Genomic DNA, 72,089 nt, shown 5'->3' on the forward strand with positions numbered 1-72,089 from the left:
GAAAGTAGAGAGAGAGAGTGGGTGTGTGGTAAATGAGTGTTCAAATGATGTGCACACCTATTGCATATGTCTCGGGTATCGCACTCGATACACGACTACCCGATGTTTAAAGTTAACTGGGTTAAAACTTTTTACCCGGGTGAAGTGGTTGAAAAGGTAAAACAACTCTATTAGGTTAAACGGGGTTAACACATACGAGTTATATTTCTTATGATAGTATTAAGCCATGCATAAATTTAGATATCCGGATATTGACGATTCCAAATATTACATAAAATAACGTATAGTGACACATTCCGTTAGTGAAAATGGGATTTGTAACGGAAATAGATTTGGGGTTGTCACATCACCCCCCCGTTAGGGAAATTTCGTCCTGAAATTTAGAATACAGACAGATACGTTACTACCATACTACTAAGCAAAGAGATGAGGATATTTGAGTTTCATTTGATCCTCGCGATCCCAAGTGAATTTCGGTCCTCGCTTGGCGTTCCACCGAACCTTCACAATTGGGATGCGGCTTTGTTTCGTCCTCTTTACTTCACGATCCAACACCTCCGCAGGTTCTTCCATGAAGTTGAGGCTCTCATTGATCTCGATCTTGTCGAGGGGGATCACGAGAGTCTCGTCAGACAGACATTTCTTCAAGTTTGAGACGTGAAAGGTAGGATGTATGTTACATAGCTCGCGGGGTAAGTTTAGTTTGTAAGCTACAGGGCCGATTCTAGCAAGAATCTCAAAAGGCCCTATGTACCTTGGGTTTAACTTTCCACGCTTCCCGAAGCGTATCGTGCCTTTCCAGGGCGAGACCTTCAGAAGGACTCGGTCTCCCACCTGGAATTCCAAGGGTTTTCTTCGTTTGTCGGCGTAGCTTTTCTGTCAATCCCTAGCGGCTTTTAGTCATTCACGTATTTGTACAATCTTCTCGGTCGTCTCTCGAATGATTTCTGGACCAGTGAGGGCGCTGTCAGGAACTCGTCCTTTAGCTAACTGAGTGTCTCCCACCTCGGCCCAACACAACGGGGATCTGCACTTCCGGCCGTAGAGGGCTTCAAATGGAGCTGCCTTGATGCTTGTATGATAACTATTGTTGTAGGAAAACTCCACAAGAGGTAAGTGTGTATCCCACGATTTCCCGAAGTCAATCACACAAGCTCACAGCATGTCTTCTAAGGTTTGGATCGTCCTCTCACTTTGCCCGTCAGTCTGCGGATGGTAGGCTGTACTCATATCCAGCCTCGTCCCTAGTGCCTTTTGTAATGATTGCCAAAATCTAGAGGTGAATCTACTATCTCTGTCTGATATAATAGATATAGGGACGCCATGCAATCGCACTATTTCTTTTATATACGTCCTAGTGAGCTTTTCCATCTTATCCGTCTCTTTGATGGGTAGGAAGTGGGCAGACTTGGTCAACCTGTCAACGATGACCCAAATGGTATCTAATCCACCTGCTGTCTTGGGCAGCTTGGTGATGAAGTCCATTGTGATTCGCTCCCACTTCCATTCTAGTATTTCTGGTTGTTGGAGGAGTCCTGATGGCTTTTGGCATTCTACTTTGACCTTCGCGCAAGTAAGGCACTTACTTACAAAGGTAGCGATCTCCGCTTTCATGTTCGGCCACCAGTATAGCTTTTTGAGATCCAGATACATCTTATCTGAACCCGGGTGGACGGAGTAACGAGTGTTGTGTGCTTCCCTCATAACCAAATCTCTGAAACCTCCATGGCGTGGAGTCCAGATTCGGTCCATAAAGTAATAGGCTCCGTCACCCTTAACCTCCAGATTTTTATCCATTCCGCGCAGGGATTCTCCCGTCACGTTTCCAGGCTTTAAAGCTTCCAGCTGAGCCTCTTTGATCTGCGTCGTTAGATGTGAATGTATAGTCATTGTCAATGACTTGGTTCTTCGTCCGGAATATTCCTTTATGCTCAGGGCGTCCGCTACTACGTTGGCTTTCCCCGGATGATATCTAATTTCACAGTCGTAATCGTTAAGTAATTCGACCCATCGACGCTGTCTCATGTTGAGTTCTTTTTGGTTCAGTATATGTTGGAGGCTTTTATGATTAGTGTACACCACGCTCTTCGTCCCATACAAGTAGTGTCTCCAGATTTTTAATGCAAAGACGACCGCTCCTAACTCGAGGTCGTGAGTAGTGTAGTTCACTTCATGGTTCTTTAGCTGTCTCGAGGCATAGGCGATAACCTTGCCTCGTTGCATCAAGACACAACCGAGCCCCTGATTGGATGCATCACAGTATACGACGAAATCTTCTGTCCCTTCGGGAAGGGATAATACTGGTGCGGTGCATAGGGCTCGCTTCAAGGTCTGAAAAGCCTTCTCCTGTTTCTCTTCCCAGTCGAATGATACACTCTTCTGTGTTAGCATGGTGAGAGGTTTCGCAATCCGAGAGAAATTTTGGATGAACCGACGGTAGTAGCCAGCGAGGCCTAGAAATTGACAAATTTCCGTAGGTGTCTTTGGTGCTGACCAGTTCTCAATAGCTTTGATTTTGGAGGGATCCACGTGGATTCCATCTTCACTGACCACGTGCCCTAAGAATTCAACTCTCCGGATCCAAAACTCGCACTTAGAGAACTTTTCATACAACTTCTCGGATCGCAGGGTTTCCAGGACTAATCGTAAATGATTTCTGTGCTCTTCCTCGCTTCGAGAGTAGACAAGTATGTCGTCAATAAAGACGATGACGAACTGATCTAGATATGGACGACATACCCTATTCATCAAGTCCATGAATACCGCGGGGGCGTTAGTCAGTCCAAAGGGCATCACTACGAACTCAAAATGCCCGTAACGGGTTCGGAAAGTTGTCTTCGGAACATCTTCCTCTAACACCCGTAACTGATGATACCCCGATCTAAGATCAATCTTGGAGAAGTAACTTGCTCCTTGGAGCTGGTCGAATAGGTCGTCGATACGAGGGAGAGGATAGCGATTTTTGATCGTGAGTTTATTGAGTTCCCTATAATCGATGCACATCCGAAATGACCCATCCTTTTTCTTCACGAATAAGACCGGAGCTCCCCAAGGTGAGAAGCTTGGTCTTATAAAGCCCTTGCTGAGCAGTTCGTTGAGTTAACCGGATAGTTCTTGCATTTCGGCGGGCGCTAGGCGGTAGGGCGACTTAGCTACGGGGGTAGCTCTTGGGATTAGGTCGATTCTGAATTCAACCTGTCGTTTGGGAGGTAGGCCTGGAAGATCCTCCGGAAAGACGTCAGGAAAATCGCATACTACAGGAATGTCTTTTGGATTTTTCGATTTCTGGTTAGTGTCGACGACGTGAGCAAGAAAGGCGCGATATTCCTTGCGCAAGTATTTCTGAGCCTGAACACTAGAGATGATACGAAGGTTTGTACTTGGCTTATCTCCGTATATCACTAGGGTCTCTCGATTCGGAAAGTTCAGGCGAATGGCTTTCTCGGAGCATAGGATGTCGGCGTAGTGAAGGCTTAGCCAATCCATACCAACAATGACATCAAAATTTTTGATTGAGACTGGTATAAGATCGATTAAAAAGGGGTGATCATCTAACGTGAGAGTACAACCTATATAGATTTCATTAGAGCTTTCTGTCTTCCCATTAGCCATTTCTACGACGAATGTTTCTTTTAGTGGTTGAGGGGTTTGTTTGAGTAAGTGTTTAAAGTTTTGATTTATGAAGCTCCTTTCTGCACCACTATCGAATAAGACACAGGCATAAGAGTTGTTGAGAAGAAACGTATCCTTGACCACCGTGGGATCAGCTACTGCTTCATTGTGACCGATAGCTAGTAACCTTCCAGTTCCCCCAGCATTTGCAGCCTTCGGACAGTTCTTCTTAAAATGGCCCGCTTCACCGCAGCCATAACACGTCGGGGTCACTCCCGTACCAGGAACCTGTGTGATAGGTTTGGGAGGGGCCTTGCAAAATCGGACAGTATGGCCCTTTCGTCCGCAGTTGGAACACTGCAATTCACGGCAAGGACCGTTGTGGTGAAAAGGGCACTTGGGACACTTAGGCAAGTTTCCACTGTAAGCCTTCGGTGGGACTGGAGCAGCTGGTGCGGCTGGGATAGTGGCAGCATGAACCGCCACAATTTGCTGATCCTTGGGGGCGGTTTGAGTTTTCTTGCCTTTCTTCTTATCCCATCGTTTCCTCTTTCTATCAGATGTTCCTGATGGCGCAGTGGTTGTTGTGGTTGTTGTTGCTGGAGTGGAGGAGATTTCGTGGTTGATCAGACTCTGGGCCAATTCCTTGGCGCTGTCGAAAGTGGTAGGGCGTGAGGCCAGAACATTTCCCCGATACGGGGGCACTAAACCCCAGATGTAACGTTCAATCTTCTTGCTTTCAGAGGGGATCATGTTGGGACACATAGCCGCCAAGTCGCAAAACCTGGCCGTATAAGCCGTTATGTCGGTCCCCTTCATCTTGAGATTCCAGAGTTCTTCCTCAAGCTTCTGAACTTCGCCCCTAGGGCAGTACTCTCTTCTCATAAGATCTTTTAGGGTGTCCCAGCCCATGGCATTGGCTGTGACCAAGGAGAGTGCGTTGACATGGCCATTCCACCATGACAAAGCTCTGTTAGTGAGGGTAGCAGTAGCAAACTTGATTTTGCTCTCTTCGGGACAAGAGCACATCTCGAACACAGCTTCGGTTCTTTCGAACCATTGGGACAATGCCAGAATTCCCCCGGTACCATCAAAGAAGGCAGGTTTACAATTCATGAAGTCCTTATAAGTGCATCCCTGCACTCGTTGGTGGACTTCACCAAATCTAGAATTTCCACCACTCGCATCGCCCGAGTTCATTTGGGCCATGGCTGCTGTTACAGCCGCAGTCACAGCCGTTTGGAACAACACCGGATCGAACTGAGGAGGAGGAGGTGGTGGAGGAGGGGTTTGAGTTTCAGGTCCGCCTCTGTTGGGACGCTTTCGTGGAGGCATCCTTCACTGGAAGATCATAGAAATGATAACAATAGTAAGAGCCTATTGCGAATATGAATAGAGTGTTTCATGGATTAAATCAACATAATCCAAGATCAGGGTAAGAGCTATAGCAATAAAGAGATCAACTGCCAATATACTGGTATTAATGATGCAACACAAGTTCATGAAAATTAACCTAACAGTAGGTCTTACATCATACCATAGAGGAAATGTTGGCAGTTTAGAGGTTCACTAGAGTACTTTTAAACTAGGAATGTTTACAGACAAGAGACCTACGGAACATAGAGATAAAAGGCTAGTCCTTTAAACAAAAGAGTGAGGTAACTAGATGTCTTCTACTGGCGACGGTTGCTTGTCGGGCGAACCCTCAGATCCTCTAGTTGACGCATAACTTCTTGAAGGTGTCGATCATGAGTCCTTTGGTGTGCTCGTAGTTCCCTAACTTCAGCTCGGGATGCAGCCAGCTGATGCTGCAGAGCCTCGTTGGTCCTCCTTGTCCTGTCCATGGCTTCTTCAAGTTGGCGGATGCGAACAGTGTTGAGGTTTGAGTTGGCATCCACTTCGACAACTCGACCAATGGCAGCTTGACTTTGCTCAACATTCCTGGCAATTCTTCGGATCATGATGGGCAGAACCCGATCTGCTAATCCTCCTTCGCTTATGTTGTAGAAACTTCGGTCTCCATTGTAAGGTAAAGGCTGACCCTGCTCCTCGCTCCATCGACGCAAGGATATTGCCCACATAGGAGTGGGGCCCTGAAATGCCGGTCGGGGGTTAAGGTTCGGGGCATCAGGAGGTTGGTTGTTGACTTCCGGCTCGGAGCTCGAGCTATCCGAGAAGCCTTCAGCATGATGATCATCCAAAGGAATAGGGTGATCGTCGTCTGACTCCTCTTCGAGCTACCCTCCATTGCCCTGGTTCGGAAAGTACGGATCACCGGGTAGGTGGAAGCCAGCCATGCTATCTATGCGAGAAAAGGGGGAAAAGAAGATTAATAGACGTACTATTCTAAGATACTTATAGGATGAATCATTACTAGTTGACCCAATACTTGCATAGTGCATACCGATTACATGTAACCGAAGCAAGATAGTCCTTCGAATAAACCACCCTAACTCCAGACCCCCAATCAAACAAGAACAGGGAATGAAGCAAAGGCTGTAGATTCTGAGTCTATAGCGCCCTAATCACATGTAATCGTGGTGTATCCACTTAGCAACTATTGTCCTACTAGTAACGACCGTTTTTGTTAACACATACGTATAATCTAGAGAGACAGAATACTCCTATAGTATTCTTATGGTAGCGTTATTGTGGTATTGTTGGTAAGTTTTAGACTTGTTGCAACATCACAACCAAACTTAGGCACATGCTAGTCACTCCCAGGAAAACGTAGTTGATCAGGCTACATCATCCTGAATGTGACTATATGTCTCTAAATCCCATTGCGCTGCCCAACAATCTGAATACTTTCGTTTTGTTCTAGGATAATACGGATTCCTGTGTTTTATAGTGATGTGAGTATATATATACTTAGTTAGATCTTTTAGATACTTAACAGTATATATTCTGGGTCAGAGTGTTTTAGTCCCGAAGTGTTTATAGTTCGTATATCTTTTATAGGTTGATATACTTGATTCACTATAAACAATGCTCTGATACCAATCTGTCACACCCCAAAACCAATAACGGCGGAATACGTTTCGGGGTGGATGACGTAGTGAACAGTATCATCACAATTGCATAATAGTAGAAACAAGAAACATACAACCATAACATTACATTGTGAATTTAATTACAAGTGTGTTTTGTAATGTTTAACAATCACCCAAAAGTAATCAAAAATAAGAGATGGGTCTTGTGTGCTCCACCTTCTCCAAAAATGCCGCGTCTGTACCTGTCTATCTTTGACCTGAAGATACAAGTTATTTTGAAAACGATTGTCAGCATAAAGCTGGTGAGTTCATAAGATTTTAGTGTGAGTTTTTGTATACAAAGTATTAGTGCAAAAAGGGTGTATCATTTATATTCATAAGTAGTAGAAACTTAGAAAAATCCCATATTTTTCCAGAAATACATTCTAAGTGACAATCTGTGAGAAGTATACATTTCTTCATTTCTTTGAAACCGTTTATAGTAAAGTATATTAGCAAATCTCCAAATAGCACATGTGATAGAATAAGTTAAGCCTGAAATCAATGATAGAAGTGCACGCTTCCTTTAGTGATAGATACTTATTTACTTCGGGATATAGTATAACATGTAGTGTAGTATTTTAGAGTAGTTATAGTGTATTCCTTGTTTACTAGTAGTGAGGATAATAGAGAATCCCATGACCTTCCCAGTCATGCACAATATAGTGAAGTAGTGGCATCCCTGGGTCTGTATGGCGCGGACTGAGATTAACAGTCAGGATGTAATAGCGTCTGCCCCGTATAGATCTATACATGTAGAGTCGTCTCCCTGCTGGAAAACTCCGGGCGTAGTGAATAGCGAATAGAGTATCTCGTAGCGGGTTAGTGTATTATTGTTTGTTTAGTGTTTTCTCTATTGTTATAGTGTAGTAATCTGTTAGTATTGATCATAGTGTATTCTCTGACTTGTGTATTGTCTAGTAATAGTGAGTATTATAGTGTAAATAGTAATGACTTTAGTGAGTAGTAGCTGCAGGAACCGTAACCATACCTATTATGGTTATCTTAGTAGAATGGTTATTAGCACGTTAGTGACTTTATCGTTGAGTGAAAGCAGTAACATTTGTATTCCATACTGATATATAGATTATATAACTAAGAAATCAACGACAGTCGGACGGATAACCACTACCCTAAGCCCACAATCAAACAAGAACAGGAAATAAGGCGAGATATCGGTCCTAAGTCCTCCAAGTCTTACTTATATAAATATATCAGAGTGGTTACATTTTATAAGTAAATTGATTAAATAAAAGTATTTTTCCAAGAGAACATTTAAAATCTGACTCACTGTTTAAAAATAGTTTGAAAAGGGTAAAACCCCTTTATAAGGCATAGGGGTAAATCACATGTGATTTGCACTAAGGGTAGTGAATCACATGTGATTAACCCTTGTAACGCGGAAATCGTTCTATAAAACTTTACATAAACATTTTTAATTGACTTGTATCTCCCCCCTAAACATTTAAAACATTTGAAAGGTTCATTAAAGGGGTATGAACTCACCTGAAATCGCGGAAATCGGGCGAATCGGGTAAATCGGGTAAAAGTGTCGACTGAGCGTTTGGTACCAAATAACCACTTGAGCACCTTTTAGGACCCTAATGTCATATGAAATGTGTATTTTGCAAGAAGTTAATCATCTTATACTTTTCATTATAGTATTTGGACATTCTAGCACTGTTTTCGTGATTTTAAGGCCTAGAAAGGGTTCCCGGGAGTGGTACAAGGCCATGGATGATTTACGGAAGGGTCCATGAGTTCACTCTCTTAGAGTTTATGGACTAAAAGCCACCCATTGAGAGTTTACGGCCGTAAGCCCCCTAGGCTTGGCCGTAAACTCTTGTGACACTCCAAAATATGTGTTTAGGGCCTTATCTCACTTCCTTAATTTAGTGGTGTGTGTTTTGGACCAAAAGGGAAGGATTAACATCATAATTTGTGACATTTTTGGGGAGTTTACGGCCAAGACTTGGTCTTGGGCCGTAAACTCCTATAGATCCTTCAAGATGTAGGTTTTACTTGTACAACATGGTCTCATATGCCTTAGATAAATCCTAGAAGGTCCTATAGTGAGTTTGGAACAATTTGGCATGAATTTTTGGGGAGTTTACGGCCCAAGAACATCCTTGGCATAAACTCTTCATTTGGTATCAAAATGAGATGTTTAATGGTACAACACACTTCCAAAGGCCTTAGATAAATTCCTTTCATGCATTAGGGTAGTTTAGGGGCTTGTTTGACACAAAAGTTTGGGTGTTTACGGCCCAAGCTTAGCCTTGGCCGTAAACTCCTCTTTTTGTGTTCAAATGATGATGTTTGATGCTTTTAGGCCTTCCTTGATGTCAAGTCCAAATTACTAAACACCCTAGAAGAGTTTTTGGGGCTTTAAACATAGATTTATGGGGTGTTTGAGGTGTTTACGGCCTAAGCACAAGCTTGGGCCGTAAACTCCTTTTTAAGCACCAATTTCTTATGTTTTAATGTCCAAACTCTTCTAGTTATAAGCCTTAATTAGTATACTAACTTACAAGAAGGAAAAACTTGGTCTTTGGCATGGTTTTGGGGGTTTACGGCCTAAGGAGCTTCTTAGGCCGTAAACTCCTCTTTGGTTCTTGATTCCTATGATTTTGGCCCCCAAATTCAATGAAGCATCACTAGAATAAGATAGAGGATGAGTACTTACGTTTGGAAGTCGGAAATTAGCGGAATCGGGGCCGATTTCGAGTCTAGAGAGAGAAAGTAGAGAGAGAGTGGGTGTGTGGTAAATGAGTGTTCAAATGATGTGCACACCTATTGCATATGTCTCGGGTATCGCACCCGATACACGGCTACCCGATGTTTAAAGTTAACTAGGTTAAAACTTTTTACCCGGGTGAAGTGGTTGAAAAGGTAAAACAACTCTATTAGGTTAAACGGGGTTAACACATACGAGTTATATTTCTTATGATAGTATTAAGCCATGCATAAATTTAGATATCCGGATATTGACGATTCCAAATATTACATAAAATAACGTATAGTGACACGTTCCGTTAGTGAAAATGGGATTTGTAACGGAAATAGATTTGGGGTTGTCACACTCTTCGACAAGACTCGCCGAGTCCAAGAACAGACTCGCCGAGTCTAAGGCTATCTTCAACCTACTCGCCGAGTTGTTCATACAACTCGCCGAGTTCCAGACCATCTTCATCCAACTCGCCGAGTTGTTCTTCCAACTCGTCGAGTTCCAGCTCATCTTCAAGCAACTCGTCGAGTACACACATGTGACTCGCCGAGTACCACCGGTCTGAATCCATTCAGAAGCATTCCAGGCCATGCAATTGCTCCAAAACATAGATCTAGCCTCCTACAACTCATCCATCACGTAAAGTGGCAAACTTTACGTGAATCCAAAGAGATCTATGCATTTTGCACATTGGGCTAGGGTTTGGGACATGATAGCTCCACTAAACACTCCAACACAGGGACTTTCATGCTCTCTGATCCTTCTCCAATCTAGATCCGAGGTAGCAACGTCAGATCTAACCTCTAGACTCCAATTACATCCAAAGACAAGCTCCCCACAAACCCCAAAATGAAGAAACAACATAACAACAGCCCAAGAACGAGATATTACCTCCAAGGAATGCCCCAACTGCAATGAAACTCGAATCCAAGCAAAGCCCCTTGCTCCAAGCCTTCAAACTCCCAAAATTCCTTCAACAAACACCTCCTTCAAGCTCCCAAATGAGATATGATCACTCACACACGAAGGCTAAGGGTTTCTGGACTTGAGGATGAATAAAGAGGCTGAGAGAGGGCTGTTATGTTCTTTATATAGGGCTCAACCCCGAGAATTAGGGTTTTCTCCACTCAGCGCCTACTCGCCGAGTCCATCCTACTGACTCGCCGAGTCGGCTACTTAACACGCGACCCAGTCGCGACTCTACTCGCCGAGTCCACCCATGGACTCGCCTAGTCACTCTTTCCCAATTTACTCTTTTAGCCCTTCTACTTTACTCTTGATATTTCGGGATGTTACAATTCTCCCCCACTTAAATTAGGCTTCATCCTCGAAGCCTACTGCAATTCAATCCCAACGATACTCCCACAACGCGCCACCTGGCCTTAACCGGGCCAAGTCCCTCAAGGCATACTCATCGAAACTCAAACACACTTTCTCTTTCCTTACGGTGTCCTGACCACCGTCTCGAGCCGGGCACCGGCTGTACCCTCTGATAATCACCCTCAACAACCGCGAATTACCCATGACGCATCACTGCCCCAAATCTCAACAATCACTCGACCCATAAGGGCTTAGAAAGCCATGAACCATCGGATCTCCGATCCGAATCCCACTCTATCCATTCCGCGACGACGGAAAGACCCATTCTTAATCTCAGAGCAACTCCCATGAGTTCTCCTCTTGCAATCACATACACATGCTGAACTTTCTCCAGCACCCTCAGGTTGTGAAAACCTGATACACTGATGATATCCTCCAACATCCCCCAGGATGAACCACTAATACATATCCAATACCCTGATCAGAATCACACTGAGAGCCCAAGGCTCTCTCCATGCATCCCTTCCGAGTCTCTTGGCTCTACATCTGCGGAATTCCTCCACAACCTCAGCAGACATCCCAAACCGGATGAGCTTCTAATCCACTGCCGCAAACACGCTGCTCAAAACCATACTCGAATTACTCTAATCATAACTCTGCTCTACTGCTTTCACTTCCGTGAACTTGCACTCCCTCTCGGAGTTACACACCTCTCTCACTTCCTTTTCCAAGGAATCCACTTGGCCTTATTGCCACTCCAACAAGTGCCACGGTGCTCGCCCAACGCTACACCACTCTTTTTAGCGTATCCGCTATCCATCCAACACACATACTCTAACTCTCATTGCAGGGACTCTCAAGCCCCTGCACTATCTCCACTAATCAAGATCACTACCCGGGGCCAGACCTTCTAATGCAATCACACTGCAACATACACAAACCATATCCTCAACTGATCCAACAATACCTGCAGAGTCTTCAGCATGAATGGACCGCCTCACCAGGCCTTTAGTCCATCTGGACCACTCTCAGAACCTTCAGCCGATCTGGACCGCTCTCAGTGCCTTCAGTTTGGCTGGACCGTTCTCCGAGCCTTCGGCCTGACTGGTACGCCTACCGGCCTTCAGTCTATCCGGACCGCTCAACTAGCATTCAACATTCCGGGCTATTCCCCCCCCCCCCCCCCCCCGGAATCCTCCCATGCATACCGTTCTAGACCTCTAGGGGTTCCGAACTCTAACTCCATCATACGTACTCGATCCCGTCCTGCTCCCAGGCCCTCCACAATCAAATGCCCTAGGTCTGAATCCCGCCCCGCATGTCCGACACTTACTCCTATCAGCCTATACTCTGGGCTGACAGAACACTTGCTGAATCTCAACAGCTAAGCACTTTCAATTACTCATCGATCTCCCGGAGAATTCCCCAATTCTCCCCCACTTGGGCACTAACTATCAACCACCGGTCGCCATTACCGACCTCCCAGAACAAATCTTGCACAAAGTAAATACTTACACGCGGACTGCTTCTCACAAGCATAAACAACCTTAACGAGATCTCACATCAACGCTGATCAACCTGCTCGAAAGAAACTCAATCTGCATCTAACCACTCCTCAGAAAGCAGATGCTACCCGGCCTGCAACCCAATGCCAGGTTTCCACTAATAACCCTCATGAATGATAACCAACGGAATTCCCAAAACAATAGCCCATAACCAAAACCACAACCCGCAAAATGACGAATACCACATCGAAAACCAAACAAAATACCAGCTCATAAACATTACACCACAATAATCACAAGATAGCAAGATATCAAGAAAAAAACATACCCGCAGTTGCATCCGACACTGCCCTGACCTCCTCTGCTACAAGCTGAAAAACACGACCCTGAGCCCTTGGGGGCTTTGCTCCACCCTGACCTCCACCTCTGATCCTCAAAGTGGCCGGTGCTGGAGTCTGCACCGGTCCTACAGCAAGCTGTGGACAGTTGACCCTTAAATGCCCAACCTGATGACAATGATAGCAAATCCTCAAATCCCGAACTGGCGTTGATTGTCGAAAATCCATCGCATAGTGCCCCTCCTTTCCGCACTTGCGGCATGCACCACCGGACCTACAAACCCCGGTGTGACCCCTCCCACACTTCCCACAAGTGTGGCTGCTCAGATCCCCCACTCTAACATCAACGGTCTTGGACCGTTTCGGCGCCGGCTGCGACTGCACCGGAGCCTGCCTCAGCTCACGTAACTGCAACTCAATCTCTAACTCACGCCGCCTAGCGGCCTCCTCCAACTCCAACAATGTCCCGCACCTCTGAGCAGACATAAACTGCCTGATGTCCCTCTTGAGCATGCTCAGATATCGAGACATCTGAGCCTGCTCCGAAGCGAACTCTAGGCAAAACATCGCCCTCTCAGTGAACATCCTGGTGATCTCAGTCACCGACTCCGAACCCTGGTTTAGCTCAAGGAACTCCTGAGCCAATCTCTCCCTCTCAACTTGCGGAACATAACGAGTGCTGAACATTTCTCTGAACTGATCCCACGAAACCGCAGCCCTCTGCGCATCCGAATATGACCCCGTGGTCAATCTCCACCAATCCTTTGCCCCGAGCCTCAACAGGTTCAGAGCACACCTCACCCTCTGATCAGCAGGGCATGAACACGTGAAGAAACACCCTTCCACGTCTGATAACCACCTCATAGCAACAATCGGGTCCTGAACTCCATCGAATGTGGGAGGCTTCGTATTATCGAAGTCCCGATACTGAAAACCCCGACTAACTCCTCCCCCTGCCGCTGCTACAGCCGCTGTAGCCGCCGCAACAGCCGTCTCAGCGAGAGCCGCATAGCGCTCATCAAAATACTCAACCATGGCAGTCTTAATCGACCCAAACAACTCTGGCAACTCAGCCCGGAACAACTCAGTAATCTCATCATGCAGGATCTCACGAATCCTCGCATCCAACTCGCTCGTGCTCATATGACCGATAACCTCGGGCGGCACCGATCCGCCTGGAACTCTCTCTCCAGCTCCCGATCCTGATCCGGATCCACTCTCATCATGCCTCGGAATCTCCATACTGAAAAACACCACACAAAATCTTAGACTCTTCCCACAACCTGGGATCCAACTCTCTCAACCCAACCCTAGAGATCATGGTTTCCCTGATACGCGTATGGGTCATGTGCTTTCAGTAGTACGGGCCCATACTACCTTCCACACCTACCCATATTTGTATGAAGTACTACCACAACGCCCTAGAGTAATATGCATAACAACGCTCAACCCTCACCACTAGAGGAACACTGAAAATATCCCATAAGGAACCCTAGGCTACAGGCATCACAAATCAGGCAACATATCATGCAATCCTGAAGATCCCTAGCCTATCACTAGCATGCTGTTCTATCAAAGCTCAAAAACAAATAACATGCATGGTATTTTGGGGTTACTTACTGGCTCCGACTGATCGTACCTCCGCGTCCTCCCTTACTCATTTTGAAAACCATTTTAAATACTCTTTTGAAAACTCTCCTCGATTTGAGACTGGAGTCACACAAATGTTCCTCCAATTCACTCAAACCAAGGCTCTGATACCAACTTGTAACGACCGAAAAACACAACCAATTTTAAATTTTTCAAAAACATCTCAGTTCCATTAAATCTTTACAAAAAGGTTTTCAATACAAAACATTTAACGTGTTCCCAGAATCACAATACTACAAAATCATGAGGAGCGGTACGATCACGCCTTCGCCTTGCCACAGTCTCCTGAAGAACCTAAAAAACATGAAACCACAACTGTAAGCCCGAAAGCTTAGTGAGATATCCCCAAAATACCAACCACAAATACCATACACGCATAACATGCCATAACATATCCGATCACAGAACAACCATGCACTTCGGGTCTACTGTGTGACTGGTCCGCCGCACCGGCGTACAGTCCACCTGGTCCACCCTCTGAGTCTATCCATATACATCGAGTCTACAGTGTGATTGGTCCGCCCGCTCCCGGGCCTTCAATCCACCTGGTCCACTCTCTGAGTCTATAATATGACTGGTCCGCCCGCACCGGGCCTTCAGTCTATCTGGTCCACTTTCCGAGCCTTCGGCACGTCTGGTCCGCCCTTTCGGGGCCTACAGCCTATCCGGACCGCTCGCTGGGCCTTCAGGACAAGCGGTCCGCCCTGGGTATCTTGGCCTACAGCACGCAGCAGGACCCGCCTCAACCCAACTCCAGTCCAAACAACCATGTGCACATATACATACAATCATATAGCAATTCACAGTCAACAAGTAGATCAAACAGATCACATAGCATATCATTATCCTAACCAGGATACCGACCTAACAGGTCACTAGCATAGCATCTCCCTATCTCTCAGGGTACCGATCTCAGACAGGTCTCTATATACCATCCTAGCTCTTGGGATGCAAACATAACATAGCAACAACATAACAACAACTACCCGGATCTCAATCCGATAAGGGCCGACCTTGGTGCCTTAGACCCTGTTGATATAGTGAGGATAACTCACCTCGAAACTGCCGACTAAACAGATAACCCAAGCTGATCCGATCACTGATACGATCTCCACCACCGGACAACCACCAATACACTGAACCCAAAACAATAATCAACAATTACCACAATGTCCCTGGAAACCACTGGTCAACCCTTGGTCAAAGACAAGGTCAAAGTCAACCCCTGACTGACCCTACTCGCCGAGTCAACCCGATGACTCGCCGAGTTCCCATACTCAGAACTTCCCTCAATCCGCGACCTAACTCGCCGAGTCACCCCGAGACTCGTCGAGTTCAACAACTCTGAGTCCACTCGCACACAACTCACCGAGTCATCCCTTGACTCACCGATTCTCGACTCGACCAGAAAATATTGGGACTCTTCGACAAGACTCGCCGAGTCCAAGAACAGACTCGCTGAGTCTAAGGCTATCTTCAACCTACTCGCCGAGTTGTTCATACAACTCGCCGAGTTCCAGACCATCTTCATCCAACTCGCCGAGTTGTTATTCCAACTTGTCGAGTTCCAGCTCATCTTCAAGCAACTCGTCGAGTACACCCATGTGACTCGCCGAGTACCACCGGTCTGAATCCATTCAGAAGCATTCCAGGCCATGCAATTGCTCCAAAACATAGATCTAGCCTCCTACAACTCATCCATCACGTAAAGTGGCAAACTTTACGTGAATCCAAAGAGATCTATGCATTTTGCACATTGGGCTAGGGTTTGGGACATGATAGCTCCACTAAACACTCCAACACAGGGACTTTCATGCTCTCTGATCCTTCTCCAATCCAGATCCGAGGTAGAAACGTCAGATCTAACCTCTAGACTCCAATTACATCCAAAGACAAGCTCCCCACAAACCCCAAAATGAAGAAACAACATAACAACAGCCCAAGAACGAGATATTACCTCCAAGGAACGCCCCAACTGCAATGAAACTCGAATCCAAGCAAAGCCCCTTGCTCCAAGCCTTCAAACTCCCAAAATTCCTTCAACAAACACCTCCTTCAAGCTCCCAAATGAGATATGATCACTCACACACGAAGGCTAAGGGTTTCTGGACTTGAGGATGAATAAAGAGGCTGAGAGAGGGCTGTTATGTTCTTTATATAGGGCTCAACCCCGAGAATTAGGGTTTTCTCCACTCAGCACCTACTCGCCGAGTCCATCCTACTGACTCGCCAAGTCGGCTACTTAACACGCGACCCAGTCGCGACTCTACTCGCCGAGTCCACCCATGGACTCGCCGAGTCACTCTTTCCCAATTTACTCTTTTAGCCCTTTTACTCTACTCTTGATATTTCGGGATGTTACAATTTGGGCCATGGCTGCTGTCACAGCCGCGGTCACAGCTGTTTGGAACAACACTGGATCGAACTGCGGAGGAGGAGGTGGTGGAGGAGGGGTTTGAGTTGCTGGTCTTCCTCTGCTTGGACGCTTTCGTGGAGGCATCTTTCACTGGAAGATTATAGAAATGATAGCAATAGTAAGAGTCTAGTGCAAATGTGAATAGAGTGTTTCATGGATTAAATCAACATAACCCAAGATCAAAATGAGAGTCATAGCAATAGAGTAGTTAACTGCCAATTTACTGGTATTAATGATGTAATACAAGTTCGTAAAAAGTGACCTAACAATAGGTCTTACATCAAACCATAAGGAAAATGTTGGCAGTCTAGAGGCCTACTTAGAGTATTTTTAAGCTAGGAATGTTTACAGACAAGAGATCTACGGAACATAGAGAGGAAAGGCTAGTCCTTTAAACAAAAGAGTGAGGTAACTAGACGTCTTCTACTGGCGACGGTTACTTGTTGGGAGAATCCTCAGATCCGCTAGCTGACGCATAACTTCTTGAAGGTGTCGATCATGAATCCTTTGACATGCTCGGAGTTCCCTAACTTCAGCTCGGGATGCAGCTAGCTGATGCTGTAGAGCCTCGTTGGTCCTCCTTGTCCTATCCATGGCTTCTTCAAGTTGGCGGATGCGAACAATGTTGAGATTCGAGTTGGCATCCACTTCTACAACCCGACCAATAGCAGCTTGACCCTGCTCGACATTCCTGGCAATCCTTCGGATCATGATGGGCAGAACCCGATCCGCTGATCCTCCTTCGCTTATGTTGTAGAAGCTTCGGTCTCCATTGTAAGGTAAAGGCTGACCCTGCTCCTCGCTCCATCGGTGCAAGGATATGGCCCACATAGGAGTGGGACCCTGAAATGTCGGACGGGGGTTAGGGTTCGGAGCTTCAGGAGGTTGGTTGTTAACTTCTGGTTCGGAGCTCGAGCCATCCGAGAAGCCTTCAGCATGATGATCATCCAAAGGGATCGGGTGATCATCATCTGACTCCTCATCGAGCCATCCTCCATTGCCCTGGTTTGGATAGTACGGATCACCGGGATGGTGGAAGCCAGCCATGCTATCTACGCGAGAAAGGAGAAAGGAAAGGTTAATAGACGTACTACTCTAAGATACTTATAAGATGAATCGTTATTAGTCGACCCAATACTTGCGTAGTGCATACCAATTACATGTAACCGAAGCAAGATAGTCCTTCGAATAAGCAACCCTAACTTCAGACCCCCAATCAAACAAGAACAGGGAATGAAGCAAAGGCTACAAATTCTGAGTCTATAGCACCCTAGTCGCATGTAACCGTGGTGTATCCACTTAGCAACTATTGTCCTACCAGTAACGACCCTTTTAGTTATCACATACGTATGTTTTAGAGATACAGAATACTCCTATAGTATTCTTATGCTAACATTATTGTGGTAGTGTTGGTAAGTTTTAGACTTGTTGCAACACCACAACCAAGCTTAGGCACATGCTAGTCACTCCCAGGAAAACGTAGTTGATCAGGCTACATCACCCCGAATGTGACTATATGTCTCTAAGCCCAATTGTGCTGTCCAACAATCTTAATACTTTTGTTCTGTTCTAGTGTGATACTGACTTCTGTGTTTCATAGAGACGTGTGTATATATATACTTAGTTAAATCTTTTAAATACTTAACAGTACATATTCTTGGTCAGAGTGTTTTAGTCCCGAAGTGTTTATAGTTCGTATATCTTTTATAGGTTGATATACGTGATTCACTATAAACAATGCTCTGATACCAATCTGTCACACCCCAAAACCGATAACGGCGGAATACGTTTCGGGGTGGAGGACGTCATGTACAGTATCATCACAATTGTATAATAGTAAAAACAAGAAACATACAACCATTGCATTACATAGTGAGTTTAAGTACAAGTGTGTTTTGTAATGTTTAACAAACACCAAAAGTAATACAAAAATAAGAAATGGATCTTGTATGCTCCACCTTCTCCAAAATGCTGCACCTGTACCTGTCTATCTTTGACCTGAGGATACAAGTTATTTTGAAAACGAATATCAACATAAAGTTGGTGAGTTCATAAGAGTTTAGTGTGAGTTTTTGTATAAAAAGCATTAGAACCGATAGTATGAAAAGCTGCAATTTACATTCATAAGTAGTAGAAAAACCTAGAAAATCCTATATTTTCCAGAAATACATTGTAAGTGAAAACCTTTAAGAAATATGTAATTTTCATCTTTGAAAACCATTTATTGTAAAAGTATAATAGTGAATCTCCAATAAGTAATGCAATATGGTAGGTTTTGCCTGAAGTCAATAATAGTGGTGCAAACTTCCTTTAGTGTTAGATACTTGATTACTTAGGGATATTAACTTAGCCTTTAGTTTAGTATTTTAGTGTGGTTATAGTGTATTTCTTGTATGTTACCGATAATGTGAATAATAGAGGACCCCATGACCTTCCCGGTCATGCACAGTGTAATGAAGTAGTGGCATCCCTGGGCCTGTACGACTCGGACTGAGGTTAACAGTCGGGATGTAATAGTGTCTGCCCCATATAGATCTATACATATAGCGTCGTCTTCCTGTCGGAAAACTCTGGGCGTAGTACGTAGCGAATAGAGTATCTCGTAGTGAGTTAGTGTGTTATCTCCTGATTAGTGCTTTCTCTTGTATTATAGTGTAGTAGTCTTTTGTATAACTCGTAGTGTGTTCTCTTATTAGTGTATAGTATCGTAATAGAGTGTATTATAGTGTGTAGAGTAGTAGCTATAGCGAGTAATAGTGGCCTTAACTATACCTATTATAGTTAACTTAGTGTGTATGGTTCTTGTCAATTTAGTGGTTTAAACATCGAATGAAATGAAAATACTCATATCCAACACTAATATATATATATGATATATAACTAAGAAATCAACGACAGTCGGACGGATAACAACTACCCTAAGCCCACAATCAAACAAGAACAGGAAATAAGGCGAGCTATCAGTCCTAAGTCCTTCAAGTCTTACTTATATAAATATATTAGTGTGGTTACATTTTATAAGGAATTTATTTAATAAAAACCTTGTCGAAAGGGAACATTTAGAAAATTGTTTATTTATCCAAAATAGTTTTGAAAACGAAAATCCTTTTATAAAACATAATGGTAAATCACATGTGATTTGAACTACGGATAGTGAATCACATGTGATTAATTTCCATAAACATGTATAATTGACTTGTACCCCCCCCCAAAACATATAAAAACATTTGAAAGGTTCATTAAAGGGGTATGAACTCAACTGAAACCGAGTAAATCGGGTGAAAGTGTCGGTTGAGCGTTTTGTACCAAATAAGGACTTGTGCACCTTTTAAGACCCTAATATCATATGAAATATGTATTTTACAAGAAATTAATCATTTTGTGCTTTTCTTTAAAATATTTAGATATTCTAGCATTGATTCGGGGTCTTAGGGCTTAGAAGGAGTTCCCGGGAATTGTACAAGGCCAAGAGGGGTTTACGGGGGAGTCCAAGAGTTTACTCCCTTGGAGTTTATGGCCCAAAGGCCACTCCTTGGGAGTTTACGGCCGTAAGCCCCTAGGCTTGGCCGTAAACTCTTGTTCTCCTCCAAAAATAAATGTTAAGGCCTTAATTCAATTCCCTATTTTTCTAGTAAATGCCTAGGACCAATTTGGAGGGTTAAAACCTTCATTTGGTTGAATTTAGGGGAGTTTACGGTCCTAGCCTAGGCTTGGGCCGTAAACTCCAAAATACCCTTCAAAGTTTGATGTTTAATGGCCCTAAGCATTCCCTTAATTCATAACTAAATTCTAGAAGGCCTTAGATGAGTTTTTGGGACTTTTTAACATGGAAATTGGGTGTTTACGACCTAAGCATAGGCTTGGGCCGTAAACTCCCTTTTAGGCTCTAAAATCTTAAGTTTTCATGTCCAAACTCATCTAGGTATATCCCTTAATTAGTATACAAGCTTATAGGAAGTAAAAACGGGACATTGGCCAAGTTTTGGGGTGTTTACGGCCTAAGGGGCTTCCTAGGCCGTAAACTCCATATATTCCACTAATTCTTATGATTTTTTGGGTTCTAAATGCAATGGAATATGTTTAGAACAAGATAGGGAAGAAACTCTAACGTTAGGAAGCCGGAATTCGCGGTTTTCGGGGTCGGGATCGAGTCTAGAGAGAGAAAGTAGTGAGAGAGAGTGAGAGGGTGGTAAAGAGTGTTCAAGTGGTGTCCACTTCCTTTTTATATGCCTCGGGTATTGCACCCGGTACACGGCTACCCGATGCTAAAGTTTAACGGGGTTAAAACTTTTTACCCGGGTGAAGTGGTTGAAAAGTAATATAACTTTATTTAGTTAAACGGGGTTAACACTTACAAGTTATATCTACTTATTTTAAAATGATAACTTCAAGAAATATAAATAAATAGATATTTATTTATTGACGACTCCAAACATTACGGAAATTAATACATAACGATGAATTCCGTTAGTGAAAACGGGATTATGTAACGGCAATAAATTTGGGTTGTCACATTCTCATTATATATATATATATATATATATATATATATATATATATATATATATATATATATATATATATATATATATATATATATATATATATATATATATATATATATATATATATATATATATATATATATATATATATATATATATATATATATATAGGGTTAGGTTCACGTGAGACAGCCTAAATTATTTTTAAAATATGTACAGTGTAATATTCTATTTAGAATATTTCACGTATTTTTAAAAAAAAAGGGATTTTTTTTTTATTTTTTTTATTTTTTTTTTATTTTTTTTAGTTAACTCAAGTTCCGAAAAAAATATTTAAAAAAAGAATTTTTAGATTTTTCTATTTATTTTGCGTTTTAAAATTATTTTTTAGAATATGTCAGTGTAATATTCTATTTAGAATATTTCACGTATTTAAAAAAAAAAACAGGATTTTTTTTTTATTTTTTTTAGTTAATTCAACTTCCGAAAATAATATTTAAAATTTTTTTTTTTGGATTTTTCCATTTATTTTGCATTTTAAAATTATTTTTAGATTTGGTTTCACGGTCTCACAAAATTCGAATGATGTCAAATGAACCTGAACCTATATATATATATATATATATATATATATATATATATATATATATATATATATATATATATATATATATATATATATATATATATATATATATATATATATATATATATATATATATATATATATATATATAATGTGATATCGCTTCCCACCCAATTTACCTGGCATGCCCCAGATAATGTCTCTTTTTGTATGAATTCCTGCTTTCCCATCTCCCACAGAAAAAGCAAAAGCAGACAATAACAGTAGACGTGAGACCAACTTTTCCAGTAATGAATAAGATTTAATATTTACTGCATATTCTTTCGGTGATTGGAGTATACATTGATCATATTCCTAATTCAGTCCTTTGATTTTCTATATAATTTAATAAAGAAAAAACCTACAAAAGCAAGAATTGTTATTTTGAACATCTATCATTCACATTTCCTCACAGTAAAGAATCTTGAATAAAATAATCTTCATCTTTCCCATCTTTGACCATTCCATCCAACTGCAAATGGGTCTAGTTTGTTAGCAAAGGATAAAACCAGATGTGAAGAGTATTTTTTTTAATAACGGGTTTTGGTGCATTTAATGTTCTTTTTATACCTTTTTCAATAGTACTACTTCTTCAAGCAACCTCTCGTAGCATCTTGTAAGATATAAATCCACAAGGAAAGTAGTTAGTTGGCATAAAAGCCGAGTAGTGATCACAAGAAGCCAAATCCATATTGGAACCTAAACTTTCACAAACTGTAGATGTTGAGACTGTAGTGTTTGTTGTCAGAAGAAGCAGAGTTCTGTATAGCCATGGGAATATGGCAAAATTGTTTCCCCATCAATTCTAGAGCTGGAGTAGCTCATGCTTCTTCGAAAACGGCTTTGAACCGATTCAACTTCAGCCCAGAATAAGCTGTAAACTGGTCTATGATCCGAAAACCTAGATTCGCCACGCACATATGATAATTGATGAAGACCTCCCCCATACCATAAAATCCTATCACACCTGCAAATATTACAATAGATTTAAAAAAACAAAAAAAAAAAAGTGCTTTCTCTCTATTTTAATTATATATATTTTTCAATTAGTGAATATGAATGTTACCATGCAGGCGTTCGTCTTTTCTCCTTATGGTGCAAACTATCCCCGGTATATCTGTCTGAATTAGTTAGGTATTTATACGTTGGTGGAAAGTATATTTTCCCTTCGTTCCATCCCTGGAATACACGGCCCCTTCTTTGCTCGATCCGCAGCTTTTTAAAGAAAAAAAAGAAAAAAAATATATATTTAGCCCAAGAAAATGCTGTTTGTCACTGGATAAATTTATCTTGAAAGTAAATGGTATACCTGATCTTTCTCCAGCAATGCTCTCCAGTTTTGCATCTCAACAAGCGCCTTAGCTGACCGATAAGAGAGGGCAATTCGGTAATTGAGATCCCCGAGCCAGATAATTCGACTAGATCAATGAAGAAAAGATCATATAATCAGGCCAAAAAATATGCTATATATCATCATTCAATGAACAAAAGATCATATAATCAGGCCAAAAAATATGCTATATATCATCATTTATGCAATTTGGTTTAACGTAGGATTTAGTTAACAAAACCGGAAATTAATCTTACTCGTGTTCCACTATCGTTTCTGGGGATTTATCATCATTTGTGCCTTGAACACGTGGAAACCTTGTTTTCTTAATGATTTCCATAAAATCAGAGTTCCTTCTTAGCTCATCACCTTCCTTCTGTCCGGAAGTCAAATGACTACATACAAAGCAAAAGCTTGTTTGATGCAACAACATACTCACAGAAACAGATCCCTGCAAAACCAAGGAAATGTTTTCTTAATATACATACAATATCTCTTATTTAACTGTTTTTTCCAACATATATACAGACAGATGGGAGAGTGTCTAGCAAATCCGGGTAAGTATTTACCTTATTCCCAAGATACCCCATCAATCCTCTACCAACACAAGACACTTTCATGTTCCGAACATGCTCCCTCAAGTCATTCTTCACCCAAACAGTGAGAAAAACACCAACCATTTGTTTACTAGCAACCAAACAATATCTAGAGTGGCTAGGCCACCTAGATCCATCTTCCATGACAGATGCAGGTGAGAAAGAATTCGTGCTGGGTGAATCTTCCATGGGTCCATAGTCATCATCCGATGAACCCCACCTTGAACAATCACTCGGTCTTTGACCCCATGATGAGTAATCACTAGGCCGATTCCCAGACGAATAGTCACTCGGCCTATAATCACTTGGCCTATAATCACTAGGCCTCCGGCTAGAGGAATAGTCACTTGGCCTATGACCACCCGAAGAGGAATAATCACTTGGTCTATGACTTGAAGAATAGTCACTAGGCCGATGACCAAAGATGGCCCGATCACAAACACTGTATCGCCTATCAAGCCGGGCTTGTGGCATCGATGAGTCGTTTTCGGTTCTCCAGCTTCGAGGTGCTTGAAATGACTTTCGGTGAAATAAAGAAGATGTTTTTTGTCTTGATGAGCCTTCGAAATCAGCATCGTATTCAGCAACTGGATCAGGGATAGGTGAAGGAGTATAGCAACCACTTCCACCACTTGTACCCGGCCGATTGTTCAGTGTCCTACGGATTAGGGTTAGCCATTTTTTTGCAGGGCCGTTGTCTTCCGCTCCGAGAATATTAGCCGCATTCAAGGGAACTACTTCTTGAAATCTGAAACCAAATATTATCAAAATGTCAATTCAAATGTAAATCAGGTACACAACAGACTGTTTTCAGGTACACAACAGTCTGTTGGTTGGGTACCGATAAAAAAAATCAGGTACACAACAGATTGCTAGTATATAAACAAATAAAAGGATGACATACCCAAGGACATAAATATCTGCAGGTGGAGCAGCATGTAACCAGTCATCAAGATTCATATTACTAGAAGGGGATTTTCCACCGACATTCCATGTAGCTGCAAAAATACTGGACAGAAATTGAACACAATAATTATTGTTACTTTATCATTCAAGAATCAAAATAATGTTAAACTAATTTTTTTTTTAAGCAGAAGGGCCAGACAAACCTGTAGTTATGGACGTTTATAATCTGAGGGTGATCAAGATAAACTCTACTCCGCCTGGGACGTTCAGTACTCTTGCTTGATTTCTCTGTACATCCATGTGAATTGTGGAAATAAATCAATCACAGAAATATATAGTTTGAGATTAAAATAATTTGATGGTTTTATGGTTCAGAATGGGTACCTGTTTTAGTCTTCTTGATAGCTGGTGGCTCCCTTTGAGAAAAAGTATTCCTCCATTCGCCATCACCACCTATAGTTTTACACAGGACGATGCTTCAATTATCAATTTGACATAGATGAAATCTCGATGAGACCAAAACAAAAACAGTTGGTGGGTAGAAGAAAACAAAATTGATGACGTTTGAGTGTATGTGTATTAAACGAATAATATAGCATCATCTTGTAACTTGTAACTTGAGAGCCGGAAATGAAGATTCATCAGATACCCACCTCCATAAACACCTTTATCGGTCTGAAATTCCTCGGATTTGCTCTTGATACTGAACCACTTTCGAACCAATGACTTTGACCAAGAGAACTGTATCAAATAGAAAAACAAATCATCATTTGGCGAATTATCCTGAAAGGACAACGACGTAAAGAAGTGCGAGAGTGAGTTGGGAAAACGAAATAAGACCTTGCCCTTTTTGGCATTTTCATCTATCATTCTTCCTTGCTACCACTTCATACGACTGTAGTCTACTCGAAAGCACCAAGAACACAAACAGCTATCCTATCAACAATGTTGATCGAATTTCCGGTAGTAGAAGACGAAAGACGGAAAACCCAGAGAGATTAGTTAAAGAAAGATGATTGTAAGTGAGATTAGATTGATTCTGAGGTTTCTTTAAGAACAGGGCAATGTCGCAAAGATTAAAGTGTAAGAAGAGAGACAAAAATCGAAGAGAGAAGGTAAAGAGGGTGCGTTTGTCTTTCTGCTCCAGACAGACCCTCGTTGTCTGCAGCAGAGGCTGTATCGGTTTTGAACGGAATAAAGTGCACTCATGTCTCAGTGGTCTTTTTCTTTATCGAGACGATGACGACTTTTCTCTCAAAACCCAAGGGCCAGCCCGGAATGGTGGTGGGGCAGGGCAGCAATGGAATCGAAAGAATGAAAACTTGTTGGTCAACTGACCAGAACAGCTGCCCGATAAATAGGGTCATTTCCCTCTCTACCTGCTGTTCAAACAAAGCAAAAGCAACATGAATAAAGATAAAGGAGATGAAGGACTACTATTGTAATCCATATCGGATTCCTACCCTATTTTAAATATATGCTCCTATTCCTACTATTTATCCTAAAGATAAAAATCAATGATTGATACATATAGTAAAATGTTATTAATTATTATCATTCAAAAGACGAATGCATATTATTATTTTTGTACGGATTACTATTCATTTTTAATGAACTAATCATTGTGATTGTTGTAAAATGGTTTTCCAATCCTTGAACTACTATATATCACTTCATCCCAATAAATACGAACAATGTGTCCCTTATCTACAAAGAGCCCAACTCGCATAAAAATTAAAAGTTAATACTTTTATAAACTACATGTAGCTATTAGACTCAAACCCTTAAATCATTATCACGCGTTAAAGCACCTTGAAACCTATTGTATTATGCCAAGAAACCTAGTATGTTATGCATGGGACTTATTAAGCTAATCAAACAACAATACTTAATTTTCATCCGATCATAGGGTAGGGAAGTAAGTGGAAGGACTTAGGTAACTATAAGTCTAGTTAAATGATGTTTTAAAATACCTATAGAAATATATAAATATTGTTTACCTAATAAGTTTATTGGACTATTTTGGTTTGGGCTATATGTTTAGTCATTTAGCTAGGTTTAACATAATTAACTTTTCTATTTATATTGTTTTTACATTTCATTTTAATTGTATATTTCTATGGTAATAACGAAACTTTAGCTGTATTTTGTCTCTATTGTTTGTTAATTTACATGATATTAGAACTTTATTTGAAAATTATGACGGTTTTAGTACGATTTTTTTTTGATTTGTTTTTGTATTCAGTTTGGTTTAATTTGTTCTATTTGTTCAATTTTTTGATGGTTTCGAACAGAATTTACACTACAAATAACCCTTTTCCGTCGATAGTCTCGACATGTTTTTTATAGTGTCATAAATAACCCTTTTCGCCAATAGTCTCGACGCGATTTAGGATTAGAGTTTAGTTTTAATCAATTTTCTGATTGTTATTGGCATTATGGCTAGAAAAAGATGACTTTCTTCAGTCTATTAGTACCAAACTCGATGGCAAGAAGTATGCTTACTGGAATTATGTTATGAATATTTTTTCCCGGGGAAGAATATGTAGGGAATTGTGACATGTACAAAGGGCAAACCAACATATGACAATGCTGCAGATTATGCAACCTTATTAGACTCGTGGGAGACTGGTATCTCCAAGAAATCACTTCGATTAACAATTATTAAATTCAGTCTATTGGAACACAGGTAGAAAAGTATGACACAATAAGGAAGTTTGAGATCACTTAGATAAATTGACACAATAAGGAAGTTTGGGATCACTTAGATAAATTGTACACATAGTCTAATTTTACAAAAGAGTATTAGTTAGAGTTTGATATTCAAGCCCTTTAACAGAGTAGTCTGAGTATCAAGAGTTTTTATGCATTTATGTTTGATTTGTGTCAGTTGGCTCTTACTAAACCTTTCGATTTGAAGGATTTTTAGCCTTACATTGCAAGAAGGGATGAGCAGCGGTTGGTTTAGTTCTTGATGTCCTTACGTTCTGATTTTCAAGGCTTACGTGGATCTATCTTGCATCGCACCCCTCTTCCTAATGTTGATTCAGTTGTGCATGAGTTAATTGTTGAAGAAGCTTATATCAAGTCTTGAGATAACAAAGGCTTTAAGACAACCACCAATCCAACTATATTTGTTGTTGCACAACGGTCTCAAAACTCAAATCAAAATCACACTAAATTTGCTTTTGATATGTATGCTTTCTGTAAAAGAAAAACCATTGGAAATCTTAGTTTCATTTGCCGTTGAACAAGGGAAATCAATAGCAACAACAAACTAGACCATCTTAATAGTTTCAACCTCCACAATAAAACGAGTCTTCCAGAAAATCCTCCCCATGCCCTTCTTTTCCTCAATGTAGTTCACCACAATACACTATTGTTGTTGCACCTTTAGTAGAGGTTGAAACAACAGGTACACTATCATATGCTTTGGATCCTCAAGTTTTTGAATAATTCAGACAATTCCTTGCCTCCAATCCTACTTCTATGTCGGTATCTACATCCCACTCAAGTCTGTCTTCTTCTAGTACTCAATGTATTCCTTTATCATTGTAAATATTGGATTCTTGTACATGTCATCATATTTCACCATATTTGTCATATTTTTCTTTGTTATCTTTTGGTTCACCTATTTTTATTATGTATGCTAATGTTACATATATGCAAATAATGGGTGTTGGTTATGTTGTTACTCCTCATATATCTTTTACCAATGTCTATTCTATTCCCACACTTGCTTTGAATCTTGTTTCCGTCAATCAACTGTTTAAATCTTGTTGTTTGGACTTCTTCTCTAATTCATTATGTTTTGTACATGATCAACAATATCAGAGGGTGATGGGTGTTGGTCGTAGACTTGGGGATCTTTGTGTTTTAAATCAACTACAATTTTCTAATTTTGCTGCCTCTAGTGTTGATTTGTCATCTTTTTGTTTCAATAATTCATCTTTTGTTTTTTTATCTTTGACATTTTCGTTTAGGACATGTGTTAACATCACGTTTATAGTTTTTAGCTTCTATTGGTGTGTTAGGTCTTTTGAACAGTCACAATATTCTCAAATGTTGTGGTTACAAACTGGAAAAAAAATGTGGTCTACCGTTTAATAAAAATGTCACTTATTATGTTGCTCCTTTTGATCTTGTGCATTTTGGTGTATGGGGTCTCTCACCGGTTTTCTCTAAAAGAGGATCCATTTACTATGTTTCCTTTATAGATGATTAGACTCGTTATAGTGGGATATCTTATGAAGTGCAGGTTTGAGTTTTTCATTATATTTAACGATTTTAAAACCATAGTCAAAACACAACACTTTATTATTATAAACTGCTTCCGTAGTGATTTGGGAGGGGAATACAACTCTAAGGATCTTACTCAATTACTTGCATCTGATGACAATATGCACCAATCATAATGTACATATACTCCCTAATAAATTTGTGTTGGAAAAAGAAAACATCATCATCTTGTTGAAACTACACGATCTTTACTTTTATTTTCTCGAACCCCTTGAATTTTTAGGAGGGGAAGCCGTACTTACCATTTCATATGTTATTAATCGCATTCACACTACACATAATTCTAGGATGTCTCCATATTAAAAATTATTTAGAAAACTTCTTGATTATTCTTCATTGCGAGTATTTAGGTGTAATTGCTTTGTTTTACGACCTCACATAGAGCGGGTTAAGTTATCTCCAACTCTATGTGTATTCTTGGGGTACAATATTGGTCAAAAAGGATATCAATGTTACGACCCAACAAGTCAACAATTGTATGTTTCTCAATATGTTACCATTTTCAGCACGCATCCCTTTCTATATCATTCATGTTCAATCACATGATGTAACTCGGTTGGAACTTTGGGCTATTGATCTATTTACCATTGATAGTGATGATGTTTCTCCCAATGCTTTTGTAGCTTCAGACAACCATCTAACTTCAGATCTTATACCCATTCCTGCTTGTAATCCCCCACCATCTATTGCTAAGGATCTGCCACCCTCAAGGCCTACTCAAAATCGAAGACCCACCAAACTTCTAGAATTTGTAAATTCTTGTTACTTGCCAGATTTTGCCTGCTTTATTGTGAATGTACATCGTATCTTTGCACCAACATCATACAAAGAGATTGTCTCTTATCCCCTTGACTGAGGAACATACAATTCTTTATCAAACTCACAGTTAGGATTTGGTTCCGCTGTTAGGTATATAAGATCAAAACCAAGTCTAATAGGTCCATTCAACATTATAAATCCAAACTTTTTGCAAAAGGATATTCATAAAAGTATGGTATGGATTATAAGGAAACTTTTGCTCCAGTTGCAAAAAGACGACTATTCGTACTTTTATTGTTATTTCTTATGTTTGTTATACTTTTTATAGATTTATTAAATCAAGTACACTATCTAGAGGTAGCGGAATAATCATAAGATTTACCTAAGTGTACATGCATCCTAGAATCTAGGTTTAACTAGTTTTAGCAATGTACTTTAAAATCTACTAAAAAGGATAGAACACTTATATTTTAATCTTGTGATAATGGAATAGACATCTCTTGCAAAGGATGAAGGGCCCAAAGGAGAACACCTCTAATGTAGTCAGACCCACAACGCCAAAAGCCAAAAGGATGAAACCCTAAGCTAGGGGTTTTTATGAAATTCAACTAACCCTAGGAGAGGGTTTAGAATTTTAGTTATGGAGAGAGAGAGAGAGAGAGAGAGAGATGAGAGGAGAGGTGGATGAATTTTAGAGGAAAAAATCACCTTCTAGGGTTGAGCCCTAACAATCTATTTATAAGTTACAGACAAAATCCTATAAGTAATCAAACTCTATGGTTGATACTTATCTGATTCAAATCAACCTTATTCCTATCTTAGGGATATTAAAATCATCCCATATAACTCTTCTAGGAGCTTCTGAAATATTCCAATTAATCTCTAGATTTAATTAATATTCGATCCCTTTAATTAATTAAAAAAAATAATTAATTACCAAAATAATTTCTAATTAATTTATTAATTCCTTTGTAAGGTCGAACCTCATAATCTGATGAGTCAAGTATTAATACATGATGAGCATCAATGCTAGAGACAACACCATCACATGTACTTAGAAGCCTCAACATCAGCGTGTAACCTTTTGTACTGATGTTTTTACTTTGTGTTATGTAATTGTAGTAATGATAGCTATTAGCCAACTGTTCCTAAATCTTAGTGATTAGGATCAATTTATATATTTAGATTATAATCAATCCCTTTTATGTCATGATTTATGTTTATAGTCTTAGTATATATTCTTGTAATAGGGTTGTATCCATATAACTATAATCGCCACTTTGTGCATTCGATTCTCCTTGTGAGAATCATTTCTTAGTGAAATCATCTTTGTGATAACTCTATGTTACTTGTTCCTTTATTTGTTTGTATCTGATCTACGATCTACAAGTGATATCTGAGCAAGTTTTCTGATACATTCAAGATATCATGTCTTCTTCATCCCAATACAATACAAAATCCTCTATAGCGAATAAAATTCCATTGTTCAATCAAAATAATTTTGCCACATGGAAGAGTTGCCATGGTTGTTCTTGAAACCATGGACTACGACATGCTCGACTGTTAGGTTTCAGATTGATATGTTGTGTCAAGTTTAGGTTTCAGAATCTTGAGTCGAGGTTGTATGGATCAGAATTGTATTATTATTATAGAGTTTGTTCTCATTCTGATTTAGTGTATGTTCCGATTTTGATTTGGTCTGTTCCAATTTCAAGGTCGTTACCTATTCCAATAGGTTCCGATATTAAAGTTATGTGTTGTTTGGTTAGCAATTTTGATAGCATTTCTATTAGGTATCAGAATGTTTGTGTACTTGGTTCTGTCGTTCTGATAAGTCGGTTTAGTTATTTCTTTCCGACTTCCCTACACCAATAAATACAAATGGTTGTTAAAAGAGAGAAAATATTTTTTGGGAGAATAGTTCTTTGCTTGCTTGTATCGAATTGCTCTCAATATTCTCTCTAACGGAAAATTGATCTTATTTACTTCTTGTCTTCTTAATCTTTCAACTATTTCAATCGTGTTTACGAGATTAAAATAAAATCTATTGTTCCTAAAAATTCTAACAAGTTCTAACAAAGAAGGAGATTTTGTAAGTTGTTTTCTAGATCTGATTTCGTTCAAAGTTCTTCACGTTCTTCATATTTCAACTTTGTATTTTTGATTGATTCCACATTTTTCAACTTCTGTTTGCAATTTGGTACAAAATTCTTAGTTCAAATCATTCGATTTTTGATTTGGAACTAGTTTCGAGCTTACATATCTGATTCTATTTTTGTTCTTATCGGATTTTTTTCTAAAAAATGGAAAAAGAAGACTTTCATTCCATTTCCTTTAATTTTCATGGTTCTATTGGTTCTACAAACTAGATTCTATCTAGTTTTTCAGAAGATTAGGAAGCGTAGGCACTTCATTTTGTGGATTATGTTTTGGGGATCGAAACTCATGGTTCTAGTATATGACATGTTATTACACAAGGATCGTTCAAGTTGTCAAATGCTGATGAGATCATGTATATTCAAAAGGATTTGGATAATCTCATTTCTAATGGTATTGAAACTGATGAAAAGGAATTGTTGACGAACAATTTGAAAGCATTAAGGATTTTTAGGTTTGCTCTTCCTCCTAATACATTCCGTTTGGTAAGTTATCTTCGTACAACTAATGAAATTTGGTAAAAATTGTATTCTGGTGATGCTAATTAACTCATTCAATCCAAACTATTGTTTTATCTGAATTTGGTTCTTTTAAACAAAAATCAGATGAGTACATTGATCATACTGTCACCCGTTTTAACCATTTGCTAAGCAGAATGCTTAAGCATGATTTGATTAGGAAAGTAATCAAACAGAAAGTTACGTTCCTAATGGGTCTAAGGTCTGAATGGAAGCTAATTGTATCAATTGTTAAGGATCATGAACAGGTTAAGGACTAATCTCTTTCCCAAATGGTTGGTATTCTCAAAGCTCATGAGAAAGAGGTTCTTAAAGAAGCTAAAAATGTCTCAAATGCTAAACCATTAGCATTTGTTGCAAAACCTGAAAGCTCAAAAAGTAAAGCATGCAAGTTGATTAAAGATGATTCAGACTCAGGTAGCACGAACGAAGAGTTTATTAACAAAATCAAGGCGATTATGATCAGCAACCCCAAAATTTTCTTCAAGAAAAACTTCTCCAAAATTCAAAGGAAACAAGTTCAATGGAGATGAAACTTTGAATCAGAACTCTAAATTGCAGAAAGTAAAAGAAGAGAAAATTTTGTTTGGTGATTCTGTTTACGATTGCAACTACTGTCATAGAAAAAATCACTTTGCAAAAGAGTGTATGTTGAGAAAAGCGAATGAGAAGAAAGAGACGTCAAAATATGAAGACTACTACTTGCAGAAGATAGAATAGTGTTGATAGTTGAATAGGATGGCAGTGATGGTCAGGTCAAAGTGTGGTCAACTTATTTCAGAGATGATGAAGTTCGGAGGACTACACATGGAAAAAGCTTAGTTGTGAGAGAAGAATAAAAAGAAGGAAAAGAAAAGAGTGTGAATGAAGGAAAGTGATTTATGGTGAAAAGAACAGATTTGGAACGTCAAGGAGTCTCTATTGATGAAGCGGCAGAATATGATGGGAGTTTCTCAGAGAAAGGTTTCAGGGAACATGTTTCGTTTTGTGAGAAGGTAATCAAAAAGGTACATTCTATTCTTAAATCTCTTAATATCCATGTTTCTCGTTATGATTCCGAACTAACTATGTTGCGTGATACAATCTCTAATTTTAGTGAATGTCTTCAACGATCTCGCATTAAGAATTCTGGTCTTAGTGATAGTTTTAGCAGGTGTTCTTTTAAAAGTGAAGAAAGAAGAATGAAAACTGAGGCTCCTAAAATTGAAATAACTAGACTTCAGGATGATGTAATTGTTTTTTAAAAGAGACAATAGATTGATGATAAAACAAAAGGAATATTTTCTATTTAATTGCAAAATGTTTGTACAATAACATTTCACAACTATATCTAAATTTTGAAATTGGTAAGAAATCACATAAAATGATTTTACATTTTCTTGAATTCAAAGAAGATGAAATAGATGTTGATTGTTATAAATGTGAATCTATGATATCATCAAATGAATCTTTGCATGAATCATATAGAATTTGACTTGAAAAGATTGAAGAATTCATTAGATCCAAAGAAAAGAAATTAATGATGAACAATAATCTAAGTGAAGAGGACAAACAACAAATCAAACAAAATTCAATTGAGAAATATAATTTGTTATGCCAAAATTGAAATCGGAAGAAAAACAATCTTGTATGAATGATTTTGATTTTGATGAAAGTGAAATGAGTGAAATCTCTGTTGAAGATATTCTTCTTTTATGAAAGATGTTGTTGAACCGAAAAGGGATTTAATCTCTTATGACTCATGTAACATCGTAAATTTCAAAACAATTTTTCGCATTTTATAAAAACACAAATCATTTAACATTCATAAAAACATTAATATTTGAAACTCAATCCATGCTACATAAAAATCCCAAGATCTGATAACATAAAAATCCCGTGTGTGTGTACTGATCAAGCCGGCGCCTTCCCACGGTCATCACTAGTACCTGAAACAAATAACACCAACACTGTAAGCACAAAGCTTAGTGAGTTCACCAAAATACCACACATAACACATATTAGTCACTCGAGGCTATAACTCTGTGGGTCCGTAGACCCTACTCTATGAACCCTCTGGTTCTAATCTCTGTGAACCTTCCGGTTCCAACTCTATAAACATGCACAGCATAAATCACATAGAAATACTGCAGTACAACACATAACATACATATAGCATACAAATACTCTGTCACATAACTCTGATTACCTACTCAAGGTAAAGTATAGTGAGAAGACTCACCTCGCGTATCTCGATAACTCGCAAATCCCAGAAATCACTCGCGCTCGATCCCCCGAGCTATAATCCTCCTATAACACAATACATCTCTAATTAACACTTTCACAACTAAGGTTGACTACCCCTATCAAGTCAACACTGGTCAATGGTTAACGGTCAACTTTGACCGGACTCGGTGAGTGCACTATAGCGACTCGGCGAGTCTATACGCATCCACTGATTCCTTGGGATCCTTTCTCGACACGTCGAGTATTTTCTTAACTCGACGAGTTCCACCTGGCATGAGTTGCGGGGCCACCACGACTCAACTCGCGGAGTCTCAAGAACAACTCGGCGAGTTCCAGCTTGACTCAGTCCACCTGTCAACCCTCTCCGACTCTCCCTGACTCACTGAGTCAACCCTTTAACTCGGCAAGACCACTCGTTGAGTGGTTATGGACAATCTTCATGCTACTCGCCGAGTCTGTTCTTCAGACTCTGCGAGTCTATGCCATGCATAAACTCAAACTCACTCCTGAGGTCAGATCCGTTCCAATAACTCATAGATCCAGTCCTTCCAAGCACATACATCACGTAAAGTTACTATCTTGGTGCTCATGCAAAGGTTCAAAGGCCTTATTTGATGATATGGTCTCTAGAATGCTATTCTAAGCTCATGGCCTCCATTAACACTCATAAAGCTTGAGGGAAAAGGGTCTCTGGACCTCTTTGGGCCCAGATCTAAAGCACCAACACGTGAGGAGGCCAATTACTCCATGGATCATTCCACACAGAAACCCTAACTCTAAGATTTACACCAAGGACTGAGAAAGGAACGAATGGATACCTCAAATGAAGTCTCTGAGCTCAAGAATCACTGGATTAGCACCTTCTTTGGTCTCCTCTTGCCTTGATCCTCTTCTATATGCAAAAACACCCACAAATAGTCAAGGATCTTCCTCTTCTCTCTCACAACACGCTCAAAGACTCTTTAGGGTTCTCTCTGGGGTTGGTGGCCGCAAATGACGGCCATAAGCCCCTTTAAATAGGTCTCATACCCTGGAAATTAGGGTTTCATTAAACAACATGGACTCGCCGAGTCCACATTTTGGACTCGCCGAGTCCAGACGCGAACCCGTGCCCAAGTCGCGATCATACTCGGCGAGTTTGAGCTCCAACTCGCCGAGTCTCCTCACAAATCACCAAAATTATAAGAATAATTAATACCTGGGAATCCGCGCTGTTACAACTCACTTGAATTTGAAACGATTGTTAAGAATCAAAGATTAAAAACTGTAAGAGAAAACCTGTTGTTTTTCCAAAAGCGAAATCAACTCTGAATTAAGTTTTTGTTAAAGTGGGACTGAACAAGAATGACACTTCCATATTGACATCAATTGTTGAGACTGATAATGTTAATTATTGTGATGATCATTTTTGGTATAAACCGATTGATAATTTTGAGGAAACAAAAGGTCTTTCGGAAACTACTTCTTGGAAAACCAAAGGAAAGTAAATTTCACAACCATTGAATGTTGTGAATGGTTCACAAAAGGTTGACAATCCAGATGGAACTGAAATTGAGAAAGCAGTTCGGAAGAAATCGTTACGGATAAACCTGAAACGATGAATACAATTCTGAAAGGGTTGTTGAGAACAATCACAAAGGGAAATCAAAAATGGAAAATCATTGCGTCCAAGATCATCCAACTTGCTTTGGTGTTTGTGATTCATTAGAGGCAACACATTTGAGGTGTTAGGTTCTCAAAGCTCAAGACCTTCAAGCTACAATTGAAAGGTAATTTATTAACCCTAGTTTAGTTATGATTTTCTATTTTTTGTATGCTAAAAATTAGGGTTTACAAGCTTTGGAAGATTTGCATGTACAATTAGAGAAACCTACATCCAAAGCTTTAGGGTTTGCATATGCACCATAGGATTGATGTAATGCTCAAAACCCATCACGGATGTCATCGTCAATACAGTGCATAAGCAAAAAAAGAAATAGTACAAGCCTTACAAACATCTATTATTCTAACAACCTATAATCCATAGATCTCTCATCTGATCATCACACCTGCGCTTTTTTTCCACTACATGTAATACAAGAAACTGAGTGGGTCAAGCTTAGGAGCCTGGTGAGCACATAGGGTTTTCAACCCACAATAATTAACTTCTTTAATTTCATCAAATCATTCAACCCGATTACCCGTTCCCGTTATCCTCACTTTCTATCCCTAAAGCATCTTATTCAAAGGACCTAGCCTAAGGATTATCATTGGGAAGACAATGTTGCTTAGGGGATTCCTCAACAATATATGTCAATAAGGCAACTATGAGGGGGATGGAGTACACCTGGCAAACACGTAGTTTAAAAACACCTACAGGTTGCGAGCCTACCAGTGTTCCACTTGACTATCTAGAATAGTCTGTAGTCATCATCTATACTCCGCTAGATGACTGGATCAGCTTAAACATCGAGGCCTATCATCATCTATATTATCTACCCATCTTTACCAACATAATTATATGTATAAAATACATATATAGTTTAAATCAAGTAAAATGTGACATCCCCATTTTCACGGCCAGAAAAGACCGATTTGTTTATGCTTTGTTTTATAAATCAGAGTGATCGTTTAAAGAAAACGGTTGCGGAATTTGTTCCCAAAATAAAATATGATAACCATTTATCAAAACGTTTCTCAAAGAGAATGTATTTTTATTAAATAATAAAACCTCGGGATGTCATGTTCCGATACAGACCAAAAGCATAAACAATAATAAATAGACCTTACAACAGTTACTCATAACTACTGGCCTATAATCCAAAATCTCTCGTCAAGTCCACCAACTTATACTCTTGTGCCATTACCTGTAATGCAAAGAAAACTGAGTGGGTCAGGCTTGGGAGCCTGGTGAGCATATAGGGTTTTCAACCCACAATAATACAATTATTATATTCAACCATCAAACAATCAACTCAATTATTCATCCCTATTATGTTTCTTAGGATTTTACCCTAGGAATTCAACTACTCGTCATTCCTTCATTCCTAAGGATTGACCTAAGGGATTTACACAAACTTCCATTGCTACATAAGGCGCATCTGCCAACATTATCCTTTAAGCGCCTCTGCCAGGATTACGTCATACTCTATGAGGCGCGATTGCCAGGTTTATGACATTCTCTTTTAGGCGCATCCGCCGACATTATCTTATAAGCGCATCTGCCAAGATTACCCTATAAGCGCATCCGCTATTATTATGACAATCTTTATTTGGCGCATCTGCCAACAATATCCTATAAGCGCATCTGCTAGGATCACTCTATAAGCGCATCTGCTTTTATTATGACAATCTCTATTTGGCGCATCTGCCGACATTATCCTATAAGCGCATCTGCTAGGATTACGACATTCACTACTTGGTGCATCTACCGATATTATTCTACAGCACATCTGCTAGTCTTATGACATTCTTTAATTGGTGCATCTACCAATATCATTCTTAATCATCTTTCATACCTCATCATTTCATCACGTACCAACTATCTCATCTACCCATGTTCTACCCAACATATTTGTAGATCTAGAATACACATACAGTTTATCTCATTTTAAAACTATATAAAACATTCATGCCATACTCATCTCAAATAAACAACAATATATAAACACATAGCACGTATTTTATACCAAATACTTCATATTTATGTGTTAGAAGAAAGTAACCATACACTCTGCCAAACGTACACTCAATACATTCAAACAATACTTGTATTATACCCGTGTTTATGAAAGGGACGATACATCCATCCATATAAACAACTTCATATTATCCACGTAGCACGTATTTCAACGAAAATACTTAATAATTATGCGTTAGAAGAAAAATAACTACACCCTCACACTTATAAACAACAATACTCTTAATACACTCAAACCAAACTCGTATTATTATTGTGTTTATGAAAGGTAGTATACACTCACTTGATCAGAAGATGATCGGACAGCACTACGACTTGCAGAAGTAGTAATCCTCAGCAGATCTGGAAGATCTCTTCAAAAATCGAACTTCTCGCGGGCAGAGCTTCGGCTCGGGAACCGCACTTCTCGGGATCTTCGGGATCTCGGGACTTGCTTCGGGGCTTGAGAACAATACCGGGGCTTCGGGGTATTTCTGGCACGCAAACCGATGCAAAATGGGAGAAAGAAGAGGAGAAATTGGCAAAACTATCGGCTGCCTTCAGATTCCTTTTATAGAGGCTGAGCCTCGCACGTACGCGGGGCGTACGCCAGTACGCGGGGCGTACTGGTCCGAAAAACGTCACTGCGTGCGTCATCCGAAGCCACTTGCTGCGAATGTCGACACTTCGGAGTACGCGGGGCGTACTCGAGTACGCGGCGCGTACCTCGGATCAGACCGGTGACTCCTTCGGATAATGCTTCCGAATTAAAGATTAAAAATAAATACAAATTATTTAATAATCTTCGGAAATTCATATCTTCTTCATACGAACTCCGTTTTCGACGTTCTTTATATCCACGCGAAGGTGAGACTACGATCTACAACTTTCGTTTAGACTCCGTCGGCTAATTTTGACTTTATTTTTTATTAATTATTTTTAATAGGCCGCGACATAACTTTCGTTATAAATTCATAACTTCTTCGTTTGACGTCCGTTCTCGCCTAACTTTTTATCGCTTCGATACCAACAATGAGATCTTCGATTCTCATTTAGATTGCTTCGGCTAAATACCGCTCTAACGTAAATTCACTTTTTACGTTGCATTGCGTCGTGCCGGTTCTGTCGCGAAACTTCGACGGGCCATAACTTCTTCGTTATAACTCGGATTTTGGCGTTCTTTATATGCACGGAAACCTTGTGACATATACTACAACTTGGTTAAGATTAATCCTTCTAGATAATCTTCTATCAAAAAGTCATTTTTGACGCTTATTGTTTCTAAATTGACTAGCCCTGATCTACGGGCGTTACATAAAATGTGTATAAGTCGTTCATCCAACACAGATATCTAGAACACGGATAATTGGCACATATAGCACGTAATTTATATTAAATACTACATATCTATGTGTAAGATGAAATTAACTATGCACTCACTTGCTAAAGTGACGATTAGTAATTCGGGCAGCGCTTCGCTTCTAACAATTGTCTTTTCTGTTGATGAAACCTAGTATTATTATCACTAAATTTTAGACTAATATTTATTGTGACTAGTTATTAGTCTAGATTCATCATTAACTGAAAGTCTACTTCATGATCTATCAAGTGAGGAACAACCATGTAGGATCATATCAGAGGTAGGGTCCGTATGGTATACGAAGTATACTGTTTGGAAATCCCACTTTAAACACCTCACTAAATCGCAGCCTCTATCATCCCCATAAGTAGATCAATCAGTATAACGAATTTGAATCACTGCTAAATCTTGTTTATATGTTCATAATAACGATAATGAATTTAAATATAAGTTATACTTAAAGTAGGATAAGCATAACTCACTTACAAGGTGGTTTAGCGAGGAACCAGGCTCTGCACGGGCAGAACTTCTAAGCCAAAAACTCATCTTCTCGGGGCCTTGTAGGACTTCGGGACTCGCTTCTAACACCTAGGAGTTGCTAGGGGGAGAATAGAGGGTTTGGGGTGTTTGGGAGAGATTGGTTGAGAAAGGTGTGAGGAAAACAAGTGATTTGAACCTCTATTTATAGGCTGAGAAGAGGATGTACGTTGGGCGTACTCCACATTAAGCTGGCCGTAATGCTGCCATGTGTCATCATCTGGTGGCAAGCCGTAGGGAAGAATCAGTGGCTCAGATTGCGCCATGTGTCACTCGCTAGTTACTCCAAAAACTAATTATCTTCTAAAACCCGTAACTTTCGCATACGAGCTCTGTTTTTGACATTCTTTATATCCACACATGGGTATCGATGGGATCCACAACTTTCGTTTAGACTCCGTCGGCTAAATTTGACATTATTTTTAATGTTATATTTTAACAGACTTAGATAGTTAAAGTCCGTTAAAAATTCATAACTTTGTCATCTGACGCCCGATTTCGACTGTCTTTATATCGTTGAGCTCCTATTAATGAGATATTTAATTCTCATGTAGGTTGTGTTGGCTAAAAATTGATCAGTCTAAAATTTGATTTCCAGGCTGTATACTTTTATGCAAAATCTTAGAAAAATCATAACTTCCTAAAACGAAGTCGGATTTAAACGTTCTTTTTATGTATGTTCTCGATATAACATATACTATGACTTTTTCTTATATTATTAAGGCTAAAAAGTAGTTTATCGAAAATTCACTTTTTGCGATACGCGGTGTCATGCCGGTTTAGTCGCAAGACTTCGACGGGTCATAACTTCTTCGTTATAAGTCGGATTTCAACGTTCCTTATATCCCTAAAATCCTTGTTATGACTAATTCAACTTTCTTCAAAGATATTGGTTCAAATCTTCATTCTATTTTTGACGCATATTTTTATTATTATTTATTTTATTGTTATAAGCACATATATTTCACATAAATCATATAATACTCAAATAATTCTTCTTCATTACTTCAAAATAGGTTACAATTGTTAACCCTAACTAATACATCATCATAATAATGCTTAGACAGAAACGTGGGCGTTACAATTATGTCCTCCTTAGGATGATTCTGTCCCGGAATCATGCATCAACAAACCGAAGTGGATAGTGACACATCATGTCACTCTCTTTCTCCCTAGTGAGGTTCGGCCCATTCGTATGTTTCTATCTCACAAGCACTAATTCGACCATCTTGCGTCGTAACTATCTTACGGTCAACAATTGTTTCAGGTTCTTCGATTAACCTCTAAATTTCATCAATCCTTAACTCCGAAAGTGGCATTATTTCGGAATTTCTCCCTTAAGTTTCCTCAAATAACGCACATGGAAAGTGTTATGAATACCGTCTAGTTCTTCTAGCAATTCAGCCTGTAAGCTTGGTTCCCAATCCTCTAAAGAACCTTGAATGGTCCAATAAATCTTGGACTCAACTTTCATCTTTTTCCAATTCTAAGAAGTCCCTTCCATGGTGAGACTTTGAGCAACACCGAATCTCTAAGTTCGACTTTCATTGGTCGTCGCTTCTTGTCATCAAAGCTCTTTTGGTGATCCTGACCATCAGTTTGTTAATGGTAGGCAGTACTTAAACATAACTTCGTACCCATTTCCTACTGTAGACTTTTCCAAAATCATAATGTAAAACGACTGTCACAATTCGATACAATCGTTAATGGAACACCGTGAAGTCTTACTGTCTCCTTTACGTAAGCATTTACAAGCTTATTTATAGACATTCTCTCATTGGCTGCTATGAATTGTGCACTCTTTGTGAGCCAATCTACGAATACCCAAATCATGTCGTGATCGTTCTTCGCCCTGGATAGTTTAGTCACAAAATCCATGGTGATGCCATCCCATTTACCCATGGGTATACGTAAAGGTTCAAAACTCTCATACGGTTTCTGATGTTGTGTTTCAACTCTCGCACATGGTACACACTCTGCCACATACTTTGCAACATCGAGCTTCATTGTCGGCCACCAGTAGTAAGGTTTCAGATCGCTATAAATCTTAGTGTGAAAGATCTTGTATGCCCAAGAGTCATTATATAATGATATTGCTAATAATATATGATCTTATAGGGTCACACCATATAGCAAGTTACCGTTAATTGATTATTTATTAATATAATTTGATTATTAATAAATATATATCAACACTTGTATTTAATTGGAAAATTATTATTTCATGGAAATAATAACTTACTAATTGGGAATTTATTATTTGTGGAAATAATATTTATTGGAGAAATAACAACTTATAAAATATTTCAGAAAATAGGATTATTTATAGGTTATATTTATATCTTAATAAACTAGCTCAATTTATATAAAATATAGTTTTGTAAAAAAAATAAGCTAGTTACAATTTATATAAAAAAAATAGTTTTATATAAAATAAGATATCTATATATGACTAGTTATATATATATATATATATATATATATATATATATATATATATATATATATATATATATATATATATATATATATATATATATGTTGGGAATTCTTTATATCAATGATTGATTTTTATAAAGATAACATGCATGTGTATATAAACTAGTCATGAGACAATTTTCGTCTTCTTTTATTCATGTTTTTTCAAAAATTGTAAGAAGACCAAACATGGTCTTCCTTTTCCATGCTTGGGACAATGTTGTCCCTCCTTTTACTTTATGGTTTCCTTACACCTTTTTGACCATTATATAATGAACAGCTTGGAAGGCTTTTGTGAGTGGTTCTCATATCTTCTTGCAAGCGTTCTTATGGTCTCTTTGGAGACCTAAAACCGAGAGCACTTCCTCTCCATGGGGCTGCCAAAATTTCAAGCTTCATGCTTTCCCTTCTCCTCCATTCTCTTACATTTTGATGCTAGACAAAGCCCCTTTGTTGCTTAACATTTGAACATATATTTGGTATATATTTAGAAGATTTATGAATAACAAATTACAAGTGAATACTAGCATGTTTTGATGGTTCTACTCTTGCTTGGTGGATACTTTTAGAGAACTCTTGTTTTAGAGTTTCATGCCACACTTCATCAACTTCTAACCTCCCATGAGGATCAAAGTCTTTAAAGGTTGTTATGCTTTCCCTTCTATGGTTTTTTAATCTTTCTAACTCTTGTAAAATAATCCTTGATTGGTAAAGTAGTTTTAATTTTTTTCAACATTTTTTAAAGCTTTCGTTGTCATTTTTACTGGTTGTGAAACCGAATTTTTGAATAAAAAACCCAACAATTGGTATCAGAGTCATCTTTGCAAGATTAGTTTGATTATTTCTTTAGTTGATGAAATCTTTGTTTTTCGAAAACATGGATGGTTTTCTCTTTGCAAGAAAAATTCACACATATTTTATCTGACAACTTTAAAATGTTTATAATTGTTATTTTTGATCAAATGTTTACATGCATCTTTTTGGTCATAAATGTTGTCTCAGAAAAACAAAGAGTTCTTTTATATAAATTTGAGCATATATATATATATATATATATATATATATATATATATATATATATATATATATATGTGTGCATAAACTAGCCATGGACCTTTGTGTTGTTGCATGTGTTGATTTATTTAAAATGGTTGTAATTATTTATTTATATGGTATGCAATAATTAGATAGATAGTTTTTCATTTGTAAATTTTTGTATGTAATAGATTAGTTTTAGAAATAGTTTATTTTTATAAAAATGTAATAATAATATAGATGGTGGCCATTTTGAAGATGAAAAGTTTATATAGTTGATTTTATTAAAGTTTCTCAAACTTTATAAAATTATTTTTATAAACTTGCTTCAAAGGTGTTGAAGCAAGTGGGAGCACAGGAAGACTTTACAAGATAAATGTCTCTTATGTCCCTTTAGGAACGGACTTGATAATTTTGTGATGGCTCACAAAATTATTACTAGTTAATGGCTTGGTTTATGCACATATATTATAATTGTTATGCATGCTTGTGTTATTTTATGTTTATGTTATTATTATTATGTTATGGTTGATAAAATTTGTTTTTCAAATGCAAAAATAATATTTGAACATAAATAAACATCACAAGGAGTTTGGTTTTAATGAAATTTACCTTTTTAACAAAAGATGCTAAAAATAGTTTTACAATAAAATAAGCTTTATCATTAAAACTAGTAACCGGTAAAATTTCGAGATTAAAATTTTATAAGTTTACAATAGAGATTTGTAAACTTATGAAACTCCAAACCTTATTTTATAAAAGGAAGTTTTATTAAAAGGTTTCCAAATATCCTAAAGCGCTCAAACCATATAACTTAATAGTAGTTATTAATTTAAAACTTTGATCGCATCAATTATATAAAATCGGGTTTTATGTATAGAACATTGTTTAAGATGTGATTTTTTTCATAAAAAATAGATTTTTAAAAGGTATACCATGGTTTATTGAATGCATGCAATAACCATGATATAACATGTTTTTTAAACTAGAATTATAAAAACATCAAAGATCCTTTACAAATCTCAAATCTATGCAATCCTTTTTTAAAAGAACACTCGCACGTCTCTTGTATGCACTAGTGGGATAAAGGATACCTAACCGCTTACACTACTAGAAAAAAGGCCTTTTACGACGCTCATTGCGCGTCGTAAAACGCTCAGACGACGCGCAAATGCGTGTCAAGGAAGGCCCTGTCATAAAGAGAGACGACGCGCTTTTGCGCGTCGTCTATAGACGACGCGCATTTACGATGCGCATTTATGACGCGCATTTACGACGCGCGGTTATGACACGCAATGCGTATCAAGGAAGGCCCTGTCATAAAGGAAGACGATACGCATTCGCGTGTCGTAACCTTACGATGCGCGTGTTAATGACACGCAATGCGTATCAAGAAAGCCTCTGTCAAGAAAGGTCATGTCATAAATGAAGATGACACGCATGTTTGCGTATCATAATTTTAAATGTTAAATTTTTTTTTTTTTTATAGATTTACTAATTTTCAAATTAAATTTGCATTTAATGCCTCACAATATAAAATAAAATATCATATACAAAAAATATAATCCATTTCATAAAATTTAATGTCTTACAATTCTATTTGTTACAATATATAAATTTACATGATGTGTAGTGGAACAAACAATGAGATACGCATACAATGGAGATGGATAACAAGACATCAAAAAGGAAAAAGAAGGGCAAAAAAGTAAAATACGAGGCCACGCATGAGAAGCTCAGCTACTTTAGCAGCAACTGTGTTACGTGCAACATCCTTGCTAGCCTGAGAATGAGATGCATATCAAAATATCAAAGTTGTTAAGTAACTAGTTCCTTTTGTTTACTTTCCCAAATATTTTTTAAACATCATTTATCTGTACAGCACTCAAAGTAAGAAGACATACCTCACCCCTTATCAACAATGGGTTTCTTCCCTCATCAATTAGGACATAATCAAGTTCATCAACTATTGCAAAATGCAATGGTTTTGGCCTGATAAACATTGTGCTATTATTAATCCAAGAGACACTTCAAATGAAATCTGCCTTAGTAATTAGTATTAGTATGAAAAATGTGGTAATACCATCTCATAACAAGTTGCAATTACAGACGATAAAATCCCAACAAGCATCTACAGTGAAAACATATTAATCCAAGGGCAAATATGTAATTTTATATTCATGTCTAAAAAAAAGCATACCATGGAATAAGCAGCATACGGGAAGTCTGAAACTCCATAATGCAAACCATCAACAATAAAAGCAAAAGCATTCAAAGGCTGACTAGCACTCACAAACTTTTTTCACAAAATCAAAACGCATCAGAAATATATATATATATATATATATATATATATATATATATATATGTATATATATATATATATATATATATATATATATATATATATATATATATATATTAACAACAAGGGTATTATAGGGAGTTTACCAAAACCCCGGTTCTAGCAATCGCCAATACTCCAATGTCCTTAGTGAACAGTGTGACTATGGAACCAAATGAAACTCCCAATATTGCAGCCAAAGTAACACCCATCACAAAACCAATCTAAAGAAAATAATAAAACATTAATTAACTTTTATAAAATAAAAACATCTTTATATATTATATAAACAAAATAATTATTAATTAACATTACATTCAACACGAAGTATGTGATATCCTTCACAGATCTATAATTCCCTTTTGAAACCGAACTAGCAATCAACGCCTAAAACAAAACAAAACAAAAAAATGGTTAAGAAGTCAACTAACTGACAAATAGTCAAACATTTTCCTTAAACTATATGTCAAGTCAAGTCAAAGTCAACATTTGGTGAATTTATACCTGACCAGATGCAGCCAACGCATCTGTAATAAGGGAAACTGCCAACCAAACTTGCAGACATATATGATGAAGCAGTAGAGTAGAGTACCTTGAGCATTTCATTTTGTGCTGTCAGCAACTGGTCCCGCCCTTGCAACTGTACCATACTCATCTTACCAGCAAGTATGTCTGCTTCTTTCCCGCCCAGGAAATTTGTTTTCTTTATTCATTTAAGAACCAAAACCCTAAAAAACATTATATAGAATTATAAAAACTTCAAGAAAAGTCAAAGGGAATAATACCTCAAGAATATGTAGACGTCAATTCACAGGCAATTCAGCATTTAACACAACAGATTTTATACCAAACTGTCAAAAAATATATAAAAAGTTTTATTAAAATCTATAATAGGTAAAAAAAGATTAATTTAATGGGAAAAATAATACTTGCTCAAAGTTTTAGTCTAAAACTTGTGTCAATTGTATTTGTAAATATAAAGACTTTCTTTTGAACAAGATCCAACTTCAAAATTGCAAGAATGTAAAGAAGCTTATCTCGATAACTACATTGTATCTAAATATAAAAGTAAAAGAAATAAATAAAGATTCAAGAAACTATAAAATGTATTAAAGAAATGCCCTAAAATAAGTTTGTTAAATAAGTATACAAGATTTTAGCTCTTAAGCTCTTACCCAAAATTGCTGAACATTTTTGGGGACAATTTCGTCCTTTCCATCACCAACTTCTGCTAAAGTAAGAATATAGGGATTGTGTAGATAAAGCTTCTTCAAGCTTTCAACATCATCACTGCAAAAATTTCATCAGAATTAATTGAATGAAGAAATTGCAGGGGTAGAAATGGAAATACCATCTTATAAGAAGTGATAATGACACAAACAAACCTTGAGGTAGCAGCCATGAGAAGGCATTGACATCTTTTAGGAATGTGAGTTTTGAGATCTTTGAGATTCTTTTCATATCCATATGTAAAAAGAAGATCTGCCTGATTTACTAACATGAATCAGTACTTTAATAAAGAGTATTATAAATGTTACAGAAAGAAAAGAATCCATACCTTATCAAGAATAATAATTGAAAGATAATCATGAACGGATTTTGCTTGAAGAACACCTGATGAAAGACATCTTTGGACACAAGCTGGAGTAGAAACAAAGATATAAGGAGGCCCTGACAATGCTGTCGCCTGAAAATTGGAAAACAAAAGCAAAAATTACCAATTTACCGTTGATCTTTATAATATTGAAGAACAGAATTGGATTTTGTATAAAAAATTTACAAAAACTAACCATTTCAGAGAAACTTGGTTCACCCGTTAACTGAAACTTTATTTGGCAACATCATTTTTGCAAGAGGAAGTAATGCCCCTTGAGAAATCAGAATTTGTCTCGGTTCTTCACCTTCTCCTGCAACATTTCCTAATGCTTATGCACACTGCTCTGCAACAGGCACTGAACTCTTTTTTGGATAACAATTACAAAATTAGAATTACGCCATTGAAGTGATATGAAAAAATCCAGAAATATTAAAAACTAAGTACTTAACACTAACCTCCGATTTGAGCAATGAGTAAAGGTAATGCAGGCAATTAAGCTCTTGTTTCTTTAGGTTTTCCAGCAGCTATGTTTGTAAGACACCAAGCTGCTTCAAGCAACTGTATTATGGATCTAGAATAAAAATTAAAACATATTAAAAAGGGTATGCTAAAAAGAAAGAAGGTCATTACTAATATTATTATTGTTTATTACCTGCTCATCATGGGAACTGCTCTGTAGATAAGAGGGGTATCAGATCTTCAACAAAATGGATATGAATGTGTAAAGCTTCCAGTCTTGACCAGCCTGCCCTTGTCCTGTGCACCATCCATAATAAAAAGAATCATAATTTGTTTTATGCATTTGCCCCTGTTCATAATCATATACCATTTAACTATTCTTGCCTTCACTTCATGAATAATATATTTATCTGTACGCATCTTTTGGAGACCTGTTCAAGTAATAGTTATTGGCAACCAATTTTTCCTGCATAACCCAATTATTAAAAATTAAAAAATAATAATAAATTTAAAAAGTACAATAATGCCCTTATTGATACGCACCAGATGAGACTGCACATTTGCCATCTTCTTTTCATCAAACTCATACTCTTTAACAGGTACTTTTATAGCCTTTTAACATACAACAACAATACTAATATCAAAAATGGATTACACAAGATGAGACAGGGGCCTTGATTTGATAATCAAATATTACAATACTCAGTGAAGCAAATAATCAAACACTTAGTGGGCAGTAAAAACTTAATTGTGTTGATTGAAAAGAAGTTTAGGGACGTAAAGGAGAAGAGGAGAACCTGAATCAACGAATCTGGCATATGGTTAGATGTTTTTACCAGAGACGGTAACAATGGTACTCATAGAGAACAAGATTAAGAAGCAGAAACTACATTGATTTTCTAGAAAGAAAATGGCAAACAGTTAGTAATTGATCCAAAATCAATAATCGGCACATCACCTGCACTCGAATTGATGACATCGTTAGCTTCCCGAAACTCCAGCGACACTGTTACTTGGCCTGGACTCCGGCGACTCATCTGACCTACACCACGACGACGTTAGTTGTACCAGCGACTCATCTAATCCCAAATCTGATCTTCAACCTTCGGTTTCTAATCTTCAACCTCGAACTTGAGCCCTATAGCTCCTCACAACCCCTTGACAACCTTTGAACGCCACCTCACACCCTCACCTGCAAATAAAAAAAGAAATAATAAGAAGGGAGAAGAAGGGTTGTGATCGAGCTAGAGGAAGAAAAGAGGAAGAATACGCACATCATTTCTTTCTTCTTTCTTCTTTCTTCTTTCTTCTTTTCGCTCTCCAACTCTGGCTATAAATACGAAAGCGCAAGAGATATTGAGAGGAGTGAGCGGGGTACTTCAGAATTTTGGGGGATTTTCCATGTTTCTAGTGGTGGCGGCTGCTAGGTTTTACAGAGAGTAGTAGGGGAGAAAATGAAAGAAGATATTACTATTTCAAATGTGTTATGTTTGATTAGGGTTTGCACATAGAAGGAAGTGAAAGTCGATCGGAGAAGAAGGGGTTTGCAGAGAGAAAGAAGGGAGAGAATGAAGTTGATTTGGCGGGTGTAGAGAGTAGAGAGGAAGAGGAAGCGGGTGTTCAAAATTTTGGGGGATTTAGTTTCCCCCCTGAGTCCCAGAAACGCGTGTTTATTAAAATTATAAAGCGACATTTGTAGAGGACGCCCTTTTATTATAGGTGCCCTCCGTGTTTTTAATATTTTTACATCAGACACTAATTTAAGGGCACTCAGTAATGCGCGACCTAAATCCTTAAAATTTTTGAAGAGATGACACTTTTTTAATGTCGCTCTCTAATGCGTAACATAAATCAAAGAGCGTCGTGTTTTGCGCGTCGTAAAAGGTCTTTTTTCTAGTAGTGTTAGTGTTATCTTTTGACGGTGGGGGTGATTTCACGATTTCTGTAACCAAGTTATAGGCTGATTACACAAGTTTTTCAAATTGGACGATTTGATAGGAAATCTTTTGTGATAACTGATACCTAAGCAAGAGAGTTTCGAGGCATAGATTGGATCAAACATGTCTAATTAAATTTGTTATTAGTGATCCTATAAATCTAGGAATTATGTAGTAGTATATAATTGATAATCGATATCTACCGAGTTGAATTCGGATGAATGAGATAAAGGATACGCAACCATTTATTTGTTTTGCAACTTGGATACTAGACTTTGATAATTAATGTTTTTAGAAAATAAAAGGGTATTAATTATTAAAGATTAAATATTGAAAGTACTAAATGATTTTTGTTAAATTTATGTGGATATATAATCCACTCTCATAACCATGAATTGTCATTTCTCTTTAAATGACTTAATGAACAATAACATTCAACAGATACAACTTCAATAAATGGGTTCATGTGTTAAGAGACAATCTCGTGAGAGATGTGAAATTGTATACACTTAAAGGACCTATTCATAAACAAATTGCTTTAAGCAATAGACCTGAATATGATACCTTGTAAAGGCATTACTGTGATGCTCAAGATGCTTCTAACATCAAGCTAGGAATAGTTATGCATGACTTGTAGGAGGTCTTGGTTAATTTAAACATATATCTGATAACATAACAGGTCAAGAAATATTCCAATAAATACAATGATATTTTATTTAAAGTTAGTTTAAACATTGGAATAATGCAAGGCTAAAGGGGTCACCTTGTGTGATCTAAAAGGCCCATGTTTATGAAATAAACATCTTTAACCCCAAGAAATCCAATAAGGCCCACATAGATGGATATTGTTTCTTTAATGAAGAAACTGGACATTGGTAGAGGAACTGCTCCTCTTATCTAGAAAGAAAGTCTGAAAGAGACTAGTTGTAACGCTCGTAGATCCGAGCTAGTCAATTTAGAGGCAATAGAGGTCGAAAATGACTTTTCGACAAAAGATTATTTTGAATAAATAATCTTAACCAAGTTGTAGAATATGTCACAAGGTTTTTGTACATATAAAGAACGCCGAAATCCGAGTTATAACGAAGAAGTTATGACCCGTCGAAGTTTCGCGACGGAACCGACACAGCACCGGGAAGCGTAAATAGTGAATTTACGAGAGAGTGAGAATTAGCCTTAGCGCTCTAAACGAAATTCGTAGAATATGTTAAACTAAGAACACCGATAAAAAGAACGCCCAAATCTGACTTCGTATGAAAAAGTTATGATTTTTCGAAGTTTCGGACTAGCATTGTACAACCCGAAATTCGAATATTAGATCGGGTGGTTTTAAGCCGACACGACCTGAATGAGAATCGAAGATCTCGTTAAGAATAGCTTAACGAGGAAAAGATGGGTGAAAACGGACGTCGGATGAAGAGGTTATGAGGATTTAATGAACCAATCCTGTCCCAGCCTGTTAATAATATAAAATTTAAAATCGGGTCAAAATTAGCCGACGGAGTCTAAACGAAAGTTGTAGAGTACGTTCCCACCTTCGCGTGGATATAAAGAACGTCGAAAACGGAGCTCGTATGTGAAAGTTAAGAATTTTTAAAGTTGAAACATGAAATTGCGAGACCTGATGAAGGATCGATGACACGTCGCCCCTCGCTACGCCCCGTGTGCGAAGCTGGGTACGCCCAGCGTACTTGATCTTGTCCGGGTCCGAGAATGGGTGCGAGCCAGCTGGTGCGAAGCTAGCATTCTTATCCGAGGCATAGTCCAGGGTGAACTTGAACACCTATGTAATAGTTTTCTAGAAATAATAAAATCTTTGTTTTGTTATCTGGTGCGTTAAATTGTTATGTGATTTTCTTGTATGGTGACTTGGAAAACTGCGAGAGCATACTTGGGATGAGTATGAGTAGGTGTGAATGGTAGTAGAGGCCTATACTACCGGAAGCACAGGACTCACACTTGGATCAGGGAAAGTCACAAGGTTACCAAGAAGCTAGTAATTGATTTCGTTTTATTCAAGTATGTCGTTACCATTGTTTCGGTAATGACTAAGAAAATTGTTGTTATCCCGACGCTAGTTGTCATATCAAATTGAGTCCGACTACGATGAGTAGGTTACGTGGTTCAGAGAAGCAAGTTTGATGTAGCGTCTGACTTTAACCAAACAATTGAAATCAAAAGCGATCAATAGAAGTATCACGCTCGTTGTTAAAGAAGTTGGTAGCTAGAAATGCTACATGTTAAAGTGTGATTATATCACATTAAAACATGAAGGAAGGCATAGTCTGTTTTAGAATTTAACTCAAAGAGACCTGATTCTAAACGTGCATCACATGATAATAGGTCATTATTTGGAGTCTAACCTGAGGTAGAGAGCAGGTGCACGATCGAGTGCTACTTGCAGTCAATGAGTCTAAGAGATAGACTTGAAGGAATATAGAAGTTATAATTATTACCTAGGATGAAGAGATGACGTAGGGAGTCATTATACGAGCCCTGTTTCGTTGATGATTTCGGGAGGTAATCATCCTAATGGGGAGATAATTGTAACGCCCGTAGATCCGGGCTAGTCAATTTAGAGGCAATAGGGGTCGAAAACGACTTTTCGATAAAAGATTATTTACAATAAATAATCTTAACCAAGTTTTAGAATATTTCACAAGGTTTCCGTACATATAAAGAAAGCCGAAATCCAAGTTATAACGAAGAAGTTATGACTCGTCGAAGTTTCGCGACGGAACCGACACGGCATCGGGAAGCTTAAATAGTGAATTTACGATAGATCGAGATTTAGCCTTAGCGATCTAAACGAAAGTCGTAGAATATCTTAAACTAAGAACATCGATAAAAAGAACGCCCAAATTTGACTTCGTATGAAGAAGTTTTGATTTTTCGAAGTTTCAGACTAGTAGTGTACAGCCCAAAATTCGATTATTAGATCGAGCGGTTTTTAGCTGACACGAACTGAACGAGAATCGAAGATCTCGTTAAGAGTAGCATAACGAGAAAAAGATGGGCAAAAACGGACGTCGGATGAAGAAGTTATGAGGATTTAACGGACCAATCATGTCACGGCCTGTTAATAATAAAAAATTTAAAATCGATTCAAAATTAGCCGACGGAGTCTAAACGAAAGTTGTAGAGTACATTCCCACCTTCGCGTGGATATAAAGAATGTCGAAAACGGAGGTCGTATGTGAAAGTTACGAATTTTTAAAGTTGAAACATGAAATTGCGAGACATAATGAAGGATCGATGGCGTGGCGCGTTCTGAACCGTCCATCGCTGAAGAAAGCCTCACTTCGGATCTTGACACGTCGCCCCTCGCTACGCCCCGCGTCCAAAGCTGGGTACGCCCAGGGTACTTGATGTTGTCCGAGGACTACGCCACGCGTAGCCTCCCTATGCCCAACGTAATGACCGAAGTCTGGCACTATAAATAGAGGTGCGAAGTGCTCCGAACTTCTCACACATTTCTCATATCTCTCTCTCTAAACTTTCTCTCTCTAGCTAATCTAAACCCCCCTAAGCCCTAGTTAAACCCCTTAGCTCCCGAGGGAAGCCCCGAGGCTCCCGGAGTCCCGAGAAAAAATGGAGTCTTTCGGTTTCGAAACGCTGCTCTAAATAAGTTCCGGTTTTCGATAAAATTCGATGTAAGTGTGCTACGCTTATGCAATTTTTAATATAGCTTTCAAATAATTATAGGAATGTTATTAGGTCCTTAAAATAATTATTTAGGCTATTATTATGAGTTATATTGAGTGTACTAACGCTTGTATAATAATAATAGTCAGAGTATTAATTTGTCGCGGTTATCGTTAGACTAAACCCTAGTGGTATTGGTACTAGGTTTTATCGAAGGAAATTGTTTTAAGAGTATCGAGGCGTTGTCCGAGTGCTAAGTCACCACCTACTCAGGTGAGTGCATATTCCCTTTCATTTTACACATAAATATGAAGTATTTACGTGCTATGTATGCATATTGTCTGAATACTTGCTGTCTATGCTGGATGAACGTTTTATATATGTTTTAAATGATTTAAACTGTATACGTATTTTATATATACGAATATGTTGGGTATGACATGGGTAGATGAATGATGAGAGATATACGATGATGTGAGTATACATTGGCAGCTACAGACTTAGTGCCTATGGGACGAACACCGGTAGCTATGGACTTAGTACCTGATAGACGTTGGTAGCTATGGATTTAGTACCTGTTAGGAGTTGGTAGCTATGGACTTAGTACCTATTAGTTAGACGTTGGTAGCTATGGACTTACTACCTGTTAGGAATTGGTAGCTATGGACTTAGTACCTATTAAACACTGGTAGCTATGGATTTAGTACCCGATGAGTAGAATATAGCAGCTATGGAATTAGTGCTTTACGAACGAACATTGGCAGCTATGGATTTAGTGCCAGTCCTATAACCCTGGAAGTAAGGGACTTTAGAATAAACGAATGCAGGATAGATGACTCTTAGGTTAAATCCTTAAGAGTAAAGAAGATAATGGGGATGGGTAATTGGGTTGATTATTTGATTGTTTAAACATAATAATTATATTATTGTGGGTTGAAAACCCTATGTACTCACCGGGTTTTCCAACCTGACCCACTCAGTTTATTTATATCACAGGTGTTGATATGAAGTGACATTACACTGAGAGATTTAAAGAGATGTAGATCACTAGTGAAAATAAATGTAAGTTCTGTTTATGCTTATGTTTCTGTATTAACGATGACATCCCAAACGTTTTAAAATAAATAAAGTACGTTTCTTAGAAAATGTTTTAATAACGTATTTATCATGTTTTTCTGGGAACAAATTCCGCAACATTTTTATTAAAAAAAGTACTCTGATTTTTATAAAGCATAAACAAAATCGGTCTTTTTTGGCCGTGAAAAATGGGGATGTCACACTAGTACTTCAGGTATCTACTAGATAGAACTCATACTTTTCGTGTAACGCTTAAGTACTTGGTACTTGAATGTTAATATGATATTTGCAACTTGATTGCAAATATTTACAGAAGAGTAACTAGTTGAGCACAAGCAAGTTAGAACCACACTCTCGAATTTTAGTTTATTATTTATCCTTAGAACATAAATTTCTTGTAATATAAAACAATGTTTGTTTTAGAAAACTATATGTTTTAAATTTAGCATGTTTAAATATTTATGTCTCATTTGTTTTTTTAAATGTTTGATTATTTACTACATTGTTTTTTCATAACGATAATACTTATATTCTGAAATGATTGACTTCTATTTCTGAGATTAGATATCTTAATAGAATTACAAAGTAAATATCAACATTTTATAAAATTAAGTTCTATATGCAAGCACTTTTGACTTAAACCTGTTTTAAATCAAACCTATCCATGACATTGTTATCTTTATTGTATAAATGAAATCCATATATTGCAACTTCAAGAAAGAGATCCTTGAAGGAAAATAATGTAGTTTATTTAACATATGTAAATCTTGTTTATATACAAAAGATCCCTAATAATATTTTCACTAAAGTGTAGAGAAAATAATTATAAAGGAAGTATACAATTTGGTGTATGACTTCCTTTCTAATGAATGTCTATGATTGAGTAGAAGATACAACCCAGTAGTGCCATCTAAAGCCTTCGTGAAGATAAATGGTGAATTAAACTTTACTTGATATAGTTTACTTTCTAATCGGTAGAAATGTGCTTCTTTTAACCTTTTTGGAATTATACTTCAGTCACTATTAATTGTATCAAGATTACAAACACCAACTAATTACATAATTGTAGAATATTCTAAAAGTACATTTAGATTATTATACACAAACCCACCAAGAATAAGTTCATTTATTTCTCTAAAAGAAGAGTTAGCAGAAAGCAAGCTTCTAATGACCAAGCAAGTGGGAGGCACATGGAAGTTGAAGTAGTTCAAGAACCATAGCCTGATGTAACAATTGTTGGCACTAGGTTTAACAAGAAATTGTTAAACATGAATAATAGCTATTCATAAACACAAATTGTTCACAATAATGGTAGAAATCATCTATGACTTGAGAAATGTGGAATCTCTCATTGATGAGTTCTTGATGGTTTCTAGTTAAACCATCAACTACCAAAATGTTATATCAGATCTTGAATATAACAAATGACTTAGAGTCATGAACATTGAGATGTAATCCATGTTTAATAATCAAGTATGAGCTTGATTAATCTTCCTCTTTATAGAAAGGCTAGAATGAGAAAGTGATTCTTCTAGAAAGAATATATAAATGGATATATATATATATATATATATATATATATATATATATATATATATATATATATACACATTTAGTAGTATTTGTTATATAAGGATTTTCTCATACTCATGTCATTAACTATGGTCCTTATGATATTCATGATATTGACTATGATCAAACCTTTTCACAAGTAGCGATGATTAGATCAACAAATATATTATTTACTATAACTTCATATTCTTACTATGAGATATAACAAATAGATTTCAAGAAAGACGGATTTTCTTAATAGGTATCTACTAGAACATATCTATATAGCTTAGCCTGGTGGTTTTCTTAATCCATGTTATCCTAACAAACTGTATAAGACTTAGGATCCACTTGTGGATATAAAGAAAACATCTCAAGGTTGGAATAGTCATTTTAATATAAGGATACAAGGTATGCTTTTATATGAAAATGAAAAAGGACGTGTGTGTATTTACTAAAAACTAGTAGGAGGATAGTGATATTCCTAATCTTGTATGAAAGAGACATACTTAATCATTTAAAATGGCATTCCGACTATGCAAGGTGGCTTTCAGCTTGGCTCGGAAAGTATTTCTAAAATGAAAGAGTTAGGAATGACAAGATACATTCTTGGAATGTAAAATCTATAAGAGATAGATAAAGATTAATATTAAAGGTTTTAAAAATTCTTTTTGCTTGAAAGGACAATATCTTGAATGTGGTCAAGATTCAAGATTCGTTTGACAGTCTTGATACCTGATGAGCGTCTAGTCTCTGCTACTGATGTCTACCGGGGTTGTGTATTAGAGATCTTCGGTGTTAGATATCACAATGGGAGATAAGCGTTAGTTGGTGACTGTTCGAGACCCTAGTAGGGGAGTGCTGACTATCTATAGTGAGGGAACTAGATCGGGATCAACTTTCTGTTCTAATGCCAGGGCAAGGTAGAGTTTGCAGCATGGGTGTATGGTTATCTGACATATGTAGTGGATGCTTGGGTTGAGAAGAAGGGAGCAACCTCTATTTCTGATGTTTCGGTGGTATGTGATTTTCTCGATGTTTTCCCGAGGAGTTACCGGGTGTGCCTCCTGAGAGGAAAGTGAAGTTCCGAATCGATTTGATTTTGGGTGCAACATCGATTGCCAAGGCACTGTACCATCTTGCACCTCCTGAGATGCATGAGTTATCCTCTCAGCTGTAGGATCTGTTAGTGATGGGGGTTTATTCGGTTGAACAGTTCTCCTTGGGGAGCCTGGATCCTTTTTGTCACAAAGAAGGATGGTTCACACCAGATGTGCGTCGATTACCGGGAGTTGAACAAGTTGACGGTGAAAAACTATTACCCATTGTTGAAGATTGATGATCTTTTTAACCAGATTGAGCGGGCATCTTGGTTTTATAAGATCGATTTGAGGTCCGACTATCATCAGATGAGGGTGCAAGAGGAGGATATTTTGAAGACGGCCTTCCGAACTCGTTATGGGAATTATGAGTTTGTGGTGATGCCTTTTCGGCTCACCAACGCACTAGTAACAATCATGGATCTCATGAACTTGGTGTGCATGCCTTTGTTGGATTAACCAGTGATCATTTTCATCGATGACATTCTGGTGTATTAAAAGACTAGGGAACAACATGAGGAGCATTTATGAGAGGTCCTTGGGGTTTTGAGGACAGAGAGGCTATATGCCAAGTTCACCATGTGTGACTTCTGGTTGCAGGAGGTTCAGTTTTTGGGACACCTCGTCAATCAAAACAGTAGCCAAGATAGAGTTGGTGATGTAGTGGGAAGTTTCGTGATCTCCATCTGAGATTTGAAGCTTCCTTGGTTTGGAAGGTTTGTATCGAAGATTCATCAGAAACTTCTCCAAGGTTTTTGTTCCTCTCACCATGTTAACAAGGAAGGATGTTTCTTTTAGTTGGGGGCCTGAGCAACATGCATCATTTGAGACTCTTCACCAGAGATTGTGTGAGGCGCTGGTACTTGCCCTCCCTGAGGGAGATGAGGACTTTGTAGTCTATTGTGATGCATCCATTGTAGGGTTGGGTGTTGTTTTGATGCAGAGAGGGAATGTGATAGCATACGCTTCTAGGCAACTGAAGCCTCATGAAGTGAAGTATCCCACGCATGATCTGGAGTTGGGGACAGTGGTTTTCTCCCTCAAGATTTTGCGCCACTATCTCTATGGTGTTTGGTGTACCATCTATACAGACTATAAGAGCGTAAGATATCTTATGTATCAGCCTAACCTGGATATGAGGCACAGGAGGTCGTTGGATGTAGTGAAAGACTATGACTGTGAGATCTTATATCATCCGGGCAAGGCCAATGTGGTAACCGACGCCTTGAGCCGGAGGGTGGAAAGTGCCCCTATTCAGGATGTATGCATGAGGATGAATGTGATGATTCCAGTCTTAGAGATCATCAATGAAGCATGGTCGTAGGTCAAAAAAAGAGGAAAATTTGAAAAGTGAGCGGGTGATCGGTCAGATTTCAGCCTTTGATATTGATAGCCGAGGGCTTTTGAGTCTTCATGGGCGGGTATGGGTACCATATGCAGGTGGGGCCCGACGGATTTTGATGGAGGAGACCCAAAAGTCAAGATTTTCCATCCACGCTGGGGCTACCAAGATGTATCTCGACCTGAAGCATAATTATTGGTGATCATGTATGAAGAGAGATGTGACATGGTTTGTAGAGAGACGTTTGACCAGCCGGAAGGTCTAGGCCAAGCACCAGCACCGTCATGGCAAGTTGTAGCCTCTAAAGGTTAACCTATGGAAGTGAGAGTAGATCACCATAGATTTCATTACAAAGTTACCGAAGACTACGAGGGGTGTTGACACTATTTGGGTGATAGTGAATTGTTTGACGAAGAGTGCTCGCTTCTTAGACATTAGTGAGAACTCTTCTACAGAGAAGTTGGTCGAGATTTATGTTCGATAGGTGGTGGCTGGGCATGGGTTGTCGACCTCTGTTGTGTATGACCGAGATGTGCGCATTACTTCCAGGTTTTGGAAGAGATTTCATGAGGAGTTGGGTACCCGGCATCACTTTAGTACCGCATACCATCCATAGGCGGATGGTCAAAGTGAGCGGACTATTTAGACACTTGAGGATATGTGGTGTGCATGTGTCATTGTTTTTGGTGGAATTTAGGACTTCTATCTTCCGTTGGGTGAGTTTTCTTATAACAACATCCATCATGCCAATATTGGTATGCCGCCATTCGAGATCCTATATGGTAGGAGATGTTGGACTCCTATTTGTTGGGGCATGGTGGGACAGAGGGTCATGGGGAGCACGGAGGTAGTGCTCAAGACGACGAAGCTTATACAACAAGTTTGACAGTGATTGCTGATATCACAAAGCCACCAGAAAAGTTATGCATATCGGCAACACTCTGAGCTAGAGTTTCAGGTGGGAGATTTCTTTCTTCTGAATGTGTCTCCATGGAAGGGTGTTATCCACTTTTGGAAGCGGGGAAAGTTGAGCCCCAGGTTTATTGGCCCTTTTCGAGTTTTGCCCCGTGTGGGCAAGGTGGGTAACCGGTTGGAGCTATCGGAGGGATTGAGACAGATTCATGATACCTTCCATGTTTCCTAGCTGAGGAAATATATAGTAGATGAGACAGTTATGGTCCCTTTGGAGGACATTCAGGTCGATGATCGCCTAAACTATGTGGAGAAGCATGTGGCAATTATTGATTGGAAAGTGAAGACCTTGATGAACACAGTAGTAAACTTTGTCAAATTTTAGTGGCAACACTAGAGAGGTTCGGAGTGGACGTGGGAAATTGAGTCCGAGATGCATGGGCAATTTCCTAAGATGTTTCCTAAGGATGACTTCGAGGGCAAAGTCTGATTCTAGTTTGGGAGAATTGTAACATCCCGAAATCAGGTATTTTTATTAACTCTTGAATCTTTATCAAAAGTGGCATTTTTGGTCCCTTACAGAAACAAGCTTGCAAAATTGGTCATATGCAAGGCATACGCAAGAGTACGTGCAGCGTACTCATGCCACATGAAAGATCACTGATGACAAGCTAGTACTCTCGGCTTACGTGTGGTACGCCGGGCATACTAGCCTAGACTTCAAACCCTAATTTTAAGGGTTTCTCCCTATTTAAAGAACATGATATCCCCATTTGATCATCCTTATCAGCCACCAAACCCTCTCTAAAACCCTAATCCTTAGTTGAGTTACATGTGTGATTTTTTGCAAGTTTTTGAGTGTTGTTGGTGCTTGTAGTGGAATAAGGATACTAGAGAAGGAGTGGGTGCTAGAAAGCTTATAGATCCAGAAACCGTTCCTCCTTGTGCATCATTTTCAGGTATAAAGCCTATACATTCACAAGCTTTTCTTTAATTCTACATGCTTGAAGTTTTATGAACTTTTGTCCCCAAGATTGGACCTTCATGAGTTTGAAGCAATCCAGGAAATTGTAGTTGTCCTTTCATGCATTTTAGGACCTATAGATTCGTAAAAATGGTTTCTTCATCATTCCCTTTGGCTCATGCATGAGTAAAGTAACTTAGGGTGTGTTAGAAGCTAAAGATTGTTGCATAAAGTCCTTCCTAGCCATGCAAGGCTTAAAGCCAAAGACTCTTTGGGTTAAGACATCTTAGAATGGTCAGATATGGGGTTGGGTTGGTTATCTTAAGGGATTAAGAATTAAAGTTGGTATAAGTGGAAACAGGCGGAGTACGTCGCGCGTACTCCTTGCTACGCCCTGCATAGTCGAGTCTAGCCCTGACCCTACATTGTTTGAGTTGTATGCCCCGCGTAAGACGAAGTACGCCCAACATACTCGTTAGGCAGTTGACTTTTGTGACTTTAACCTTTGGTCCAGATTTAGGGTTTTGGACCATGAGAAGGGAAAAATAGTCTTTTTCCCTTAGAAGGTTTAGCTATGGGATTTGGACTCATGAGTGAGTTTTGTGCCTTAGTTATTAATTAGGGTTAATTATTTATTGGTTAGGCGGAGTCTACGTTCTGGTAGTTCGGGTGTAAGATTTACATGTTGTCTGTATTAGGGGAGTCTCCTCACTTATTCTTACCTATGTGGTAGAATAACTGTATCTATGACGACCAGTGGGTTCTGGATGTTATTATTAAGTGATTCTGTTTATATGTGACTGAGACTATTGATGGTCTCCAGGGTTGTTGATAACCCACAGGGTGTACGGTTAGCCCACTGGGACTGTTGATAGTCCTCGGGGTTGCTGATAACCCATATTTGTTACTTATGCTATGTTGTATGTGGTATCTTGGGGAGCTCACTAAGATTCATGCTTACAGTTGTTAATTTGTATGTGGAAGGTACTTCTGAGGACCGTGGGAAGGTGAAGGTCTGATTATACACACTCGCTGGGAGATTTACTACTATTACATGTTTATGAACTCTGATATTTATGATGTTGGTTGATTTGGATAATTATGTATTTGATAACTTGGCTTGTGAAACTTTATTTTGGTAAATTACAAATAATAAATTTGGGCTAAAATTTGAGGTATCACACACACACACACACACACACATATATATATATATATATATATATATATATATATATATATATATACGCATAGGGTTAATTATGGTAAGATAAAAGATAAAATCCTAGGGTTAATTCGTTACTAAGTTGGTTATTCATCCAAAAGCCATGATTAAATTCGGCATATCCCCAATACCTATAATTGTTAGTCTTGCAAGAGTTGCAAGAGCTAGGAAGTTATGTATAAATCTATACAGGGTCATGACAACCCCATCTGCGATTCCTAGCTACAATCCCATCCGGATACCTTCCATACAAGTTACAATTTGACGTCCGATGAAGCGTTGTGATTTGGAGGTACATTACGGTTATAGCATTGATTATAGGGGTTCACGATAATACGTTAAAAATTGCCTTAGATTTTAGATTACCATTAGGGACACCTGGAATGGTAATTAAAATACGTTAGGATCGTTAGATATCCTTAAAAGATAGTAAATTAGGATTAATAAAAAATATCCTAATTAAAGTACATTAGGATCGTTAGATATCCTAAAAAGATAGTAAATTATGATTAATAAAAGATATCCTAATTAAAATGCGTTAGGATATTTAGATATCCGAAAAAGAGAGTAAATTATGATTAATAAAGGATATCATAATTAAAATACGTTAAGCTCGTTAAATACCCTAAAAAGATAAAAATCTAGGTTAATAATTAAGAAAGGTTTTCTCAAAGAAAAGGATTCTTAAAAAGATAAATAAAGATAAAAATTAGAAAAAAAATTCGTGCACTCACCAACATTATGTTGACTTTCAAAATACATGTATTCTCAGGAAGATGAGTGTAGATGAGTGTCTCACTAGTAAGAAGGATGTCTGCAAGGGAGTTGTTGGAGTTAGTATCGTTTGTTTGTTTTGGAGTTTGTGTCTGTCTCAAAAACAATGTAATCCTTCAAAAACCAATAATAAATAAATGTTTAAAATATAGCTTTGTGTTTGATTGTACCTGTTGCTGAGATCCAATTATGCCTACATTGCAGTACCAGGGTATTCCCCCAACGGCTGGGCAGGGTGTGACAGATTGGTATGAAAGCCTCAGGTTATAATGAACTAGTAATTTCTTAGGAAATACGACTATAGCCTAGGGCATAAAAAGTATGAATTAGGAAAACCTAAGAAAAGTATTATTAATAATCATTGTTCAGATAAACTACACTTGGTGAGTTGTCTAGACTGGACAAACTTGTCGATAGGGTTGCTGGATTTCAGAACAGCTATATGCCAAAATAGTCCTCCCCTTCGAGTTTTCCTAATTGGCCGATCCTTGTAGTTGAAAATTACACAAAGATAGGATTAAATAAAATACCCCAATCTAACATTAATCAGAAAAAAAATTGTGTAAAATCTTATAAAATACACCCTCATATCAAGAAGATTGTCCGTTCAAATCACAACTTAAGATTTTAGGTCAAAAACAAATCCTAGGTTTAGTTAGTACTGCAACCGACCCACAACTAGACCTAGAATGCGCAACAAAGTTTTATTGTTGTCTGACCGAGGCACGCTCAAACTTGATGTCATAGATGAAAATCTAAATTGTTAAGGATTTATGGATCGATAGTTAGTATGCCTAGTTTAGATATTAGGATGAACTCTATAACTAGAAGATGTTCGGATTAGTAACACTAATCAACTCCCCCGAGGACTAGAGACGTATAGAGTGATATGCCTAGAAAAGTTAAGGATTTATGTCATAGCGCTCTTAGGATTAAGTCCGGCTTGCTACTCGAAGATTTCCGTTCATAGCTCAAGGATGATGATCTAGGCAACACTTACCCTACAGATCCTTAGGCGAAAATCACAGTAGATCCAATAATATCTAATATATACCTATACATCTATAATTATATGTATTACAATTTTACTCTTATCTCTCATAAACATATAAAACTTTTGGATGTCTTATGCAGGGCGGTCGGAGCAGGCATGATCATCAGGAGCTCATCCATGGAAGATATATGGGATTGATTTTCTCATCTTTCCACAGAGGAAGATTAGGTGGTGCCGAACTCCCTAGTAACGGAGGAGGCAGAGTATGATGCAAGGATGCCAAGACCACCTACCCCTACTGATATGGATTTTATCGAGCACGAGGAGCCCTATGACGACGAGAGCCCTATAAGGACGAGGAGCCACTGGAGGAGGATTCTCACAATGAGCAAGCATGAGAAGATCCATGTGAAAGACTGCCATATACCAACTCATCACTCCACTGTGATAGACAACCCGAGACTCAGGAGGAGGACACTCTTGAGTCAGAGCCATCATGGGAGTCTCCAGCCAGCCTTCCAGTGTCTACGCCTTAGGACCCCAAGTGATCTACACCCCCAAAAAATCCATTCTTATTCCATCCCGAAAGAGAGCAGCCTCACCCCATCATCCCAAAATCCATCCAAGAAACCTTTCCCTACCCATAAATGGACGCCCCAAGTAGAAGAGTGGATCCAGGAGAACATCATTGACCACTATGAGATCTTAGAGTCGTCACAGGCTTTGAGATGCGACCATATCCCTGAGGATCCTATGGACCCGGCGATTTCAGTGTTAGTTCTGCACGTGGCATGACACGAAGATAGCATACCTCAGTTGGAGGAGGATCACGACTCGTTACAGAGGGAGGTTAGGATGTTGACCGATGTCATTAGAGGATTGGAGGAGAGATGTAATTTTGATGAAATAAGGATCCTCCATGCATTTGATCATCTAGAGGAGACCCATTCTCTAGTGCAACATCATTATATCAAGATTGAGAGTCTCGATTAGCACGTAAAAGAGGCGGGGTTGAGATTGTTGGTGTCAGAGATAGGAGCAGCCACTGTGCAGGCGCTGATCGGGTACCTCCAGCAACAGTTAGCTCAGAGAGTGATTTGGCTGGTAGTTTACTTTAGGTTGTGGTAGATATTTCTAGCCTTGGGTAGCTAGGAACTATGACATTTTTGGGTTTGATGGATGGAATAGCAGCGTAGCCGATATAGTTGTCTTTGGGAAAGACATCAGGAAAGTTGCAGACTTCGGGGATGCTCTCGAGGTCTTTAACTTTTTGCGTCTCATTGGCCACATGAGCCAGGAATGCATGGCATCCCTTTCGCAGATACTTTTGGGCTTTAGCGCAGGAAATGATACGAAAGTTCGAACAAATTTTATCACTATAACCAGTGAGGGCTTCGTCAGGGGGAAAGATTGAGACGAGTCACCCTTTCGAGTGCAAAGGACATCAACACGATTTGGGGCTCAACCATCTCATGTCGATTATGACATCGAGGCTTTTCATGGAGACTGATATGAAATCGATGGGGAATAGGAATGATCGACTAAGTACATCCCATGATACATGTCTTGAGACCAAAACAGTGATGGGACCTTGATAAAGTTGCTTAATTTGCATGCTATTGATCTAAGGTATACTTTTTCAAAGATAATCTTTAATTGAAATATGACTGTTGCCATCATAACTGAAACTGAGATTACACATATTTCGGAACTCTTGACCTAAAAATAGGTCTAAGTCATTCTAACAGGGAAAGAATCTTGGCAACATGAAGGTCAGAGATGTTTACGGAAAGTAGCTACTTAAAACATGGATACGAAAGTTATTCTTTAGAACAAAAAGGAAGGACGAGTAGAGTATTCTCCTATCGGCGACGGGCACTCCTCGGACGGATCCTTAAGTTAGCCAGCTGGCGCTCCATGTCAAGCAGGCAGCTCTCGTATACTATCTGGAGTGCTCGGAGCTCTATGACCTCAGCTCGAGTGGTAGCTAGCTCTTGTTGCAAAGCCTCATTTTCCCTCATAGTTCTCCCGTGAGCAACTTCAAGATTGCAAATGCAGTTTGTTTTGGCATCCGGGTCTACCTCAAGCTCCATAGTTCGCTGAATGGCCGCCACATTTAGTTTAAAGTTGTGGGCCACTCGACGGACTATGATTGGAAGGGCACTGTCTGTAGAGCCTCCCTCGTTCACATTGTAGAAGCGGCGATCCCCATTGTATGAGCGGGGTTGGCCTTGTTCGTGACTCCACGTATCCAAGCTTCCGACCCACATAGGTGGTGGGCCTTCAAACTCAGGTCGGGGGTTAGGCTTTGGTATCGGGGCTACTTGAGGTAGGTTCTCGACTTCAGGTTTTGAGTCAGTCTCTTCAAGAAATGGTTCGGCGAAGTCATCGTCCAAAGGAATCTCATGGTTCTCTTCTAGCGCTGGTTCGATCCATCCATCATCTCCTTGGTTGGGAAAGTATGGGTCACCAGGGAGATGGAATCCGGACATGCTATCTACGCGAGATAAGGGGTAAAGAGATAGTTATTAGGCATCGAATCTAATAATACTTCCAATGTATTATAGTTCATGATTGATTATCGAGGGATGGAGGCAGAGAGACCTTTGCGCGTTCTTTTTGTTTGATCGGCCTATCTTCTTTCTATAAGCAAGCTCCCTCCGACTATCTAGGGACTGGACGGCTCTCGGTTCTTGAGCATGTTGGGGGATTAGGCGACATTTGAAAGAGCTGCTCGAAAGCTTGGCGAAGAAGCGAAAAAGGCCTATCTATTCTCTTTTTTTTAGTACAAGGGCTTTTTACTAGTCAAGTGCTAAGGTAGGGCGCTATTCGATGAATAAAACATATTTTAGGAAAGTGGTTCAGGTAGCTCAGCTGGTTAGAGCAAAGGACTGAAAATCCTTGTGTTAGTGGTTCGAATCCACTTCTAAGCAGGCCAAGGGTCCAAAGGCCGGGAGCGACCCGGATTTTATCCTGGGTAAGTTTCCAGTTTGGTCGTTATAGCATCCTAAAATATAGTATTTTAACCCTTATGTTTGATTCTAGAACTTTTCTGTTACCTAGGTAAGTTTTAGGCTTGCTGCGACACCACAATCACTCCCAAGCACATGTTGGTCATGTCTCGAATGAATATAGTTAATCAGGACATATTGACCCTAGACATGATTACATAACTGCCCAGGTTTAACCGCGATGTCCAACATCCAAATACTTTTGTTTTGTTCTACTTGTGACACTGGGTCAGGTACTTAGGTATACTTGTATACTTTTTATAAAAATACTTATATTTTTGAAAGTATACTTTTAGTTTAGAGCACTTGGGCCCCTTAATGTTTATATTTGTATACCATGTATGGTTTGGTATACTTGGTTCACTATAAACAAGAGCTCTGATACCAATCTGTCACACCCACAAACCAGAACGACAGAAACGTTCGGGGGTGGTTGACGTCATGCGTAGTATCACAACAATTGTATCAAAGCAAGCATAGTAAACACAACCAAACATTGAATACATATATGAATAAGTTTTACATTGTCTTAGTACATAGTTTTGTTCATATCGAAAGAAGAATAGAAAGACGTGACTCTAACGCGCCGACTTTTCCAAAATCCTGGAAGTACATGTCTACTAAATCCATGAGAATACAAGCAGTTTTGAAAGAATCTCAACATAAAGCTGGTGAGTTCATAAGCATTTAGTTTTGATGGAAAATGTTTTTGTTGAATCCTTTTGAAAAGTGTTCCTCAATAAAATCCTATATTTTCTTATGAGAATTGTGTTTGAAAACCATTCCTTCCATAACTTCCCGATTCATACAAGGTATGTACAAATCCAAGGAGTCGTGGAATGAATATGAGTTTCCGTTAGTTCATGTAAAAACAATCCGTTTATGAATAGCCATGTTATCCCGGGAAAACCCTATATTTTCCCTAAAAGTTGATGGTTGGTTATCCGTTCTAAACTGAGGTGTACAAGTATCTACCATACTTATATCGGTAAACGTAGTTTTCTTTTAAAAACCTTGGTTACTCCCAGTGAGGTATATTAGCCTTATTTTATAAAAAAAATAATAAAAGAAAACGTGTTGAACTAAATCCTGAAGCTACTATTAATACCTTCTAGTAATCAAATCAGTTATTACTTTCACTTGATTCATTATTACAAAAGTAAATCTTTGCTATCTAGGTTGCGAGTGTCATGACCATAACTGACTGGATATGGCCCGCAACAGCCGGTATCCTTAATGACTTTGTCACCCGTAGACCTACCGGTCCAACTGTAACAAGCAGGCAAGTGCGGGATTTTCAGTCCCGTATAGATTTATACATAACAGTCACACTCTCCCTACAAGAGACTATGGTCACGAGTACTAGTCCTACACTCTGCTTCTTGTGGTGAGTGTTACCAAGGACGTGTCTCCAACTTAGACTAGAAAATTTACAAGTAATAATATAGAAAATCCTTTTGTGATTAACATGAATCCTTTATAAAACGATACATTTTGCTACATGATTCATAAGTTCATTGCTCTAGTTTAGAAAACTGTTTCTACGAGTTGATTTGTTAATCGTTTGGTAAAACTGTTTTTTCGTGTTAAAAGCATACTGAAAATATAATTATCTTAAACAAAATAATATATTTTGAGCACAAGTTTCCTTGTACTTTTGCTTGTATTCCCCCCTGAAAATATGAAAACTCGGAAAAACGTAGGGGGTATGAACTCACATCGGGCGAGTTGAATGGAAGATCGATACGGAATGCCGGATTTTCAAGTGAAGCCTTGAACACGATTTGATCCTAGTTAACATGTAATGACACATAAAGGAGTCAAATGAAGGTATTTTTCTACTAAATGTGATGGAGAACCACTCTAAGAACTTGAGACTACTTGCACTAAGTGTTAGAACCTTAAAGGATTGCATAAGTGAGGTGTTTGGCCACCTTAAAGGTGTTTGCGGCCTAAGGGATGTGCGTCTATATATTCATGATAGAAGGTGCCTTTGTGGTGTTTTCAAGGTCCATACTTGCATCCATGAAGTGTTCTAGGTCTATACTCGATTGTAGTGCAAGTTAAGTGTCCTAGAAGTGGGTTTATGGTCCTAGGGTGTGTGTGTGGTCGCACACGGGAGTATGCTGCCACACACAAGGAGTGTCCTGCTGCACAAGGGTGTGTGCGGGCATACACATGTGTGCGTTCGTACACCCCACATGAAGATGTCCAAAAAGCCAATTCTAAGGTGTAGCAAAGCTAGGTTCATGTTCAACTCGAATATGGAAGTCCAACTCTCACTTTGGAGGGTCTTTTAGGAGTGTGCGGCCAACCTTATGAAGGTGTGTGGCCGTACTCCTTCAAAGAGTGAAGAACATGATGATTCAAGGCTTAGATCAGTAGGTCCTTCATGTATGATAAGCTAGGTGATGGAAAACTCACGTTTTTGAGGCCTTGAGGGGGTTTGCGGTTGAAGAATCTTGAGAGGAAATGAGTAGTGTGCTGCCAAGGAGTGAAAGGAATGAAGGGAGAGGGGTCTACCCTTTATATAGGGGTGGGTGTGTGGCCATGAGGGGTGTGTACGGACGTACACCCATGTGTGCGGCCGTACACTCCTCCAAAAGGGGTGTATGGCCCGATTTCGTCACTGTTTGACTTGCTGACTCATTCCTAATCTCGACCTTGCTTGTACTCAAGTTTAGAACGCTTAAATGAACCCTTAATCAGTGTTAGGAGTTAAAAGAAACGATTTTAACTTAGATTAACTGACTAGATGTACCAGGTGGAAGTTTCGGGTTGTCACAATAGTAATCCACTACTTTTTGTGTAGAATAGATCATATTCCTGCATAAACCACACTTGTACACACTCTTTTGGTTATGATAAACAGATGTAAAAAGTTTATGAAAATCTATGAAAGATTGTATGATCTAAATATTGTGTGTTATTTGTTTGTTTTGTTGCTTTACATAATTTAACCCTTCTAACTTAGAAAGATAAAATAACAACTAACTTGTACTTTAAATTTAGAATCGTGCCTCGCACTATACGTAACCCAGGAACACCTGAAAGAAATCCCGAGCCAATGAGCTCAGCCATGAGTGAGGCATTGATCGCCCAATGCGTAGCTGATGCCATAACAAGTCTATAAATCCCTTGGAATGTATGATCGGGAGGCAATGGAGGTGAGAGTTCACATAGAGATAATTAACATCCCACTGGAGTGTGTTCATATACGGATTTTATGAACTGTAATCCAAAACCCTTATATGGAAATGAAGGTGTTGTTGGGTTGACTAGGTCGATAGAGAAGATGGAATCAGTATTTGAGATTAGTTTCTGCCCAGAGGACTGTAAACTCAAGTTTGCCGCCTGCACCCTGGCAGATGCAGCCTTGAGCGAGTGGAATAGTTACACCAAGACTGTGGGCGTAAACGTATCTAATTTCATGTCTTGGTATGAGTTAAAGTAGCTCATGATTTGAGAATATTGTCCACGTGTGGAGATGTAGAAACTGGAGCAAGAGTTGTGGAATCTGATGATGCAGGAAGCTGATATTGCCACCTATACAAGTCGTTTCAAAGACCTAGCCACCTTGTGTCCCAAGATGGTCACCCCGGAGGAGAAGAAGATAGAGAGGTATATTTGGTGTTTGCCTCAACCTATCCAAGGCTTAGTCATGACCTCAAAACCTATTACCTTTGATAGCGCAAGATATTACCCTTTAGTATGACCCATCAAGAGGTTCGTCGAGGAATGATGGTTCAAAAGGCTTACCTTCCCAAGGCAGAGGGTAGAAAAAAAAGAAATTTGGAAAGGATGCCAAAGGGAAGGCTAGGCAGTCATCAGAGAAACCGATGGTCAAAGCAAAAGGACAATTCAAACGCTATAAGACATGCTTAGAGCATGTGTGATAGATTTTGGGAATGCATGGGATACTCACCTACCCTTGGTTGAGTTTTCATACAACAAAGCTATCACACGAGCATCAAAGTAGCACCGTTCGAAGCACTATAGGGATAAAGAGGTCAAACAACTCAAAGCAGCGAAAGAACAAGTACCCTCACATGCTCAAAAAGAAATCTATCAACAAGGTTAAATTTCGAGACAAAATTTCCTAAACAGGGGGAGACTGTGATAACCTTGAGAAATCCCGTCACTAGTCACTGTTAGGAAACCATAGGAAAATAAATGTAACAGAAAGCATTGTCATATTTAGTTTTTAAGATAATAAAAATCAGACGTGCTCTTACAAAATATTTGCTAAAAATAATCCATTAGCCTCTAAAAATTAGCGATCTAAAAATTTGTGACGTATTTCGCTTTCGTTAATATACTCGGATAGTACTTGTTAACGTGATCTCAAGGATATAAGATTCGTAAAAATCCAACTTCAAAGGAAAGAGTTATGGATTTTATAAAAATAGAAATCGACCATAGAGCTAAAATTAATTACATCAAACGGTACTTAGAGATTGGTTGAGATTTGACTAAAAGTGCAAAAAAGAGTTTTGTAGTACTCCTCGAGATATAAACTTTAGGAAAAATGTTTTTCAAAAACGGAATCCATATAAGTAAGCTATGATTTTTATAAAATCATTAATTTTTACCCCCATTGGGCTTGAAAATGAAAGTCAAAATCGGCCAAAACAACCAAAAGGAAAGTTGTAGTAGTTGTTGAGATTGTCATATAGATATAGAGATGGTTTAGATTGGAGTACACACACGAAAGTTATAAATTTTGAAAAATCATTACTTGCGTGTCAAGTGCACACCTTCACGTGTCGTGCACCTAACACCAGACTCGGACAGATTGCGAGTGACGTGGCTGAGTAGGGAGGTGACATGTGGCAACTTCTTGTGTAGCCATGGTGTTTGAGTCCACGTCGTACATAGGAAATGCACGATGCGCACCCCCAAAACTCGACTATATATAAAAGGTTGTTCCATTCAGTTTCAGCACACGTCCACTCACTTCTCTCTTTCTCTCTGGTTTGTGCGCTACCTCGTGGAGCGGTCCCCAAAGTTCTGAGCTCGTCTTTACCCTACATAAACGATTTCAAACCCGAAAGTTAGTTCACGGCCCCTATTTTACTGTTTTAAATGTTTTCAGTGGGAATACATGCTTATCAAATGGTTTTATAAAAATATTTATTTTATAAATGTCAAATCATTTTATAATAAGCTAAATACCTTACGATTGTATAACTTTAGATACTATGTCTAGTTTTATGCAATGATCTTATGTCTAAAGGTTATAATGCCTAATAATCTAGGAGTAGGTCTTACCTAGATGTTATAATGGCCAAATCCATAGGAAACCTTAGTACCTAGGAGTTACGGTAGACAAGACTAAGGATATGCATAGTACTTAGTTGTTACTCTGCCCAAATATATTGTTAAAATAACCATAATTAAGGTGTATATATATATATATATATATATATATATATATATATATATATATATATATATATATATATATATGATAATTATGAGATCAAAAATATAATTATCAAATACATACATACATAGTGTAATGTGTATGTGTGTGTGTGTATGTGTGTGTGTGTGTGTATATATAT

General features: G+C 38.6%; 1 protein-coding gene and 3 long non-coding RNA genes across 5 annotated transcripts; all 4 read right to left on the reverse strand.

Moving 5' to 3' along the window:
* Nucleotides 1-21,972: 21,972 nt before the first annotated feature.
* LOC111907070 (type IV inositol polyphosphate 5-phosphatase 7) lies at nucleotides 21,973-25,917 on the reverse strand. The gene is made up of 11 exons (XM_052767486.1): nucleotides 25,404-25,917; nucleotides 25,217-25,304; nucleotides 24,948-25,016; nucleotides 24,767-24,851; nucleotides 24,562-24,666; nucleotides 23,631-24,405; nucleotides 23,319-23,512; nucleotides 23,041-23,149; nucleotides 22,798-22,946; nucleotides 22,302-22,698; nucleotides 21,973-22,203 (listed from the first exon to the last, which is right to left on the reverse strand). The coding sequence occupies exons 1-10, from the start codon at nucleotides 25,431-25,433 to the stop codon at nucleotides 22,476-22,478; spliced, it is 1,827 nt and encodes a 608-aa protein (XP_052623446.1). The 5' UTR covers nucleotides 25,434-25,917; the 3' UTR covers nucleotides 21,973-22,203; nucleotides 22,302-22,475.
* Nucleotides 25,918-45,477: 19,560 nt separating this feature from the next.
* Nucleotides 45,478-46,768, reverse strand: LOC128128555 (uncharacterized). Of its 2 annotated transcripts, none has more exons than XR_008226543.1 (5): nucleotides 46,720-46,768; nucleotides 46,439-46,637; nucleotides 46,042-46,321; nucleotides 45,791-45,886; nucleotides 45,478-45,582 (listed from the first exon to the last, which is right to left on the reverse strand). It is a non-coding gene; the product is annotated as an uncharacterized LOC128128555 (long non-coding RNA). The 2 variants fall into 2 exon arrangements; XR_008226542.1 differs by having other exon boundaries at nucleotides 46,439-46,662; nucleotides 46,720-46,767.
* A 77-nt stretch (nucleotides 46,769-46,845) lies between these two features.
* LOC128128738 (uncharacterized) lies at nucleotides 46,846-47,882 on the reverse strand. Its single transcript, XR_008226749.1, has 3 exons — nucleotides 47,725-47,882; nucleotides 47,320-47,621; nucleotides 46,846-47,209 (listed from the first exon to the last, which is right to left on the reverse strand). It is a non-coding gene; the product is annotated as an uncharacterized LOC128128738 (long non-coding RNA).
* A 110-nt stretch (nucleotides 47,883-47,992) lies between these two features.
* LOC128128401 (uncharacterized) lies at nucleotides 47,993-48,597 on the reverse strand. Its single transcript, XR_008226302.1, has 3 exons — nucleotides 48,534-48,597; nucleotides 48,184-48,456; nucleotides 47,993-48,089 (listed from the first exon to the last, which is right to left on the reverse strand). It is a non-coding gene; the product is annotated as an uncharacterized LOC128128401 (long non-coding RNA).
* Nucleotides 48,598-72,089: the final 23,492 nt, after the last annotated feature.

This window comes from Lactuca sativa, chromosome 9 (genome assembly GCF_002870075.4).
Source record: "Lactuca sativa cultivar Salinas chromosome 9, Lsat_Salinas_v11, whole genome shotgun sequence".
Classification (NCBI taxonomy): Eukaryota; Viridiplantae; Streptophyta; class Magnoliopsida; order Asterales; family Asteraceae; genus Lactuca; species Lactuca sativa.

What these genes read in the sequence shown, in the direction of transcription:
- LOC111907070 (XM_052767486.1), bottom strand. Translation starts at nt 25,433, where the DNA reads ATGATAGATGAAAATGCCAAAAAGGGCAAG. An exon ending in TATCAAGAAGACTAAAACAG is followed by an intron (nt 24,852 to 24,947) that starts GTACCCATTCTG and finishes ATGGATGTACAG; the next exon opens with AGAAATCAAGCAAGAGTACT. An exon ending in GAAACGATAGTGGAACACGA is followed by an intron (nt 23,150 to 23,318) that starts GTAAGATTAATT and finishes TCATTGATCTAG; the next exon opens with TCGAATTATCTGGCTCGGGG.